The sequence below is a fragment of the Leptonotus elevatus genome, chromosome 22 (genome assembly GCF_054856555.1).
Source record: "Leptonotus elevatus isolate MCC_2025b chromosome 22, RoL_Lele_1.0, whole genome shotgun sequence".
Taxonomy (NCBI): Eukaryota; Metazoa; Chordata; class Actinopteri; order Syngnathiformes; family Syngnathidae; genus Leptonotus; species Leptonotus elevatus.
Window position 1 is genome coordinate 476,893 of NC_141260.1, and position 72,089 is coordinate 548,981.

General features: G+C 41.2%; 1 long non-coding RNA gene across 1 annotated transcript; it reads left to right on the forward strand.

Moving 5' to 3' along the window:
* Window positions 1-28,795: 28,795 nt before the first annotated feature.
* On the forward strand, window positions 28,796-29,588 carry LOC147155385 (uncharacterized). The gene is made up of 4 exons (XR_015092261.1): window positions 28,796-28,942; window positions 29,039-29,158; window positions 29,339-29,401; window positions 29,519-29,588. It is a non-coding gene; the product is annotated as an uncharacterized LOC147155385 (long non-coding RNA).
* Window positions 29,589-72,089: the final 42,501 nt, after the last annotated feature.

A 72,089-nucleotide genomic window follows, 5' to 3' on the forward strand; every position in this document is an offset into this window, starting at 1 on the left:
CCAATTAATTAGGTACACCAAGGATTCTCTCCCCTCTGCCCACCCGGGGCGGCGGCCATCTTGGCCAATTGATTAGGTACAGCCAGGACTTTTCAGTCACAAAATGTTTTTATTTGATTATTTTCCAAATTTGTAGCGTGACTATTACTGTGTTTTTTTGCTGATTATGGTTTATTATTTAATACTAAAAATTGTCCATTTCCTTTGCTAAAATAAATGTTTTCTTTTATAATATTGATGAGTTCTTCAAGATGCACAAACAGTGACTGTGCGCATGTTGTCTCCACAGTTTCCTCAGGGCACACATAGACATATAAAAGGAATTTGTAAGATGTTAATAAAATTTGGTTAATGGTGTAAATCAACAAATTCAAATTGGAAGGTTCATTTAACTAGATTGTTTTATGTTCAATATACTTAAAAAAAAAAATCAGTGACATGTACAATGTAGCCAAAAATAAAATATATAATACTGAATATTTTGTAGAAACATTTCATCACTTGTAAAGATTTGTCTGTGTTGAATAATTTAGACAGGTGATAATTGCTGAAATTAAAATAACAGATTCATCACATTATTTTAAATGCATAATAATTAAAATGTATCACTCCCTTAACACTGAAAACAAAGATATGAATTAGACAATGGTTGGTTCTTTTTAGTGGTTAAAAAAGTGGATGTTTGAATTACAATTTTTATCTTTTTATATGTATTTATTTTTGTATGTTGATGTGCAAAAAACACATACAATTGGTCAAGCAGCGCATCCACTACCAGACAGCCTGTCCTGTATGTAGCAGTATGTCCTACTCGCAACCCGCGAGTGTTGTATGACACAATCCGCATTATTGAACCTTGCAGCTGCACGCAGCGCAGTTGCCCCCTTAAACTGGACTCTTCGGATGCAACGCGCTCCAACCTCACCATCCGGCTGCAACCCATCTTGTGATAGTTGGGACTTCGCGTTGTTTTCTCTCGCGCGGTTTTTTCTAATCCTAACCCTGATTGGTCCGTTTTTTCCCTGTCTGTGCTGTGGCCAATGACATTCGCTTGATTTTGGAAGGTTCTAGACGACGGACCCCTCTTGCTGATAGTTGGAGTTCGTGTTGTCCTATCTCTTTTCCCTGATTGGTCGTTTTCTGCTTGTCTGTGCTGTGGCCAATTAAAGACGCATGAATGAGACTATTTTAGAAGGTTCTCGACGACGGTCTCGTCCCATTTCATCTCGTCTGAGGTAAGTGTTGCACGGCAATTATTTTTAGTCTGATGTATAATGCTATTTTGCAAGTTTTCCCCCATCCTAAACTACATCACGTTAATACTGGCGATGTATTGAAACGTATTTGATGTGTTTGAATATGGAGGTAAATATGGTGCAAAACTAACTTGTGCAAAAAATTTGTACCTGTAGAAAAAAGTCTAAATTTTTATCTGTAAAAGTCGTGATTTGTATCTCCTCTCCCCCACCACCACCACCACAACGACGACAGAATAGACAAAAACCTTACTGTATATTGTAGCAACGAGGGATATACACAATTGAGATTTAGAGCCTACTCAAACTTTTCTTTGTTTTTGTTTTCTTTTACTGCACATTAAAACCTTAAAGTGAGATCTGCTAGCTCTAGCTAGCGCTAGCAGGTGTAGTTAGCATGTAGGCTACCATGTCTAGCACTTAACTTTACCTATCTTGTTAATACAGCAGCCGGATAACACAACGTTCAAATATGGAGGTAAATATGGTGCAAAACTAACTTGTGCAAAAAATTTGTACCTGTAGAAAAAAGTCTAAATTTGTGATTTGTATCTGTAAAAAAAAATGTGTGCCTGTAAAAAAAAAATTGTGTCTGTAAAAGAAATTTGTACCTGTAAAAAAAAAAAATGTGTATGTGTAAAACAAATTTGTATCTGTAAAAACAAATTTGTACCTGTAAAAGTCATGATTTGTATCTGTACAAATTTTTTTTGTACCTGTACAAAAACTATAAATTTGTATCTGTAAAAGTTGTGATTTGTACCTGTAGAAATGACAACTTGTAGTCAAAGAAGTCGCCACTAGGAGTCACAAGTGGGCTTTCTGCTGCTGTTCAGTGACGTGAGTTTTGCCCCATTTGTCGCGCTACAAATGGAGCAAAACTAATTTGTACTTGTAGAGCGCCGTGATTTGTACTCGTAAAGAAGGGGCGGGCTCTGGTGTAATGAAGGGTTGTCTTGACCAATCAAGTGAGAAGGATTTGAGCGGATTGGAGCGCAACCTCATTGGTTTAGCGAACGACGGTGGCGGGACTCGCGGAAGGATACAAGCAGGACACATCGTCGCCAACCAACATACATATTAAGAATACTTCAGTCTCTTTTGGTTTTTGCTATTACAAGGTAAGTATTATGTTACTTCATCATTCTTTCAAATATTGACGATGGTCATCCAACCTGTTTTTATGATTAGCATCACATATTTAGCTTTCTAGCTAGCTGGCATTTGATTTCATGCTAAAGCAGTCTAGTCATTATCGTCATTTCTGGCGCCACGGACTTAATTGCATCTCATGCTTTGGAATATTGTGGCTATATGACAACAATGAACAACTAAACTACTTCATTATATGCCAAGAATGGTGCAGTGCGCTGCTCCCCTGTGTTGGTTAAAATTGTTATTTCTTGTATTAGTTAGCTGGCTAACAAACAAATTCATGTAGCTCACATATGCGCCATTGACAGGTACTGGAGGGAAGATGCACCCAATCGATGTTATGTATGTACACATTTGACTCCATAGTGTTCTTTATCTTGTTTTGCCTTCTAGAAAAATGACCGATCAGAGCAACAGCTCTTCGCTGCAGCAGCAGGTGAGCGGAATATCGCTACTGTCTTGACATTAATGGTGTGTTTTTTTTAAGTGGGTGGTCGACATATAGTTCACCAGCGCTCCCTTGAGCTTCTCGTAGCTTCAACTCAGTGTCTGAGTTCTTTTCAGGTCTATTTTGCATACAGTATTCAGCACGCACACCATGGGCCTGGTGCGGTTCTTGTCAAAGTAATAGTTATGCAGTAGTCTAAACGCAAAGTTGTGAGCCTGATGTAGTTTAATTTAGGAGAGTTACCGGTAGCAAGTTTATATGTATAGCATATATGCATACAATAGTTACATAACAACTAACGGGAGTTTCCATTTTTAATATTAATTTATCAGTTATGATGCCGTACTACTACTACTGTTACACTCAACAGGACGAGCATTTCGAATAACCCAACCAACCTTAAAAAACAACAACTGGCCTTTTGTAAATAATTCAGGAAAATGAGACGTCATCCCTTGATTGTGTAATTTGACAAATTCCTCAGGCGTAGGTGGTATCACTTTCTTAGATGTGGTAATCATGAGCCAGTGTAATTAAGTAGGGGTGTGAATTGCCTAGTACGTGGCGATTTGATCCGTACCACGATTCATAGGTCACGATTCTATTCGATACCAATTAATCCTGATACGAATCTATAAATTGTTTATTGCGTGTGTTTGTTTTTAACTCAAATTTAGAAAATACTCATCAGTTAACTTGTACGTGTACACTGTAAGATTTGTATGAACATTTATTTATTTACTAATACTAAACTTCAGGTTCCTAACTGTGAGCCACTGTATTTAACAACAACCTGTTGAAATCTGTTTGATGTTTGAACAGTATTGAAATAAAATATTAAGGCTTAATGTCCATTAATATAACATTCATACATGTTTAACGTATGAACCCTAACCCTAAAGTAAGACGTTGGTTGAATATTTCCATTAAAAAAATTGAGGTTTAAAAATAGATTCGACCCATATAATTAAGTCATATTAGTATCAAACACTTCACAAAAAAGAACAGACATACTGCAACAAAATATTTACTGTATATTAAATCTGAAATATGATATACTATCCAATATGATAAACAATGCAATATTAGTTTATGATCATTTACAGTCCAGCTGGTTTTCAAACCTCAACATCAAGAAGCTATATGACTTCCTTAGAGGATCTATCAGCGGACCCGTTACTTAAGCTGACCCATGAAATCTTTTCAGTGGTCCATCCTTGTTCCAAGATGTGTCTTTAAAACAATTTACTCCCTCCTTAAAACGGCTGCATAAGAAAATCTTTTGAGTTGCTTCCAAAGATTTGAAGGACAACTTGGAGCTCGTAGTTGTATGTTTCAATTAAGACAATCGAGATGAGCCCTTTTGTGTGATTTGTAGTGCTGTAGTTGGTTGTTTCCCCCTCTTTTTTGGGAATGTCTTGTATTTGATCCATTAAACAATTATTTAATTAATGTATATTTTCATTTTTCAGCTGTTCAGCACATGTGACAACACATCCATTTAGTCACTCAAAAATCTCATGTTCCAGCTGTCTCTAATTGCTGTATGCAGCCTTCACATACCTCTATATTTTCAGAATACACTAAATGTGGAATCAGCAGTCCGTGTGCTGCTTGACTGCTTAAGTCATCAGCTTGGAAGCACCACAAGTTCTTCACCTGTTGCTCAACCTACATCCCAGCACACTGTTCAACCAGCAGCTATGAGGCCTACCAGCAGTGTCATAGCCAGACCAGGCACAGTGCAGCAAGAGATGCAGAGGTAAGTGGCCATTACAATGTGCTAGCTTGTTTTTGAAAAATGGAAGCCCATATTACATTGGTTAACGATATTACGATTTTAGAATGAGAGTACTCATGTGGTATGTAGCTTTAAAAAACAACAACTTTGTACCATTGAATTTTAAAAAAATTATTAAATATAATATATTTAGAATATATATTTGTCTTTGAGTCACTGACAGATATTAGATCCTTGACAATTTAATGTTCACTAATTAAAAACTTTTTGTGCTTCATAGATGTTTCCCAGTGTTTGCTTCTCGAGGTCAGAAGCGCAAAAGAAGTTTGGCAAATCCTCCTAATGTTTCTGTGTGTAAGTTGATAGAACTGCAGTTCTGTCTGCTATCAACAAACCTGGAAAAAACGCCAAAAGAGGAAACTTTTCTCTTGGAAGCGGGTCTTGGGAGGAGGACCATAAATATGGGTGACAATGCCGATCACGCAGAGGTAAGCCTAAAAGACAATTCTACACTTGAGTCTTGCCATTGTATTGTTTTTTAATGTTTTGTTTCCTTCTGTATATGTGTGTTTCCATTACCCTCAGATTTGCGCAAAATGCAAGTTGTGCAAAAGCAAACTGTTAATGGAAACACTGTAATTTAAAAAAAATGCAAATATCGGCCCAAAAAATTTGCTTTCCCATGGTTTTTGAGACATGTCTAAATACAAGTATTTCGCAAAAGTGTAATGAAAATAGTGTTGCACGGGATACCGGTGCCAGTACCGTACCTTTATGTTTTGGTGTCAAAAACGGCTCGGTATAATTTTTTTCTTAGTACCGGTACTTAAAAAAAAAAATACGAGACAACCCGCCAACTCTTGTTTTCTATCTACCGATATGTGGAAAACGCCTTAAGTAAGCGACACGCCTCTTTTAGCGTGTGTGCGAGAGGGCGCAGGAAGATAGCTTCACGCACTGAAGCGCTTGCTGGACGTGCACTCCTCGTGGAGAAGCATGAAGCGCTAATTAAGCTTATTAAGTGTAGTGCTCGCTGGACGTCCACGTAAGCTATGCAACAGCATTGGCATTGCCTACGCATGTTTTCAATCAGCACACGAAGAACACGTGTGGTTTTCAATTTTCAGTTTTAGAAAGGTTTTGTGACAAGAGCAAATGTTTTTCGTGAAGAAGCAGAAGAAAAAGCAGCAATCATTCCTTCAGTGGACTTAGGCACGGTGCGTTCAATGAACAGGCACACAGTAGGATATCACACTTATGCATAGTAAAAGCTCAGACGACTGACAGAGCAACAGACACAGGTTGTGACGTATTTTTGACACTTCCCTTAAAAATAAGTGGAGTTTGAATTATTTTGTTCCCAATTTGTAGTATTTGATGATGCATTCGACTAATTAGGAGCGAAATGGAGAAGAGCCGAGACATGCACGAACAATCAAGCAACGTTACATTGAGTTATTGGAGTGCCACTATTGCCAATTTTTAAAACGGATGACATCAAATGCAGTCAAATATAGCACTTCAAGAATACAGAATGCAATGTGAAAGCACATACAGTATAAACATAAATATATACCGTATGTACATAAATTTAACATGTATACATCCCAATATTTCAAATTAATAATAAGTAAAAATAATTTGAAGTTCTTTAGCCAGTTTTAATTTTGCTGCTTTTGCTGATGTTTTAGAGTTTTGTCTAGCGTTTCAGTACCGGCATTGAGGTATTTTATGCAGGTTTTAGTATCAAAGTCAAAATTTCGGTATCGTGAAAAGACTAAATGGAAACCAGTGTTTTCCCCAGCATTTTAATAGAGCGGCGAGCCGCCAGGCTTTTCTTGACCCTCGGCCAGGCTAAGCGTCCCTGGAATTAACCGGGTACAAAAAGAAAAAAGAAATTGCTCCACAAAATTCTAAATTCGCTCCTTAAAGAAAGAAAAAAAAAGGAGAGGAAAAAAGAAATTTGCTCCTCAAATGAAGTCATGATACGCAAAACTGCTCCGCAATTACTGCAAATAAATAAATTAATTCTGATCCTTGTGCGCATTGACTCCCTCTGTCAAACGGACAACGAATTATAATCTTAAGATGTCGGTCGGTCTGTTTGGTTACCCTCCCGATACCGTCATTTGAATTTTCCACCATATCGCAAAACTGTTAATTTTCATTTGCAGCTAACAAAGTTTTATGAAAATTTATACATATAACAATTAACTATGTCAGCAGCACTTGCTTACTACTTTCAGATAAGCAGACTGCTCCAAGAAGAATATCCCAGGATGCGAGATTTACAAGGTGGCTGGTTTCTTAAAAAAGTTACAGGTATGGTTCTTCATTGGATACTGTTGAATTATTAACATTGTTTTTCAGTTTCAATTTATATTTTAGCCGTTTTGGATTTAGTTATAGCTGTGTAGCTCAATGAATAGTATTGTCTATTGTATTCTTATCTGTCTCTCTTGCCTGGGAAAGAGGGAGTAGAGTTTGTACCAGTCTCAGTCGGTCGAGTCCAAGGACAGGCTGACTTATTATTGTTTAGGTCTAATCTGATTTGTATTCCTGGGAACTTCTGCCTTTTTATGAATGGGAGGGGAGAGGAGACTTTTCGTATTCACCCACTTTTCAATAAATAATGATGTGCAGGAGAAGGAGGGACACACACTTTTGAACAGAACACTGCTTGGGTGACTTCATTTGTGTGATCAGAAGCTTCTGATAATTATAATACCTTTGCAAAGGGACAGAATCTCACCATTCAGTTAATTGAACACGCAAAGAGTAGAATACAAATATTGTAAACTCTAACAATACATACTTCAATTTTCTTTGATTTAATTTTGTTTTTTATACCAAGCTCTAAATTATCCGACAGTGTGACACTTCGAGGCTGTGGTTGCCAAATAAGGCATTTGGTCCCCTTCATCTGAAGCCTTGTTTACAGCTTTTCTCATTGATGTCTAGTGAAACCTGGCCGTGTATAATGAAAATGAACTGCCATTCTCAGATGCCAAAATTAACCACACTAACTTAAGTGTGCATCGGGCAGCAATATACATGCATTAATGGGCTTTTGTTCGTTTAACTTGTTCAGGTTCAACGCTGCCAGTTGTTGCAAATTAAGATAAGTTGGTTAATCATGACTACATGGACAATTAATTGCATTATCAAATGTGATATATAAAAAGAAAAGCACGTTGCGGATGATGCCTGAATCCATTGGTACATTCGTGTCAGTAAGATAGCCTGAGCACACACAGGTTGTCATGTGTGTTTGATGTAATGGTACACGATGTCCTGTTTGGTGCGCTAACACACTGCCACGTGTAATGTAAACATTAGTCAGTTAACTCGTGTTTTTTAACAGCTAAAACAAAGCTACTGTACGCCCGTAGTTAACATCAAAACAGGAACACACATGCTTGCTCACAACTTTCTCCGTTTACGAACTCAAATTGACAATTCCGAAGTTCTGGCATCTCTTATATTTCCACAATGTAACACCGTGACAACAACGTGACAAGCATACAAAGCAGGCATATTGTTAAAATTATAGTTTTTCACGTTCTCAAAACAAAACAATCCTCACAAATCAAATTACGACGATCCAAAGTCTAATACTTTTCAACGAGTGGAAAGCTTCATTTCACCAACGATAATTTCTGCACTTGAGGAAAGTGGAAAATCGGATTTATCCCACTTAGATTGTCAGTTCCGACCTCAAAGCGTTCAAGGAAAATGCACAGTAAATACATGATATAATATGTTCACGTGACACAATGTGTTTTGGAATGACTGTATTAACCAGAACAAATAAATTACTGTAATCAGCAATCTTTGCTGTTTACATTTGCCTCTAACGCTTTTAGGCCAGAACTGGGTCACTCCCAGTGGGATAAATCTGACTCCAAACCATATGCAGTATATGACTGCCATTTTGACGTAGCATCACAATTGTCAATGAAAACACTGAAAGTTACAAAACATGACATATTTGTCACAAGGCCTCAGCAGAAACTCATAATCTTTGAAAATCCCCCCCTTTCAGGTACATACCTCTTTTTTTAATTTTGTTGATCAATTTAATACTTCTAAATTATGCCTACTAATGCCACAGAATGGTTTCCTAGTATTATTGCAACTTTGCGTAGTTGAATTAATTGTGAGTGTAACATTTTATTTATTAATGTCTGGAATGCTGTTACAAGCTGCAAATTTAACCATCATAGTAATTGTCTTTATTATAATTATGTGCATACACCAACGAATTGAAGCTGTAAAGTAATGATGGTTATTTAACTGCAGCAAGTTGGTGATGCGTTATTATTCTGAACATGATCTAAGTAGTCAAGTAATCGCCACAACTGTTTGTGATCAGTGGAATTGCAAACTACCGATAGTTTGCGGCATATCACAAATATATATATTTTTTGTGAATATCTGAAAAGGTTATGGTGGTATATTTTGTTTGTTGATGAAAGTCCTTCAAATTTGTATAGTTTCTGTTACGGTGTGGTCACGGGGCGGTGTGGTGTCTGTCGGCGTGTGAAGTGGAGGACCCAAAATGCAGGGAGGCAGGAGAACCACAGCAGGAGCGAGACTGGCGTGCTTTATTTTTCAGAAAACACTAACCAGGGTACTGGTTAATGCTAACTAAACAACAAACTGAAAAGTTACAAAATCAAACTGACAGCCAGAACTCCGGTGGTGACCGTGACAAGCGGCAATGATCGCACGCCGACTGATCACCACCCGGGAACTAAATACACCCACACTAATTGGGTAACTCGCCACACCTGGGGCCAGGCACAAGTGGCCGAGGGCCCGGATTGGTCAACCCGCGGAAAGGCTGGAACCCACTCAGGACCAATCGGGACCCTCAACCAAAACCAGATCTTCCCAGACATGACAGTTTCTTTGTTTGTTTTTCTTACTTTTTAAGGAGGCGGTGGACAAAGAAGATTAAATCCTGTGGCTCAAGGTTCACAAAGATACACTGCCAAATCTCTCAAAACTGCTTCGAACAATGGGAAAAATGTGCTGTACATTGTCCCTCTTCAAGAAGAAATAGATACTACCCCACTGCCGTATGATGCTGCTGAGTTCAACAAAATGCCCAAAAATGGATGCATGACCTGTGGCCAGATGGTTCCATTGCCCCTGATCCAGGTCCACATTGAGTCCTGTAGAGCTCATGTAAGTTGTCTTTACAAATGTTTCCCTAATAGATAAAATCAAATTATTACATTTGCTCAGCTGTGGTAGCATTTTTTCCCTTTATCTTTGTAGTCTAAGGGCTATCTTTTCGTACCCAGCTCTAATATAGTGCAAAGCTCAGTCTACTCTGCACTTGGTTTGATTTTTGTTGTATTTGACTACTCCTTTACTGGCCAATGATAATGGCTCTACTTATTATTTCAGTTCATTGTGAGGCACACGGCCTACATCCATACGTACATTCGTGACTGGCTGAATGTTGGCTGAATATGCGTGGCAGGAAGTTCACGTAACTTAAAGGCGCATGTCAAATTTTGGAGTGTTAAAACAACCATATTTTTCACCCACACATGCTTAAGAAAAATGTTAAAGGACAGGAGGCACTACTGTGGCACAATGGCTGTTGCCCCTATTTTTCCTGTTTTGTCAAATAATGATGACGGTTTCGGGACGGAAACGTAAGGTTTCACCTTGAGCGTGACGTCAGGCGTTTGCACGCTCTCACGCTCTGCAGAAGCGCTGGCAAGGTGGAAGTGTTTGGGGGTTGTTTCTAAGAGTCCGTGGGAAAAACAAGTGTGTGCGACAGCGGATATAAAAGTGTGTAAAGAGAGGTAAAACAAAAATATCACCAAAAAAATCAATAATTATCTTAAACGGGTAAATGAATAAGTCAATTAAATGAAAAAAAAGTAGGTAAGTAAGTGTGTTTTAAGAGTGGGTACAGATGAAAGTGTCCTAATATTTAACGGAAGTTCTTTTCCATGGGGAGAGATTTTTGTAAAATCTCCCAAACTTTCTAGAGAGGAAAATAATGTGCTGTTAAGCACAATTTAAATTTAAGTAAAACAAAAAAGTTGATTATCTAGAAATGAAAGTTGGTCGATCATTAGTAAGTGGGAATATATTTTTATTGTCTTCTTTATTCATAATTGTTCTTTCACCGTGCGAAAATATTTATATTTAATCCAAATACCTGATTATTCAATAGAATTTTCCATATGATGTTTGTATACCTAAATATTTGATAGCTGCAGCACTAGAGGGGATGCTATACTGTACCATACATAATATAAATGGATAATGAAAGAGATGACCTGACGCTTGGGGAGGACTGGCCAATTGGGAATTTAATGAGTTTCCCAAATGCCCATTCCATCCACGGCGACAAATCAAATAGTAATGGCTTGATGCCGGTCGAACAACGAATCGGCATGTTGGACACTGCACCACCGCTCCCTGGAAAAGTTCAGGCTCAGGATTTTTTTAAAAACTTTAAGCCCTTGATAACACCCAGTGGTGAAGTCCAGGGTATACGCGGGTATACTGAGTATACCCACTTCTTTTTCAGTCAGCATTGAGTAAGTCAGACACCTATGCTGTTTTCGTGTGTAGGGTGTTTCAGTTCTCCGAAGTGCTTTGGAGAACTGAGACACCCTGGCCTACACACTCACACCTATCAACGGCAACGTTCAATTGAGCAGCGTTACAGAAGTTGGAAGTCCGTGGCATGTTGCCCATATCTGCTACTATACGTGCTGGTTGCTATAAATCAATAAAAAAATATACTTTTTTTTTTATTAACTAGTAATTGACATTTGATTATTTTCCACTAGAAAACCTGACGATTTCTCACCGCACACTTGTTAAAAATCACAGGGTTAACAGATAAAAGTCATTTTAAGCATAGCAATTTTTTTGTCAAATTACTTCTTTTTTAAACTCCTGTCACAGGCACCTGTCTATGAACATTTGGCTTTTTCGGTGGAACTGTCAAGTTTGTCTTATGAAAATTCTATTCATTTGATTCCATATTTTCCATAGACGAAGGATGATTGTGAAGACGAAACGGTCCCGACAGCAGAACATGATTTAGAAGTAATTAGTGAGGTAAGCAATCCGTGTATTTGTGTAACAGTAGTGTGTTTATTCAAATGTCATGATCTGCTATACTTTGTTCTATATTGTATTCAACAGTTATGTTACTTCTACTTTATGAAACCATGTCTCTATATGCTTGGTACTTTTAGGACTCCTGTCCAATTTGTGGAAATATATTTCCTGCGGAAATTGTTGCATACCATGCAAGTTCATGTGGTGACAGGTATGACAGACGTAAATATAGAGATATCAAAACTGCATGAGAATATGCACAAAATACTACAATTAATTTATTACTTATAATGGTGCTTGAAATGTAAAGCGTAAATTTCCCCTTAGTCGGGGGTCGGCGAGCTGGCGGACTCAGTAACAGGGGTTAACTTTCACAAAGAACGCTGGGGTGACGACCGGGGCCTTCCCCCGCTGGGCCTGGGGTTCGGGGGTGTCGGCCGCCCTCCGGTGCCCCCATCTCCTCCTTCTGCCCCCGGTGTTCCGTCCCTCCACACGGCGGGGGGTGGGGTGGGCGCGGCTGCCCTCTCCGCTCCGCTGTCCGGCCCCTCTTCGGCGCCGGTGCCTGGGTGCGGGTGGTCCCCGGGGGCTGGGGGTCGGGGGTTGGGGGGCTGCCGGTTGGTCGGGGTGGGGTCGGGGGGGGGGGGGCTTTGTTGGGGGGGGCGGTGGTGGGGGTTGCGGGGTGTGGGGGTGGTGGGGTGTCTGGGGGATTGGGGACCTGGGGGCGGCTGGGGCTGGGTTGGGGTGGGTGGCGGGGTGGATGGGGGGGCGGGGGTTCGTGGGGGGTGCGGGGGTTGGGGGCCGGTGGGGTGCCTGGCGGGCCTGCAGTGCCCCGTTCTGCTGCGTTGGGTCGGGGGCGCGGGCCGTGTTGGGGCGGGGGGTGCTCCTGCTCCTGGGATTGCTCTTCGGCCGGTGGTCCTGGCGGGGCCCGGGGGTCGTCCTTTGGCGCTGCCGCGGCCTGGGGGGCCCTGAGGTGTTGCGCTTGCTCTGTTCCGGCAGGGGTCAACGGCTCCCCTCTTTGGTGGAGATTTTCAAGCATGCCAGATCCACCACACCAGCATCTACCGAAACTCAGACACAATCTGTTTCCTCCTCAGGTCATTGAATCGGTGGAGGCTGGTGTCTGTGGATCTCACTCGGCTTCGTCTGTCCTTCCTTCCTTTTCTCGGTCTCTCCTTCGGTCTCTTGAGGCCTCCCTGATTTTATGTTTTTTGGATTTGTTGGGGTCTGGATGTTTCTTGGGTTGGGGAGGAGTTCTGGTGGGTGGTGCCTGGTCGGTGCTGGATTTCACCTTCCTTGGTTTTCTTTGGTCCCCTCGGGTCTCCTGACGGCGGTGTTCGGTTTAGGTGAACGGTATGAGATTTTTTCTAATAGTTTTTTTGGTGAGCTAACAAATACACGCACGCACGCACATACACATACTCACCCACACACACACACAAACAAAATAAAAAAATAAAAATAAATAAAAATAAATAAAGAGCAATGATGATGACATTTCCGAATGAACAATACTGAGCTCTTTAAGAAAAAAATAAAAAATATATAAATAAAGCGTAAATTTCTTCATGTAAATCGTCAGGTACATTTTCAAGATATAAAATTGTACATAATTTGACACATGACCACTGTGTATGAGTTTTCTTTTTTGGATGATGCAAGTGTGATAATCAAACTGTATAAAATGTTTGTTTTTTTTCTTAATATGTGTGCTAAAACGTGTGTTCATTCAATCTTTTTCAAGATTTCCATGTGGTAGCTCCACTTCTGCACAATCATATATGCCGAGTGACCACATGACTCAAAGCAGCACTGGTGCATCAGTTATCTGCTCATCACCTGATATAACGACATCAACAGCGACCCTCTCAACAGACAATACCCTTTTACAGTCCAGACCTGATGAAATGGATGAGATGCGTTAGTATTTGTCTAAAAAAATTTATGAATAAATAATGACATGTTTGGTGAAAGTTAAGAAAAACAATCACATTGAAAGATGTTAAAATGCCAATATTCATTACAGTGCTGTAATTTTTTTTCCATCTCACCAAAAATCGAATTACAATTATTGAGTTTGTCATAGACTTGCATATGTCTTTGTTTATTCTACAAATTGGTTATAGGCACAATTTGTAGAGTAGTGAATGTTGTGCAATTCATTACTTTTTAAATTACAACTTCAATTATAATAAACAGTTGTTTTCTTCTATTTTTTGTGTGTTACTACAGCATGGCAAAACGTAGTGGATCCGGAATTAGCAGCTGACCAGTACAGAAGGCAGTGTCTGCAAACCAATGAAGATAAGCCATACCTAAAAATAATAATAGACATTGGAGAAGACGTAATGGACCAGGAAGCCAGAATCCTCACTTTTTACAAGACTCCCAATATAGATTGGGCCAAACCATTTCAAGCTAAACTAAAAGGTGCTGTAAACAAACCTCAATTCAAACATGTTGTTTTTGAGTATTGTATTCGTAACATGTTTTGCTTTTTATATATTTGTAGGGGTGCAGATAAGTAGCATGTTAGTGCGCATGAGCACCAAAATTACAATAATGTAGTAATGTACTTGTTAAACTTATTTTTTTTTCTTTTCTTTTTTAAGTTCACACTTAAAGCTTTCTATGAACAACCGCTAAGACAGCTAGCTTGAGTAGCCTATCTCCCTGGAAACTGATGCATTTGCATGGAGATGTGGCTGAAGGCGTCGTACAAGTGCTGCCAGAAGGACAGTTATCTTCGCATCACTGTACTGTGGCTACGGCAGTCATTCAAAATACGTAATGACACGAAAGTGGTCCATGTTGCATGTTGCATGAATATTTTTATTGTGGGAGTACAATGCTGTAACAACAGCAATCCCACATGAACATATGAAAACATGAAAAATACAAATTTGAAGGCCAGAAAACCCATGACCTGAAAGATGGATGTGATTGCTTGTGTTTTTAGGAGATGTGGCCATTGGAGAAGGGGTTAACAGACACTTCTTCAGTATGATAATGCACAAGTTACAACATGGTTTCAAACTTGATTGCGGTAGGTCTTAAAGAATCCTAAAGACACTGGCCCAACTCCACTAAAGTTTGTTTGTTTAAGTTGCAAGGCAAAATAGAACATAAATGTTAGATAATTGACTCATGATCTTATGAAGGAATTACGTGCACCATCCTGGCAGACAGCTTTAGTTATGGTCAGTGATTATATTGCAAATTATTGTAAATTAATCATTCAGCAAATACAAGTTATCATTCAGCTATACTATGAATAACTAACAACAGACAGCATAGCCATAACACATGACAAATCTGTCAATCTAAAGATTAATACACAATCATAGGCAGGAAATTGCAATCATGTGGTTATTATAACCGTATTGAACATAAAATGGCAAACCCCATTAACATTTTTTTAAATTTTTTATAGGAACCGCATGCGGCACTGTGCTGTTTGAAGGCCAACCAGATCATTTAATTCCTGCCACTTCCCAAGTATTTGCACAGAATGACCTGTTTGTCATGGCAGGAAGAATGATTGGGCATTCTTTCCTTCATGGGGGCCCTTGTCTGTTAGGTATTAGCCCAGCAGTAATTCATGTGTTGCTTGGTAAATCACCACAGACAGCGACAATCATGTTAGAAGATGTGGCAGACATGGACATCAGGGAGACCATACGCCCGGTAAGTACGGTAAAGTGCAAGGTTATCCATTGGAAAACATTGTCATTCAATGAAAAAATATGGACTATACTTTTACTTTTTAAATGTAATTTATTGGAAATAAATGTGCGGTATTTTCTTTTTAAAGCTGTTTGAGAATCAAGAATCTGCTGGAAAGGAAGAAACAAGTGAAAAAAGAGGACTCAATGAGTGTCAGACAACGGCTGTTAATGACCTGGCATTGGCATGGGACATGCCTATATTAACGGCTAGTAACAGCACCTGGCTCCTTCACAATCTACTTCAGCATGCAGTAAGTGTGGCTGACTAGCGTTATATCCATCAAAAGTTGTCCTACTTAAGTGTCTCCTATCTAACAGTATATCATGCTTTGATAAATGTACATTTTACACATTACCTCTGTATATGTAACTGGATAGCCGATAGGCCAATTCCATATTACTACTCTCAATAAATGTTTCTCGGCATACAATTGTTAACTTTGTATACATTTTTACTGTTTTACTTTATATTTTAACCATTTTGTAATTAGTTATAGCTGTGTAGATGTAGGTATAATTATGTTAACTCAGTATGGCTGAATGAATAGAAATATATTCTTATCTGTGTTACTTTCATGAGAAAGAGCAACAGGTCTGTCTATTCATTCGCTATCTCTAAATGGGAGGGCCGGATTCTGCTGTGTCGGAAGGGAGTCAGGCTTATTGTTATTGTATTTTTTCTAATCTGATTTATACCCATGGGAACGGATTCTCTTGTATTCATTCAGTTGTAACCAGGTGTGTTGTGGGCTGACTTTTCTATGAACCCTCTTTTGAATAAATAATGATGTGGGCTGGAGAGAAGACACATTTGAACAGAGCACTGCTTGGGTGACTTCAATTGTGTGATCAGAAGCTTCTGAAAAATATTCACCTTTGCAAGGGGACTTCTTCACCAGGATCTCACCATTCAGTTAATTGAACACGCAAAGAGTACAATACTTAATATTGTCTACTCTAACACAATCCTATAGGAGGATCTTTGATGAAAAATGTTTGCGCATGCGCGGTTGGTTGTGTGACAGAAAATGATAGCGGGCTCAGTCGCGCTGTATAGATGAGACGTAAAACAATATCGCCCATTTCAAGGCGACGAACAAGTCAGGGTGGCTGTTGATCATGCTTTGGAACACCTGAATAAGACTGAAAAAGAAATATGACTTAGTGTTTTTTTATAGTTATTGCACAAACTCGATTTCTTCGTTTTTTAAATCCTCTCCAAATAACAAATCTACCCTGTCAGCATCAACTGGAAACCAGGCTTTGAGCATCAAATTATACCCTCCTGATATCTCGCAGCCATCACAATATGTCACAATGAACATTATGTCACACACGATCCTCGAATATATTTACCGTATTGAAATTGGAGAACATTTGATTTACGATGTTTATAAATTTATTAAACATAAACAAGAGGACTTCAGACATTTTACAACTTGCCTTAAATACATGTATACATTATATGCTTAATGAGGGTTGTAGGAGGAAAATTGTAAATTTTTTAATAAATGAATTATAACTAACTCAACAAAAGATGCCTCTGCCAAATCTAATATTGGGGTCTAAAGAACTGAGCGATAAAAGAAAAAAGGGGTCGTCAAAGCAGCACATACTGTCCAGTGTCCACTTGTTAAAAAAATTGTGACCACCTTGCCACACCTGCCTCCCGGCCCGACACTAAGAGCCTAGGAGCTGTATATGTCTAATCTGTATGTATACCTATAGTATATATAGTAGTCTTCTCTCAGGATGGGAGAGGTAAGATGGTCGCCCTGTGGCTTCAATGGCTTGCATGGTGTGTATGGGCGATCGGCTGTACAGCAATATATACAGACCAGTGTTTGAATGTGCACAGAGTAATAATTGAATTGAATTTACTGCATGTATATATTTACTTGGAGTCCCTTCATCCATACCTCACTCACCCCTGTGATACTTTAGGGTGCTCGGCCGAAACTCCCGCCAACTCAAACAGCTGAAGCAAGGACTAAAAGAAACCCTCATTATGCTGTTATTGGAGTCTCGACCCGATGCAGTGGCATCAGTTTTTCCAACAGAAACAAAGTCTGAGTGCAGTGTGGAGGTATTCAATGAAGCATGTCTAGGATTCTAAAATGTCTGTAATTTTCAAAATAAAATTTTTTGCATGGAAATTAACTGGAATTTATGGGAATGCAAACGGAATTCATTAGGTCAAGATTGACCAGATAACTTAATTACACTTGGGTTAAATAAATACCTTTTTTTTTTTTTTTTTTAAAGGTTGTGCGAGTTTGAGTGAGCCTGCTCATGGGCATGTTGGGGGGAAGGTTAGGGTTTTCTTTGTGCTGTACTATGGATGTTTTACTCACTCAACGCTTTTGAGTTGCAATGTAATGTATGAAAGGAGCTATATCAATTTTGATGTGACGACAGTCTGGCAAAACAAAAAAATATTTATTTTTTCATTAGGGTTAGTTCAAGGTTGCAAAGATGTTTGCCAGACCCACCACCCATCCATCCATTTATTACCGCTAATCCGGAGTCGGATTCACGGGGGCAGCAGCTTTAGGAGGGAAGCCCAGACCTCCTCAGCCACTTGAACCAGTTCCTCCGGCTGGATCCCAAGGCGTTCCCAGGCCAGCCCAGAGACATAGTCTCTCCAGCATGTCCTGGGTCGTCCCCGGGGTCTGCCGCCGGTGGGACATGCCCGGAACACCTCTCCAGGAAGGCGTCCAGGAGGCTTCCGAACCAGATACCCGAGCCCCCTTAACTGGCTCCTTTCCACGCGGAGGAACAGCGGCTCGACCCTGAGTCCCTCCCGGATGACTGAGCTTCTCACCAAATCTCTTAAGGGAAAGCCCGGACACCCAACGGAAGAAACTCATTTCGGCCGCTGTGTGGCAGACACTCGCAAAGAAATTTCAACATGTTCATTATTCCTTTGCGATTTACATAGAATGTTTGGTGCCGTAAATATACTTTGCAAGTGTCTTGAGAACATCTTTGCAACCTTAGAATAAATAATAATTAAAAACTGACAACAAAGAAAAACTCGCTACATGCACAGTCCCTTGCATGCAAACCTTTGACGCACAGTTAGATACAACCTTTAAGCCCATATCCAAATGAGAGGGAGAGTGTTTGCTTAGGGTTAGGGTTATATTATTGAATATTCGTCATCATATGTTCAGTTATGCAAACATTTTTAATGTTTTTTCCTTGTTCCAAGGAAATTTTGATTTGGAATCATTTTCAGTGAACAATTCCAACCTTGAACAAAGTCTGATGAGAAATCAACAATCACATGTTCTCCTCAGCAGGATACACATTTCATTGTTAGGCTGTTGAGACCACAACATCAGCCTTCACACAATTAACACCCATGTGTGGATTGACCATATGTATAAATTAGAGAGAAAATTGTAAAATAGAATGAATTGGTTCAATGCCAACTATGGTGCCATAATGATTGTCTCATTTGCTGTCCTAGGTTGTTTTGGACCTAATCAAATGGCCTGAGGAATCTGGGTTGGACGATGAAGATGGTTACTCCGTTGACTGTAGATGTAGAATAATGGGGTACTTGCGTCAGTTTGTGAGGACAGGTAAATTACATGTTGATATTTGTGCACATTTTGTAATGCATAAATGCAGATTTTCAAATGTGGTTGAAAATCAAGTTTTTTTTTAACCATTTTTTCTTGTTTATGAACACAAGTTGTATTATGAGTATTAAGCATAAGCATACACATATTGCTACAAGGCAGAATTTTAATTTATAGATACATCTGTGATTTGATTTTCTTAAATGATCATCCTCTAGCAGGGATCACTTTTTTTCCCAGATGTTGCAGAACCTGTTTTTTTCTCAAAAAAATACATAAATTAAATTATAAAAACAGTTATCTAATTGATTATTGTTACTTAATAGCATGCACAGCTTAATTCCACTTTTTTTCTCCTTTTTTTTAGGGTCTCAAGAGAATCTTAAAAGACTCCTGAAGTTCTGGGTGGGATGGGAGATACCCATGCCAGATATGAAAGTGGAGGTGGTGAGAGCGGAACATCCCACGTCTTCTACATGCTTCCAAAACTTAAAGTTACCTGGCCACTACAGCCATTACACAGAATTCAGTGACCATTTAAAGAACTGCATCGCCACAACTGATACTGGTTTTGGTTTGGTATAGATCAAAATCTTTATTTCATTACTTTAAATAATGTAGTTCTGATGTTTTGCTAGATAGGTTCTTATTACAGTTCATTGTCAATTTGTACGAAAAGACAATATATAGCACTAAATTATAAAATGTAATTTAGTGCAGGCAGTTTTAAACAAATAACAGCCCAGAAGCGCTTGGCTAGACCCTACACATAGTTTATACTGTGCATGTAGTTCACTGCAGCCAAATAATGGTCTACTCCCATGCGTGTAGAAGGTCCTGCTGGATCCACAGCAGCATGGAGTCCAGCCAGTTCTTGAGGTGTCAAAGGGCAGTCAGTTTCAGGCACATAGACACAAGAGTCGGTGTTGCTGGACACAAGGCCACTACTCTCCCAGTTTATCAGGGGGATGTTCAAATCCTGTAGTTGATATGAAAAACAATTCATTGTCTACTGTTTAAAGTAAGTTTTGCTTACCAATTTTTTAAAAGTACTTACAACATCATTAGACTCTTGTACATTATAGTGCAGTCCCATGTGCCACAGTTGGTTCGGGGTACGATTTCCCTCGCTGCTCATGGGATGACTGTCCCAGCCATCTTTAAAAACATCAAGCTGGGCTTGTAAGCGAGGAATGAAGACATAATGGCAGCAGAAAAGGTGAACACTGCTGGACAGGTCCAGGAGATCATCTTCCTCCATTTGGTGCAACGCAGCATAGTAGAGGCAAGTGACTGCTGTGTAGACATCTCGCCAAAGACGTTCAATTTTGTAATGTCAATGTAATTGTGCCCCCCCCCCCTTTTTTTTAATTAAAGAAGACATATAGATAACCTTTTAAACCATGTAAAAGAGTGAATCATATTTGGACAAACAAGCAACTGGGTGCAACAATTAATCAACTACTTGGCTATCCAAATAATTATTTAATCATTTTTGAGAGCATGTTTGAATTGTTCTAAATCCTTTTAAATTTAAGCATTTCAATGGCAAATGGTTGTTTTTCTGTTATCAACAAAAAAAGTAGTTTAAAATGATTAATGCAGTTTCATAAATGAAACAAACATTCCATTAATTTCAAGTAATGAGAAAGTAAGGGTGATTAAAAAAAAGAACATAGCAGAATTCTTTACCTTTATTTTGTACATTATTACTATTTGTATGTGTTGGAATGTCACCTTTGAAAATTAGATGTTGCATCTCAAGGGGATATCCTATAAAGCTACAAATCAAATGAAAATTTAAAATCATGCGATATTGCAAAAATGAAAAACTGTAGCTTGGACTTGTGTCGTAAATAGCTTCAAGTTTTTAGGTTTTACAAGTGTTAGTGTTTACCACTGGCAGTAAAGACAACCGTAAGTTGCCAATGTTGATTGCAACTGTTACTTGGTCTTTCATGTAATTGATATTTGATGGAAGTGGTGGAACATAAACTTTGTCTTTAACATACCACCACAAGAAGAAAAAAATAAAATCACACACACAGAGGTTCTGCCAGGCCAATTACAGCCATCGACTGCTAAGTGAAGTTTTCATTCAGTTCATTCTTTTCTCTTTTTCAAATAGGCTAGATGTTGCCCGTGCTGGTGGTGGCCACATTAACCACTTCAAAAACAAGAATAATTTGAATGTATTTACATGTGTCTAACCGGAAGTTTTCTGTGTTGTTGTTATTATTATTTTTTAATATTGCATAGATTTTGGCGTATTCTTTTTTTCTTTCTTTTTTTACTCACCCTGTAAACTTACAAGGTTATGAATGTGGTAGTTCCATAAAAATGAAGTGTCTTCTAAAGTACCTCTGATTATGCACACTTTTCCCTGCAATGAAGCTGTTTTTGCCAACTCCTCTTGTGGAGAACATCAGCTGGGCTACATCCACATTTTCCACCCCATGGTCACCACGAACCCTTAAGAAAATGTAACAAAAATGAGAACTCCTATTAATTATGCATTACACTTCACTGAAACGAAAACCTTAAAACAAGTCAATGGTTAGAACAGGTAGATTTACACTATTAAGGGTAGGATAGGCTAGGTGATGATGTCTGACTAACCTTTGAGGTAAGCCATACTTCTCAACAGCTTCATTGAAGAAGGCAAGGGTTGTGGAGGCTCTGTTATTATTTGCAACAGCAAGATACATTATCTATGTGAGAAGAATGGAATTGTCCCATTGTGACTTCAAACAACTGTACTTTTTATTTTCAAATGATCAAAGTACGTTAACAATAACAATATCAATTTTAAGTGTCAATTTCAAAGCTCTTAACAAATACAATTTCAATAACCTTTAACAGTCATGTAGTAGTTAAAACAGGATTATATTTAAAAAGGTAAAATGCAACAATAATACTCAATGCAATTGGTGTAATGGCACTTGAGAATATCTCATTCTCTACCTTGCATCTGTTTTAAGAGATTCCATAAGAAATGAGTCTTTATAAAATGTCAACAAAGAAAACATGTAATCTAATTCTCAGACAAAGAGTGCCAGCGAAGTCTTAGCATAAAGTCACAGGTAACATGATGGAGTTTTGATTTGTTACTGTAAGTGCAATTAAAGCTTTTCAACTAAAATGACTGTAAGTAAGAGTATTACAGTACTATTATGTTACCATTGAAGAATACAAATGCAAAGGTGCTCCCAAAGAAAATGAAACCGATTTCTGAGGTAGCCATCCTAAACTAGTACTACAATCTGAAGGTCTTCAAAAACAAAAAACAACTAATCACAATTGAAATGCCTGATTCAATGACAAAAAGTTTAGACGTTTAAAGGGAATATCCAATTATTTATACCTTCCTTGAGAAACCATCGATTCCTCCAAATATCACCATATTGTACCTTCAATGACATTTGAGATAAAGAAAAACATTAGGTATTATCACTTTTTTGCACATAGTTAAGTCATGTACAGGTAATATGTTTTGATTTGAAAAACATAACCAACCTTATAAGTTTGTGGTTTGTGTCTATATGCATCAGCGATCTTGGGCCTGGGACAGAGTATGTTCTGCGAACAACACACCTCAATGCTGACATTCTCAGCACAATTCCTGCTGTGTCAACCCTATGCATCGATGCACGAATCCTCTGCCACTGTACACGATGCCCCTGTGCCCGCAACAATCCCATCATTAATCTGTACCCAGCATGTGGGTTGCAGTGGTGTGTTTGTGACACCAGGTTGTCAAGCTCATCATTAGTCAGTTGACCGTACAAGGCCCTAACAGACATAGCCCAGCTGTTCATGTTTCTCTGCAGCGTCCACCGAGAAACTCCTAAAAGTCTGGCAATGTACGCTGCAGATAGCCCTATGCTGAGGAGCTCCGAAACATATTCCCTACATATTAAAATTTTTGGACAACCAGGTTTTGTTCTCCCCACAGGAACCGTTACATGAAGCTCCATTTCATCTTGGGCAGAGAGTAGACCATGCACATCAGTAAGGGCTTCATACACTTGCTGAGGGATCTGAATTTGGTTAGCTAGTGCACTCAGTAAAACCATGTCCTGTGAAATGATAAATTGTAGATAGTCCAGGTCCAGAGGGGCACGCCCAAGGGCAGCTGATAGTCTGTTATGGAGTCGGGCCAGTAAAAGATTCAGCAGCAGTTCCTAGAGAGAAATATAGGGTGTCCATAACATGTTTACAATTTTTAAAACAATATATTACAAAGGCAGTTGTTGAGATGTCTTAAACAGATTTGTTTTATTTTAACCAGTGTTTGTTAATTAAAGTATTCATTCATATTGAATTTATTTGTTTCAGATACTGTGTTGATGGATGGTAAACCTGCAGCAAACATGGCAACAAATCGAGTACCGTTTTCATGTGCTTGGTGTAAATGATGATGCCCATATAGAGGTCTATTAAATTAAGTTTAAAAAAAAACTCACACAAATGAAGGTACTTAAAATATCTCAAAATTGTTATAATTGTAAAGAGACTTTTGGGACACTCTGTATAGGTCGTGTGTAATGTGCATTATTATTGATTACATTATTATGCAAACAGGAAGAAATAATAACAAAAAACACACCATTAATGTCAAGACAGTAGCGATATTCCGCTCACCTGCTGCTGCAGCGAAGAGCTGTTGCTCTGATCGGTCATTTTTCTAGAAGGCAAAACAAGATAAAGAACACTATGGAGTCAAATGTGTACATACATAACATCGATTGGGTGCATCTTCCCTCCAGTACCTGTCAATGGCGCATATGTGAGCTACATGAATTCGTTTGTTAGCCAGCTAACTAATACAAGAAATAACAATTTTAACCAACACAGGGGAGCAGCGCACTGCACCATTCTTGGCATATAATGAAGTAGTTTAGTTGTTCATTGTTGTCATATAGCCACAATATTCCAAAGCATGAGATGCAATTACGTCCGTGGCGCCAGAAATGACGATAATGACTAGACTGCTTTAGCATGAAATCAAATGCCAGCTAGCTAGAAAGCTAAATATGTGATGCTAATCATAAAAACAGGTTGGATGACCATCGTCAATATTTGAAAGAATGATGAAGTAACATAATACTTACCTTGTCATAGCAAAAACCAAAAGAGACTGAAGTATTCTTAATATGTATGTTGGTTGGCGACGATGTGTCCTGCTTGTATCCTTCCGCGAGTCCCGCCACCGTCGTTCGCTAAACCAATGAGGTTGCGCTCCAATCCGCTCAAATCCTTCTCACTTGATTGGTCAAGACAACCCTTCATTACACCAGAGCCCGCCCCCTTCTTTACGAGTACAAATCACGGCGCTCTACAAGTACAAATTAGTTTTGCTCCATTTGTAGCGCGACAAATGGGGCAAAACTCACGTCACTGAACAGCAGCAGAAAGCCCACTTGTGACTCCTAGTGGCGACTTCTTTGACTACAAGTTGTCATTTCTACAGGTACAAATCACAACTTTTACAGATACAAATTTATAGTTTTTGTACAGGTACAAATTTTTTTTTGTACAGATTACAAATCATGACTTTTACAGGTACAAATTTGTTTTTACAGATACAAATTTGTTTTACAAATACACATTTTTTTTTTACAGGTACAAATTTCTTTTACAGACACAAATTTGTTTTTTTACAGGCACACATTTTTTTTACAGATACAAATCACGACTTTTACAGATACAAATTTAGACTTTTTTCTACAGGTACAAATTTTTTGCACAAGTTAGTTTTGCACCATATTTACCTCCATATTTGAACGTTGTGTTATCCGGCTGCTGTTTTAACAAGATAGGTAAAGTTAAGTGCTAGACATGGTAGCCTACATGCTAACTACACCTGCTAGCGCTAGCTAGAGCTAGCAGATCTCACTTTAAGGTTTTAATGTGCAGTAAAAGAAAACAAAAACAAAGAAAAGTTTGAGTAGGCTCTAAATCTCAATTGTATATATCCCTCGTTGCTACAATATACAGTAAGGTTTTTGTCTATTCTGTCGTCGTTGTGGTGGGGGTGGGGGAGGGGGGCGTCGGTTGTTGAGTGGCGTGTCCTGCTCGACCGTGTCGCGGAGCGGCGCCGATGAGGGATTTTGGAAGTATTTTACACTGTTAAATGACCTTCATTGATTGACTACAGCACACATTTGTAAATTGTCAAAGCTGCCTTTATTTTCCCCCTTGAAAGATTACCGTTGGTTTCTGTAGCGATCGTTTTTTTCACGGCCATCCAGAATATCCATCCATTTTGCCAAACCGTTTCACCTCATGGAAATTAATCTAAAAGAAAAAAAAAGTAACAATGTTATTACAATACCGTTTTCTTTGTTAATAAGTAAACAAGGAATTCTATAGTGGATCCATTTTTTTCTATTGTTGAGGATTTATTCAAGGCTCTGCATTATTTATAATCAATGAACTATACAATGTGTGATGTTACTATACTTCAATTGATGACGGTTTCTTATTTTTATTACAATGACACCACTGCCTCATTAGACTCAATGTACATTTTTAATGTTTCATACACATCTGAGATTAACTACAAATTTTATCTTGAATCTTTTAGCGATCCGCTGAGCACTGTGCGAATTGGAAAGCTGTTGACCGTGATACTTGGATTTCAAACCTTCAGCACCGCCTTGGACTTCCACCTCATCTACCTGCTTCCATCTTGCCCTCAAACAACATAATACATATATAAGATCTACATCACAGAGTCTAGAACGCAAATACAGCTCAACTTGCACTCAACAGCACATTACAAATATCATTACTTTACTATTTTGTTGTGTTTAAATTTATTTTATTTTTTACTGCCAGTTTACTTTTGACTTTGTCTTGGGAAGTTTTTTTTCTTTTCTTTTTGCTTACAGTAAAGGTTGCTGTAGCAGCATGCCGCGGAAGGGGAAGCGTTCCGAGGCAACCAAGCGCCGATGGAAGAAGCTGGACCTTGCTGCTCCGGAACTGAGCCCAAACATCGCACCCCAGCAGGTACTTTGCCTCTATTCAATTCTGCACTTGGCGGTGGTGTATTCTGTGTTGAGTTATTTTGAGTCACACTGCTAGGTCCTCAATGTGCTGTATATTTTGTTTTCAGCCTCGGTCCCCACCCTCTGCCACCAGTGATGGGACCACGATGCAGTCTCCAGTGAACAAGGTACGAGTTTCACGCCATATTTTAGCAACAGTTTATCATTTTTTTATTACTATTACACTTTTTTTTAATATCCTAAACATTTGCAATGTGTATTTAGAAGGCCAGAGTCCGAACTTCAGCTCCAGCCAGTCGGCTCGCCACTGTGGACGCCCGCTCCCCACCGCATACCTCTACTGTGGCTACCCACCAGGTATGTTCCACAGCAGGCAAATTGCAATTAACTTTGTTAATGTGCAATACACATTATTTCCGGCTACAAATATAGAGTCAAGCAGAAAAATGTAAAAAGCAGTCTGTGTATTCAAGACACTCAATAGTAATGTAAAAAAATCCTTTATTAAAAATGGACTACCAACATGTTTCAACACAAGATTGTCTTCACCAGGGCATAGTTTGACAAATATAGAGTGTATGACTGAGCGATATTTGTGCATTGCTTTATTCATGTCAAACTAATTCTGAATTTAATTGTGATGAAGTCTGTTTTCTACAAGATTTCAAAAATTTTACTGATGTCAAAAATGAACTCACTAACATTGATCACAAATTTGTGAGATGCCGAGCCCGGATAGATAGACAGATATTTCACATGGTTTCTTTTAAGTTACATAGACCAGATGTAAATAATAACTAAGACGGTTATATTTAATATCTAATGTTTTGTTTTAGACTTCATGTCTATCTAAACAGTGTATGTCATTGTTTTGTCAAAAACATATTTCTATATGCTTCCTTTATACTATAATCTAATCTGGTACAATCTGCTGCCTTTCTGCTCATGTATTTGATCAGAAAATTCTAGCAAAATTGAGCAATTGTGACTGTATTTCAGACACAAACAAAAGTATCAGTTAAGTCCTTGAATCTCTTTTGTGATTAAGAATTTCATGAATAAACCTGGCCTGAATTAACATCACTTGTATGTACAAAATACCTGGTCAATTTAAATTGAAACTAATTTAACCTATGTTTGCTATTTACTCTGCATTATGGTGACTGCACATGCCTACAATTGTGTAATGTCTATGCTTTATGTTTTAGGTGTCCCCTGTTTGTGCCAAGGCTCTGGTACCAGGTCAGTCATAATTTTAATTGCTTTTGCAGCAGTTTTACAATCGATTATTTTAAACAATTCCAATATTTTGCAGGTTCATTTACACTCAAAGTGGAACATGTACTTGTACTGTGCATTGTCAGCAATTGAAGTTGAGACTTGACATGGTATTCTGTGTGTGCATCATTTTAGGCAGAGGCACTGGCTGGCGCCACAGAGTTCGGGAATGGCCAGTTTCAGCTGTGACTGGGCGGAGGCACAAACTGGTCATTCCAGCACTGAACCAGGACAACACGGTATGTTTTATAATCAACTCTGCCTTTATAACAAATTAACAACCTTCATTTGTGTCTATTTTTTTAAATTACCTCTTTCCTTTTTTCAATTACTACTTTTTTTTTTCTTTTGTAATAGTTTGTCCTGGTTGTTGGTGACTCCCACCTGCGAGCCATTGCCGATGGGGTTGTGAAGATGCCGGAGGGACGTTTCTCGTTTGCCGTGATGTCCACCCCGGGTGCCAGGGCCTCCGAGTTGCGTGCTGAGGTGCTGAATGCTGTTCTGCCTCGGTCACCCGAGGTGGTCTGCATTTTGGCTCCCAGCAACAACTTGGGCCGCCCCATCGCTGAGGCAGCGGCTGACTTTGGCCAGCTCTTGCACACCGTCTGCAGCCGCTGGCCCAACGTAAGTTCACACATTTCCTTCATATAGATCATACATTTAAATTTCAAGTATGTACTTGCATATGTCAAATATGTTCTGTTTAAAATACATTTCAGCCTTTTCCCGTAGTTAAACAGTTAATGAATATTGAAGGATGGAATATGAATGAAAGTTCATCTTGCTCCAGATGTATATTTTACAGTTTTAAACTTTGTGCAGGTCGTTGTGCTGGACTTCCCCCCTCGTCTGAACGTCGAGCTGGCCCAGCAGGACCTTCTTCGCCAGGAGTACAACCGGGTGGCAGCACTTATGGGTACGTTCCATGTTGAAAATTGTTTTCACACACAAAGTTCTACTTTTCTTTAAGTCACCTCCTGATCTGATTTCATTGGTGTCTCAGCGGGGGGGACTCTTGAGCTAATAATGTTTTTTCCTTTGTTACTGTAGGTATTCGCTACCTATCTGTTGCTGGCCACTTCCCGCTGTCACATCTTCACTTGTGGTGTAGAGACGGGGTAAGTACATTAGTTGCTGCAAAAAACAAACAAACATTTTATTAGTGCTCCTCCTATCAAAAGTATGTTTGTAGATGTATAATATTTTTTCTGATCATGTCTGGAAGGTACACCTCAGTGACAGCGATGGGATGTCGGTGCTTGCGCGGTTGCTGTGGGCTGCCGTCAACCTGCGGATGGAGAGGACTGCACCACCTGCACCGGCTGCTCCTCAGCGTTCGCCACCAGCTCGAGTGTTCAGACCAAAAGTGGTTGTTAAGGGTGAGGTCACTGCGCCTCAGCCTTCCAACCCTTTTGACTGGACACTCGTCGGGAAGGCCAAGGAGGTAAACGCAAGCCTAACATGTTTTTGAGAACCTCCTAACATGTTTTTGAAAACCATCTAACATGTTTTTGAAAACCTTAAATTTTATGAATGTGTGTGTTGCAATAATGTCACTAGTCATTTCAGAGCAGCTCGGTTGTGGACTCTGAGGTCACCTGTGGGCCCACTGGGTGGATGGGCACTCTCCAGGTTTGTGATGGTGATCATGGATTCATTCAGCCTTTTACCATGGCACATGTTAAATTTCAATTTCTCTATTTCTTTGTTTGTTTTGTTATTTTACAGTGCAACGTCCCATTGAACCCTCTCTGGTTCAGCCCACCCATGTTGGAGGCGATGGACAAGCTGTCTCCAGCTCATCTTTCCAGCCCTGAGGACTGCCCAGTGGTTCCAAAGGACAAGAAGGTATTTCAGTTTTCCTTTTTTGTTTGCCCGTTATGTTTACATATCTATCTTTATGACAAAAAAAAAGTATAGGTAATTGTCCATTCTTGTAGTAACAATGCTTCGCAGTAAAAGCAAAAAAAAAAATATATATATATATACATATATATTTATTTATTTGTTTTTGCTCTTTCTTGTTAGGCATCCACCGCAGGGCACAGACGACAGCGGCCAGCCCATAAGAGCACACGGAGAGAGCACCAGGTTTGCATTGCATTCTTATCAGCCCTGAGAAGTCTTACTTAAAATCACAAACAGAAATTAGTGACTCTTCACACAAGTGCTGTGTGTTAAAGAATTATTGTTTGCTTGTCGTTTCAGCCAGAGGAAAGGCCAGCCCCTGCAGAGGTCACTTCCAGACCATCATCTCCCTGTCGTCCTGGGACTGAGGTAATTTTTTTATACTCACAACATTAACCATGAACATATGAAATGTTTAAAATTATATTAGTTAGAATTTAAGATAATTAAAATGGTTTCAATCATTTCAGGATCCTGCTGTGGGACTTCCTCAACGCACGCTATCCGTGAGGGCCACACATTCACAGATGGATGAAAGGTACTCAAGTTTTTCTCGCAACCACCAGTGTACTTGTATGGCTCTCACTTTCTTGGCCTTCCATGCTGAGGGGTTGCAGTTTAATTCGCTTGAACTTGACAGAGTGCTTGAACACGGGGACTCTCTTTACGTGGGTGCTAAACAGCAATTGATTTTGGACCATAACTTTGGGAATGATCACTTGACTGTCGAGGAGATGCCAAAACAAGTCATGACGGACACCAATGTCTATAATGTACAGATGCATGAGCTCAGCGTTGGTTATGTCATAGATGACGGTCATTCCCAAAGAGACTTGGGATTGTCTCTTAGAGCTCAGCTTGAGTGCTTGTCACAAAATGTCACTCATGCTTTCTTGATTGTGAATCCAGAGTGTTTTGCAGTATTCCGTGACAGATCAGGATACTTTGGGTTATTTGATTCACATTCCAGATCTGAAGTGGGCTTGCCACACCCAAACGGAACTGCAATTATGTTGACTTTTTCTCACTTGTGTGGCTTGGTTGAGCATTTGCGTCAGCTTTTTGAAGGAAATAGCCGGTTTGCAACATATGAGTTTGTGCCAGTCTCTTTTCATATTGACGGCAGTTCCATTAACACGCATCGGGATTCTACTACAACCATATCAAAGGCAAAGGAAGAGCTACTAATTGAATTAGGTGATTTCCCAACTAAAGCGATACAAATAGTGGTCGGTATTGTACCAAATCAAGAGCTACATAGTGCGGTACATGTTGTACCAAATAGCCACGCAAGTCAAATTAATTACAGTCAAAATATTCCGGAACCTCAGCAAGGACTCAAACTGCTGCATGTTAATATAGATGTTTCCAAATTGAGTAAAAGTCAGCGTGCAAAACATTTATATAGGAAACGTCAACACATTCGTAAGTGCCAACGACAACTGTCATCTAATTCTAAATATCACAGTGATCTGTGCTTTAAGGAAAAAAAGAAGCTCTATCAGAAGAATAGATACAACAGTGATTCTGCTTTTAAGGCAAAACGGCAGCAATATCTGATTGATAAATACCAACACGATCTTGCTTTTCAGCAAAAGCGGAAGATATTGATGAAAAGGTACATAAGAGAAAAATACAGAAATGACCTTTCTTTTAAAAGTAAACAAAAACATTACTTGCGAGAGAGGTACAGGGAAGACCTTTCTTTTCAAAGTAAACAAAAACAATACTTGCGAGAGAGGTACAGAAATGACCTTTCTTTTCAAAGTAAACAAAAACGATACTTGCGAGAGAGGTACGAAAAAGACCTCTCTTTTCATGGTAAACGAAAACATAACTTGCGAGAGAGGTACAGAAAGGATATATATTTTCAAAGTAAAAAGAGAAATTACGTGCGAGAGAGGTACCAAAAAGATTCGGCTTTCAGGCTTTCTCATATTAGGCGCTGTTTACAAAACAAAAAGGGCAGGCGTGATTCAAACGCGCTGCAACGTATTCGCCACAAGTTAAATTGTTCTGTGAAAATCAAAAATAAATATAGTCGCGTCATTCCCCAGTGTCAGGAAATTGAGCAGGATCAGGCAAATGGTGTAGTAGACGTCTCTGTGGAATTGAAGCAGGCACTCGTAGATCCAGAAATGGAAGCCACCATCGCTTCTTTCCGGGACAGGGTTCGGCATGGGCCGACGTATATCTGCACAGTGTGCCACCGTGCGCTTTTCCCCAATCAAGTAAAGCGTTGCAAACGAGCCAGATACACCAAAAATGTTGATGTGGCGCTTGCGTGCTTGACAGGCCAGTTTGTTCACACTTGTAGTTTCCCCGCCCCATGTACCGTTCCTCAAGAACGGGTGCAGGAGTGGATTTGTCATACCTGTGACAACCATCTGTTCAGAGGTGGCATGCCACCCCAGGCGGTGGCAAATAACTTGGCACTGGCGCCCATTCCCGAAGAGCTGTCGGAATTAAATGTACTTGAACGACAGCTAATTGCAAAATTCATCCCTTTTGCAAAGATTGTTGCGTTGCCCAAAGGACGGCAAAGGGCCGTACACGGTTCTGTGGTGTGCGTTCCATCAGAGATGGAAGCCGTAGTGAACTCCCTCCCAAGGCCGCGCAGTGAGGCCCAGCTTCTCCAGGTGAAGCTGAAGCGCCGCATTGTGTACAAAGGTTACCAGCATTTTTACACTGTCAACATGACAAATGTCTTGGCAGCGCTGAGGACACTGAAACGCATTCATGCAGAATACAAAACTGTATCGATAGATGAAAGCGCTCAGTTTGAAAGTCTCCAAGAAGAGGACGACGAGGGGGTAGGAGAAGAGGACATCCCTGAGGCCGATGCACAGCCAGAGAGCAGCGACACCCCCGCAAACAAAGAGCAACAGACTCCCCAAGAGAGCAAAGAGGAGCTCAGGCCGGGCTTGACACTCGACACCTGTATGCAGCCTCCTGACATCGCGCAGGAAAAGCTGTCATATGGGGACGGCATATTTAGCATCGCTCCTGCCCAAGGAAACAAGCCGGTGGGATTTTTTGCCGTGCCAAACCTCGAAGCCATGGCCTTTCCCGTTCAGTTCCCAACAGGACAGAATTCACTCGATGAGGCGAGAGAAATTAAGCTGTCACCCAGTTTGTATTTCAATGCAAGGTTATTCTCCGTTGACACTCGATTTGCCAAAGATCAAAGTTACCTTTTCTTTGCGCAGTTTGTGACAGAAACGCATCTGGCCACCAACAGCATGTCCATTCAGGCCCGCAAGGGGACAGCCCTCACTTGGGATGGGAAGAAGATTTCAAACCGGATGCTTCAGGACAAAGACGAACTGGAGAAGCTCATCCAAAGAGAGCATGCGATGCGCTTCATGCAGCCCTTGAGAGGCACGCCGGCTTTTTGGGAGGGTGCCCTTAGGGACCTCCATGCAATGACCAGGCAGTTGGGCAAGCCCACATTCTTCCTTACCTTTTCTGCTGCGGAAATGAGATGGCCCGAAGTAATCGAAATAGTCAAAGCACAGCAAGGCGAACAAGGGGACTTTTCCCATCTCGACTGGAATGCCAAATGCGATGTTCTTCGCAGCAATCCCGTCACAGTGATGCGCCTTTTTGAGAAAAGGATGGATGCTCTTATGGCATTCATCCTGTCTCCTGCACAGCCCCTCGGTCCGGTAGAAGACCACTTCTATCGTGTAGAATTTCAAGCCAGAGGAAGTCCGCACGCTCACATGCTGCTCTGGATTAAGGGTGCGCCAGTCATCGAAGAACCCGACCCCAGATGTTGTCAAGAAGCCATTGACTTCATCGACAAGTACATCACTTGCAAAATACCAGACCCGATTGAGGACCCTGAACTGCACGACATTGTCACCAGCGTTCAGGCACACAGCAAAAACCACACAAAGTCTTGTCGGAAAGGAAACGTTTCTTGCAGATTTGGGTACCCCAAACTGCCGACGGACCAAACCACCATCACGTTGCCATTCCAGACGGAGACTGAAGACGTCCCAACGGACAAGAGTGTGGAAGGCCAGCATAGGAAGCAGGCGGCCAAATCGGCTCGCCTCACCGAAAAACAAAGGGAGGCTAAAGAAGAACTCAAACGCATCAGAGAGATCCTCATGGACGCGGATGTCCCGCAGGACTTGCCGGAGCTTCTCAAAAAGGCCAATTTGACAATGGACAGCTACAAGGACAGCGTCATTAATCTGACCTCCGGAATGGTTGTCATGTTGAAGCGTGCTCCAACGGAAAGCTGGATCAATGCTTACAACCCACATCTGCTGCGGGCATGGAACGCCAACATGGATATTCAGTACGTGCTCGATGACGTCGCGGGTCTCATGTACATGATGTCGTACATTTCCAAACCGGAGCACGAGATGTACGAGTTCCTCACGTCTGTCGTCAAAAACTTGAAGACAAAGCCTCTTGTCGACAAAAAGGACGAGATGAGGAAAATAATGGCGGCGTATTCCAAGCACAGAGAGGTGAGCGCTCAAGAAGCGGTGGCGCGGACATGCAGTCTCCCTCTGAAGAAGTGCTCGCGCAGCGTAGTTTTCATCCAGACTGCTGAGGATGGCGTGAAATTGAGTCTACCCATGAGTAGACTGAGGACCATGCATCCGGACGCAGACAACGTGTGGATGTCTGGTCTGCCAGACAAATATGTGGCAAGACCTAGAACGGCAATGTTTGAGCGGATGTGTCTCGCCGAATTCGCATCCGAATACCGAGTCGTCTACGGTCAGCAGACTGAGGGCAAGAATGTCATTCCCCTCTCACACGGCAAGGGATTCATCCAGAAGCGGATTGGAAAAGATGCCGTCATCAGATTCACTCGCTTCTCAATCAAAAAGTATGCTGAGAAGTATTACAGGACCCATCTTAAATTGTACCTCCCCCACAGAGACGACGCCGAGCTCAGGTCTGAAAACCTCAAAACGTACGAGGAGTTCTACGGTGCCGGGGATTCAAAGTTCGGTCGGGTGCGGGCTATCGTCGACCGCAATCGGGGGCGGTACGAAGGACGGGGAAAGACCGTGGACAATGCCTTTGAAAAATTGAAAGAGCTTCGTGCGGTTCTCAACGCGTGGAGCACTTTTGCGCCGGAGGTAGAAGCAGAGCGTTTGGAGTGTGCCGCCGAACGCGAATCTAATCCTTTACAGGAAGACCCGCAAGATGAGGTTCCGGCCTACCAGGACGCTCCTGGTAGCGGCGCGGTCTTGCCGGCGTTTGAGGCGCCAAAGTTGAGCGCCGAATTTGTGAGGAACATGTACCGCAGTCTCAATGAAACGCAAGCGTCCGTCTTCTACGCTGTGCGCGAGTGGTGTTTGAAATGCGTTTCGGATCGTCTCCTCGAGCCCTTCTTTTATTTGATCTCCGGAGGAGCTGGCTGTGGTAAATCGCATGTCATCAAGTGCATTTACCAGGAGGCCAGTAAGATTCTCCATCAGCTTCCCAGGTTCCGCGACGAAGCGGATATGGCCAAGCCTGCTGTGCTGCTGACGTCGTTTACTGGCACGGCGGCTTACAACATCTCAGGGAAAACTTTTCATTCCCACTTGAAACTCCCCAGGACTCTAAAGCCTCCTTACCAGGCGCTGGGGAATACGTTGGACGCATTGAGAGCAACCCTTTGCAACGTGGAAATTTTGATCATCGACGAGATCTCCATGGTCTCCAAGGAACTCTTTGCCTATGTCCACCGGAGATTTCAGCAAATCAAGAGCAACAACAGACCATTTGGGGGTATCTCCGTTCTTGCAGTTGGGGACTTCTACCAACTGCCACCCCTTGGAAGGTCCAAACCCCTCTGCGTTTCTGACAACGATCTTCTTGACCTCTGGACAGATTTTCAGATGGTCAAGCTTACTCAAATCATGCGGCAAAAAGACGTCGTCGCTTTTGAACAGGATCAGGGAGAAGGGGAAGGCTGATCCGCTCGGCGATGGTGACAGGGCGTTACTCACCACGGCTGTCACGGATGCGCGAGACCTCCCTGCGGATACTCTGCATATCTTTGCCACCAATAAAGAGGTGGATAGGCACAATGCAGCAGCTGCATGCTCTCAAATTGACTGTGGTCAATATTCCCGCAGAGGACTACAGGAAGAGCCCACGGTCGGGGGCGATGGTCACTGTGATCATGGGGTCGAGAAGGGATCTACCGGATGCCCTTCAAGCTGGTGTAGGAGCACGGGTTATGCTTCTTCGGAAGTTGGATATCGAGGACGGATTGGTGAACGGGACCTTTGGCACAATAGGCAACATTGTTCAAAGCGCCCCAAAGGGGTCGGCGGAGAAAGTGACCTTGCTCGGACTGAGGCTAGACAATCCCAAAGCGGGCCAGAAATTGCGCCATAAAATTCTGGGGCCGACGGATGACTTGGTCTATATCGAAAGGTCGGAGGAAAACCTGGGCATGAAAGGCGTGGTCAGGCGGCAATTCCCCATGAAGCTTGCCTTTGGATGCACGGCTCACAAAGTGCAAGGCATGACGATGACCTCTGCAGTGGTGTCTCTTAAGCGTGTGTTTGAACCTGGAATGGCCTATGTTGCCCTAAGCCGCACGTCGTCACTTCAGGGATTGAGGGTCATAGACTTTGACGAATCCAAAATCTACGCCAATCCCAACGTCACGACAGTATGACGCACGCTTCTTTCCAAAGTACAAGACCATTGTTGTACTTTTCCAAAATGCCGCAAACTGCTTTTCCCACCTTGACCATTGTTCATCACAACACCGAGGGGCTTCCATCTCATATTGACGACTTGAAGTCTCATCATGAGTTGAGGCTGGCAGATGTCCTTTGCCTCACTGAAACTCATTTGTCTGGATCCTTCTTCCCCCCTCCCTTGCAACTGGAGGCATGCAGCACTTTTGTGCGCAACAGACAAGTTTCGTATTCAAATAGACTGGACATGGCCCAAAAAGAGGGTGGCGGAGTCGCAGTCTATTATCGCGATTGTCTTCGAGCGGAGCCCCGTCGGTTTATTCAGAATGTGGTTGACCTGGAATTTGCTGTCATCAGGGTTGACGCTCCCGTCCAGGCTTTGATAGCTACGGTCTACAGGCCACCCAACCTGAGTCTTGGCACATTTCTTCCAAACCTTGGAAGTCTCTTGGATGCCTTGGCCGTGATGGACTGCCAGCCTATTGTTGTTTGCGGAGACTTTAATGAGGATTTGCTTTCAAAGGGAAAGAAATCCATTCTGGACTTGTTTCAGTCCAGAGGCTTTTCACAGCTGATCACCCAGGCCACAACTGGAAAGCAGACACTGATTGATCACATTTACATATCTCACCCAGATTGTTGTGTTCAATCAGGCGTTCTGCACACTTATTACAGTTACCACAGTCCGGTCTACTGTGTGTTAACTTCTTGTGTCAGCTCATTGTCGATCGCAAGGGCACCATTTTCACAAGTGTGCTTTTGCAAATGTTATTGAGCCTTTCATACCACTGCTCAAAAGAGGGGGATACTGTACTTTAAATTGTAAAGGCTGAAAAGTTAAATCCTTTGCTCGTTCAAAATTTGTGTCATAACAGAACTACACTCAAAATCAGAGCGGCCAATCATTTTTTTTGTAGACATATTTATCATTTAGTTAGTTCTAAACGTATTGAGCTTTAAATTGAATTTAAGACATGGGATATGCCATTTAAGCGCTCCCTTATTTTGAGCAGTGTTGTATGACGGTACTTTTAATCAGTGTGCTTTTCTGTTAGCAGGACATCGTGCATTTGGACTTGAATGTTTTGTTTGTCCTTATTGTGATTGTGACTACAACACAATGAAAAGTGTTGGTGTCAGTGAGGTACTGCGATGGTAAGGGATGAACTGCGAGGGTAAGTGATGATTGATTACTGAATTGATCTAGGCAAACATTGAACACTCATTTTTCATTTTCACATGCAATACAGGTGGATGGAGCGCAGCAAGAGGCGCTACTTGACATGGCCAAGGATATCAAGGTTGTTATGTCCGGTACAACTGGTGGAGAAAAAAGATGAAAAAAGGGATCCCGCAAACGTAGACCAAAATGATTTATTCTACAGGATTCCTCACTGAAAAACCGTCACATGTGTATTGGATGAGTATTTAGATTAAGTTTTAACTGTTCAGTTTTGCTGCCTATTTTCTAACAACTTGTTCCTTTGTGTGCTCAGGAAAAGATGAAGATGCTGTGTAACAAAGACCCAAAACGGCTCTTTTAAGAGCCGTTTTACATGTACTTTGGAGTAATATTCCTGCAATATTGATCAGCACCAACATGCCTTTTAATATGCAATGTCAAATTTAAACACTGCATTCATACTGTATTTGCTCCATGATACAGTATATTGCATTTTATATTTTAGTTAATCACTTACACTATAAGCAAGAAATTAAACTGATTCCCTTTTGATATGACTAAAATGTCAATCAAGACATAAGGGAAGCCATTACACATGTAATAACTGCAGTTATTACAAATTGTCCTGAACTCTATTCCTGCTGACACAAATTGAGAGGTAAAGTACACCAACATTTGGCAAACAGTTCAGAGCATGCATCTTTCCACCTTGCAAGAGTCAGCAGGCCCATTCAAAATTTCCGCGGAAATTTTTCTAGTATTATTCTTCTTCTTCTTTTTATTATTTTTTTAATCTTCCACCGATTTTTCCGCAAGGGAATTCCCAGTTACCATGGCGACGCTATTCCCAAAAAAACTCCCAAATAAAGTCCCATAGGAATGAATGGGAATCCGAAAGACATCAACTCCAATCAAACACCTTTTTCCAAGACACGCTGCGCGCACATACGTTGACCGACCGATATGAATTTTAGCTCATTTTGTTGGAATTTTTGTCATCTTTAGCTCAGTGTCAAAAAAAAAAATTAAGGAATGAAAGCTCTCCCCCCTGTGCGGGTTCAAAGACAGTGAGCAAAGGGTGAAAGTCGCCTATTTAGAGTGTGACTAATTAAGGCTTCAGTGACGGGAACCAAAAAATATATTTCCAAAAGTTTCACTTCAACTCCTCATGGCCACAATCTTTGCTCACTAGACATCAAATTGGCACATTTTGTAGCCACAAGCCTCTGCTTTCTGAAAAACTAAGTTTTATTTGGCTAAGGTGTCATTTAGTACCTTTATTTTCACTTTAAGCGAGGAGAAGTCGGACTATTTCGATCTCTTTTCAATGTTATTTTCGCCGTTTTTCCCTCTTCATTTTCGATCAATCATAAATTTTCAACCTGCTCCTAAGTTGGTCATTTTTCATCCGATTAAAAAACTGAGAACATGCTCGCGTTCCCCAAACCCTTGCCGTTCTAACGAGCCATTTCTGGAATCTGCATCTTCAACCGTTAGGTCGTGAGAGGCTTTTGTTTGAGGTGAGCGTATCCTATACAAAATCAATGGAATGTGGGTGCGTGACGTCTCGCAACAAGTTAAAATCAAATGTGTGTGCGTGAATGATCTGTCGTTTTTGCATAGCAACTGCCTCAGCCAATCATCTCTCACTGTTGAGCTCAACTCAGCCCCTTTTTTTCTTGGTGTACTCAAGGCTTGGCCTATATACGACTACTACTATTGCAAATACTATTACTACTACTACTATCTTGGCCAATTGATTAGGTACACCCAGGATTCTGGTCAATTAATTAGGTACACCCTGGATTCTCGCCACTCCGCCCACCCAGGGCGGCGGCCATCTTGGCCAATTGATTAGGTATGACCACGATTCTCGCCACTCCGCTCGCCCAGGGCGGCGGCCATCTTGGCCAATTGATTAGGTACAGCCAGGACTTTTCAGTCACAAAATGTTTTTATTTGATTATTTTCCAAATTTGTAGCGTGACTATTACTGTGTTTTTTGCTGATTATGGTTTATTATTTAATACTAAAAATTTTCATTTCCTTTGCTAAAGTAAATGTTTTCTTTTATAATATTGATGAGTTCTTCAAGATGCACAAACAGTGACTGTGCGCATGTTGTCTCCACAGTTTCCTCAGGGCACACATAGACATATAAAAGGAATTTGTAAGATGTTAATAAAATTTGGTTAATGGTGTAAATCAACAAATTCAAATTGGAAGGTTCATTTAACTAGATTGTTTTATGTTCAATATACTTAAAAAAAAAAAAAAATCAGTGACATGTACAATGTAGCCAATAATAAAATATATAATACTGGATATTTTGTAGAAACATTTCATCACTTGTAAAGATTTGTCTGTGTTGAATAATTTAGACAGGTGATAATTGCTGAAATTAAAATAACAGATTAATCAGATTTTTTTAAATGCATAGTAATTAAAATATGTGTCACTCCCTTAACACTGAAAACAAAGATATGAATTAGACAATGGTTGGTTCTTTTTAGTGGTTAAAAAAGTGGATGTTTGAATTACAATTTCTATCTTTTTATATGTATTTATTTTTTTATGTTGATGTGCAAAAAACACATACAATTGGTCAAGCAGCGCATCCACCACCAGACAGCCTGTCCTGTATGTAGCAGTATGTCCTACTCGCAACCCGCGAGTGTTGTATGACACAATCCGCATTATTGAACCTTGCAGCTGCACGCAGCGCAGTTGCCCCCTTAAACTGGTCTCCTCGGATGCAGCGCGCTCCAACCTCACCCTCCGGCTGCAACCCATCTTGTGATAGTTGGGACTTCGCGTTGTCTTCTCTCGCGCGTTTTTTTCTAATCCTAACCCTGATTGGTCCGCTTTTTTCCCTGTCTGTGCTGTGGCCAATGACATTCGCTTGATTTTGGAAGGTTCTAGACGACGGACCCCTCTTGCTGATAGTTGGAGTTCATGTTGTCCTATCTCTTTTCCCTGATTGGTCGTTTTCTGCTTGTCTGTGCTGTGGCCAATTAAAGACGCATGAATGAGACTATTTTAGAAGGTTCTCGACGACGGTCTCGTCCCATTTCATCTCGTCTGAGGTAAGTGTTGCACGGCAATTATTTTTAGTCTGATGTATAATGCTAAATAAGTGAGATTTTGCAAGTTTTCCCCATCCTAAACTACATCACGTTAATACTGGCGATGTATTGAAACGTATTTGATGTGTTTGAACGTTGTGTTATCCGGCTGCTGTTTTAACAAGATAGGTAAAGTTAAGTGCTAGACATGGTAGCCTACATGCTAACTACACCTGCTAGCGCTAGCTAGAGCTAGCAGATCTCACTTTAAGGTTTTAATGTGCAGTAAAAGAAAACAAAAACAAAGAAAAGTTTGAGTAGGCTCTAAATCTCAATTGTGTATAGCCCTCGTTGCTACAATATACAGTAAGGTTTTTGTCTATTCTGTCGTCGTTGTGGTGGGGGTGGGGGAGGGGGGCGTCGGTTGTTGAGTGGCGTGTCCTGCTCGACCGTGTCGCGGAGCGGCGCCGATGAGGGATTTTGGAAGTATTTTACACTGTTAAATGACCTTCATTGATTGACTACAGCACACATTTGTAAATTGTCAAAGCTGCCTTTATTTTCCCCCTTGAAAGATTACCGTTGGTTTCTGTAGCGATCGTTTTTTTCACGGCCATCCAGAATATCCATCCATTTTGCCAAACCGTTTCACCTCATGGAAATTAATCTAAAAGAAAAAAAAAGTAACAATGTTATTACAATACTGTTTTCTTTGTTAATAAGTAAACAAGGAAGTCTATAGTGGATCCATTTTTTCTATTGTTGAGGATTTATTGAAGGCTCTGCTCACCCCATCCATTATTTATAATCAATGAACTATACAATGTGTGATGTTACTATACTTCAATTGATGACGGTTTCTTATTTTTATTACAATGACACCACTGCCTCATTAGACTCAATGTACATTTTTAATGTTTCATACACATCTGAGATTAACTACAAATTTTATCTTGAATCTTTTAGCGATCCGCTGAGCACTGTGCGAATTGGAAAGCTTCTGACCGTGATACTTGGATTTCAAACCTTCAGCACCGCCTTGGACTTCCACCTCATCTACCTGCTTCCATCTTGCCCTCAAACAACATAATACATATATAAGATCTACATCACAGAGTCTAGAACGCAAATACAGCTGAACTTGCACTCAACAGCACATTACAAACACTCTAATATCATTACTTTACTATTTTGTTGTGTTTAAATTTATTTTCTTTTTTACTGCCAGTTTACTTTTGACTTTGTCTTGGGAAGTTTTTTTTCTTTTCTTTTTGCTTACAGTAAAGGTAGCTGTAGCAGCATGCCGCGGAAGGGGAAGCGTTCCGAGGCAGCCAAGCGCCGATGGAAGAAGCTGGACCTTGCTGCTCCGGAACTGAGCCCAAACATCGCACCCCAGCAGGTACTTTGCCTCTATTCAATTCTGCACTTGGCGGTGGTGTATTCTGTGTTGAGTTATTTTGAGTCACACTGCTAGGTCCTCAATGTGCTGTATATTTTGTTTTCAGCCTCGGTCCCCACCCTCTGCCACCAGTGATGGGACCACGATGCAGTCTCCAGTGAACAAGGTACGAGTTTCACGCCATATTTTAGCAGGAGTTTATCATTTTTTTATTACTATTACACTTTTTTTTAATATCCTAAACATTTGCAATGTGTATTTAGAAGGCCAGAGTCCGAACTTCAGCTCCAGCCAGTCGGCTCGCCACTGTGGACGCCCGCTCCCCACCGCATACCTCTACTGTGGCTGCCCACCAGGTATGTTCCACAGCAGGCAAAATGCAATTAACTTTGTTAATGTGCAATACACATTATTTCCGGCTACAAATATAGAGTCAAGCAGAAAAATGTAAAAAGCAGTCTGTGTATTCAAGACACTCAATAGTAATGTAAAAAAATCCTTTATTAAAAATGGACTACCAACATGTTTCAACACAAGATTGTCTTCACCAGGGCATAGTTTGACAAATATAGTGTATGACTGAGCGATATTTGTGCATTGCTTTATTCATGTCAAACTAATTCTGAATTTAATTGTGATGAAGTCTGTTTTTAACAAGATTTCAAAAATTTTACTGATGTCGAAAATAAACTCACTAACATTGATCACAAATTTGTGAGATGCCGAGCCCGGACACAGATATTTCACATGGTTTCTTTTAAGTTACATAGACCAGATGTAAATAATAATAACTAAGACGGTTATATTTAATAACTAATGTTTTGTTTTAGACTTCATGTCTATCTAAACAGTGTATGTCATTGTTTTGTCATAAACATATTTCTATATACTTCCTTTATACTATAATCTAATCTGGTACAATCTGCTGCCTTTCTGCTCATGTATTTGATCAGAAAATTCTAGCAAAATTGAGCAATTGTGACTGCATTTCAGACACAAACAAAAGTATCAGTTAAGTCCTTGAATCTCTTTTGTGATTAAGAATTTCATTAATAAACCTGGACTGAATTAACATCACTTGTATGTACAAAATACCTGGTCAATTTAAATTGAAACTAATTTAACCATTACAACCCATGTTTGCTTTTTACTCTGCATTATGGTGACTGCACATGCCTACAATTGTGTAATGTCTATGCTTTATGTTTTAGGTGTCCCCTGTTGGTGCCAAGGCTCTGGTACCAGGTCAGTCATAATTTTAATTGCTTTTGCAGCAGTTTTACAATCGATTATTTTAAACAATTCCAATATTTTGCAGGTTCATATACACTCAAAGTGGAACATGTACTTGTACTGTGCATTGTCAGCAATTGAAGTTGAGACTTGACATGGTATTCTGTGTGTGCATCATTTTAGGCAGAGGCACTGGCTGGCGCCACAGAGTTCGGGAATGGCCAGTTTCAGCTGTGACTGGGCGGAGGCACAAACTGGTCATTCCAGCACTGAACCAGGACAACACGGTATGTTTTATAATCAACTCTGCCTTTATAACAAATTAACAACCTTCATTTGTGTCTATTTTTTTAAATTACTTCTTTCCTTTTTTCAATTACTACTTTTTTTTTTCTTTTGTAATAGTTTGTCCTGGTTGTTGGTGACTCCCACCTGCGAGCCATTGCCGATGGGGTTGTGAAGATGCCGGAGGGACGTTTCTCGTTTGCCGTGATGTCCACCCCGGGTGCCAGGGCCTCCGAGTTGCGTGCTGAGGTGCTGAATGCTGTTCTGCCTCGGTCACCCGAGGTGGTCTGCATTTTGGCTCCCAGCAACAACTTGGGCCGCCCCATCGCTGAGGCAGCGGCTGACTTTGGCCAGTTCTTGCACACCGTCTGCAGCCGCTGGCCCAACGTAAGTTCACACATTTCCTTTATATAGATCATACATTTACATTTCAAGTATGTACTTGCATATGTCAAATATGTTCTGTTTAAAATACATTTCAGCCTTTTCCCGTAGTTAAACAGTTAATGAATATTGAAGGATGGAATATGAATGAAAGTTCATCTTGCTCCAGATGTATATTTTACAGTTTTAAACTTTGTGCAGGTCGTTGTGCTGGACTTCCCCCCTCGTCTGAACGTCGAGCTGGCCCAGCAGGACCTTCTTCGCCAGGAGTACAACCGGGTGGCAGCACTTATGGGTACGTTCCATGTTGAAAATTGTTTTCACACACAAAGTGTTCTACTTTTCTTTAAGTCACCTCCTGATCTGATTTCATTGGTGTCTCAGCGGGGGACTCTTGGGCTAATGTTTTTTTTTCTTTGTTACTGTAGGTATTCGCTACCTATCTGTTGCTGGCCACTTCCCGCTGTCACATCTTCACTTGTGGTGTAGAGACGGGGTAAGTACATTAATTGCTGCAAAAAACAAACAAACATTTTATTAGTGCTCCTCCTATCAAAAGTATGTTTGTAGATGTATAATATTTTTTCTGATCATGTCTGGAAGGTACACCTCAGTGACAGCGATGGGATGTCGGTGCTTGCGCGGTTGCTGTGGGCTGCCGTCAACCTGCGGATGGAGAGGACTGCACCACCTGCACCGGCTGCTCCTCAGCGTTAGCCACCAGCTCGAGTGTTCAGACCAAAAGTGGTTAAGGGTGAGGTCACTGCGCCTCAGCCTTCCAACCCTTTTGACTGGACACTCGTCGGGAAGGCCAAGGAGGTAAACGCAAGCCTAACATGTTTTTGAAAACCTCCTAACATGTTTTTGAAAACCTTAAATTTTATGAATGTGTGTGTTGCAATAATGTCACTAGTCATTTCAGAGCAGCTCGGTTGTGGACTCTGAGGTCACCTGTGGGCCCACTGGGTGGATGGGCACTCTCCAGGTTTGTGATGGTGATCATGGATTCATTCAGCCTTTTACCATGGCACATGTTAAAATTCTATTTCTCTATTTCTATTTTGTTGTGTTTTTTACAGTGCAACATCCCATTGAACCCTCTCTGGTTCAGCCCACCCATGTTGGAGGCGATGGACAAGCTGTCTCCAGCTCATCTTTCCAGCCCTGAGGACTGCCCAGGATCCAAAGGATAAGAAGGTATTTCAGTTTTCCTATTTTGTTTGCCCGTTATGTTTACATATCTATCTTCATGACAAAAAAAAAAGTATAGTTAATTGTCCATTCTTGTAGTAACAATGCTTCGCAGTAAAAGCAAAAATATATATATATATATATTTTTCTCTTTTTTTTTTTTTTGCTCTTTCTTGTTAGACATCCACCGCAGGGCACAGACGACAGCGGCCAGCCCATAAGAGCACACGGAGAGAGCACCAGGTTTGCATTGCATTCTTATCAGCCCTGAGAAGTCTTACTTAAAATCACAAACAGAAATTAGTGACTCTTCACTCAAGTGCTGTGTGTTAAAGAATTATTGTTTGCTTGTCGTTTCAGCCAGAGGAAAGGCCAGCCCTTGCGGAGGTTCCTTCCAGACCATCATCCCCCCGTCGTCCTGGGACTGAGGTAACTTTTTTATACTCACAACATTAACCATTAACATATGAAATGTTTAAAATTATATTAGTTAGAATTTAAGATAATTAAAATGGTTTCAATCATTTCAGGATCCTGCTGTGGGACTTCCTCAACGCACGCTATCCGTGAGGGCCACACATTCACAGATGGATGAAAGGTACTCAAGTTTTTCTCGCAACCACCAGTTTACTTGTATGGCTCTCACTTTCTTGGCCTTCCACGCTGAGGGGTTGCAGTTTAATTCGCTTGAACTTGACAGAGTGCTTGAACACGGGGACTCTCTTTACGTGGGTGCTAAACAGCAATTGATTTTGGACCATAACTTTGGGAATGATCACTTGACTGTCGAGGAAATGCCAAAACAAGTCATGACGGACACCAATGTCTATAATGTACAGATGCATGAGCTCAGCGTTGGTTATGTCATAGATGACGGTCATACCAAAAGAGACTTGGGATTGTCTCTTGGAGCTCAGCTTGAGTGCTTTTCACAAAATGTCACTCTTGCTTTCTTGATTGTGAATCCAGAGTGTTTTGCAGTATTCCGTGACAGATCAGGATACTTTGGGTTATTTGATTCACATTCCAGATCTGAAGTGGGCTTGCCACACCCAAACGGAACTGCAATTATGTTGACTTTTTCTCACTTGTGTGGCTTGGTTGAGCATTTGCGTCAGCTTTTTGAAGGACATGGCCGGTTTGCAACCTATGAGTTTGTGCCAGTCTCTTTTCATATTGACGGCAGTTCCATTAACACGCATCGGGATTCTACTACAACCATATCAAAGGCAAATGAAGAGCTACTAATTGAATTAGGTGATTCCCCAACTAAAGCGATACAAATTGTGATCGGTATTGTACCAAATCAAGAGCTACATAGTGCGGTACATGTTGAACCAAATAGCCAAGCAAGTCAAATTAATGAGAGTCAAAATATTCCGGAACCTCAGCAAGGACTCAAACTGCTGGATGTTAATATAGATATTTCCAAATGTAGTAAAAGTCGGCGTGCAAAACATTTGTATAGGGAACGTCAACACATTCGTAAGTGCCAACGACAACTGTCATCTAATTCTAAATATCACAGTGATCCTTGCGTTAAGGAAAAAAAGAAGCTCTATCAAAAGAATAGATATAACAGTGATTCTGCTTTTAAGGCAAAACGGCAGCAATATCTGATTAATAAATACCAACACAATCTTGCTTTTCAACAAAAGCAGAAGATATTGATGAAAAGGTACGTAAGAGAGAAATACAGAAATGACCTTTCTTTTCAAAGTAAACGGAAACATTACTTGCGAGAGAGGTACAGAAAAGACATTTCTTTTCGAAGTAAACACAAAAATTATATGCAAGAGAGGTACAGAAAGGATATTTCTTTTCAAAGTAAACACAAAAAGTACATGCAAGAGAGGTACAGAAAGGATATATCTTTTCAAAGTAAAAAGATAAATTACGTGCGAGAGAGGTACCAAAAAGATTCGGCTTTCTCATATTAGGCGCTGTTTACAAAACAAAAAGGACAGGCGTGATTCAAACGCGCTGCAACGTATTCGCCACAAGTTAAATTGTGCTGTGAAAATCAAAAATAAATATAGTCGCGTCATTCCCCAGTGTCAGGAAATTGAGCAGGATCAGGCAAATGGTGTAGTAGACGTCTCTGTGGAATTGAAGCAGGCACTCGTAGATCCAGAAATGGAAGCCACCATCGCTTCTTTCCGGGAAAGGGTTCGGCATGGGCCTACGTATATCTGCACAGTGTGCCACCGTGCGCTTTTCCCCAATCAAGTAAAGCGTTGCAAACTAGCCAGATACACCAAAAATGTTGATGTGGCGCTTGCGTGCTTGACAGGCCAGTTTGTTCACACTTGTAGTTGCCCCGCCCCATGTACCGTTCCTCAAGAACGGATGCAGGAGTGGATTTGTCATACCTGTGACAACCATCTGTTCAGAGGTGGCATGCCACCCCAGGCGGTGGCAAATAACTTGGCACTGGCACCCATTCCCGAAGAGCTGTCGGAATTAAATGTACTTGAACGACAGCTAATTGCAAAAATCATCCCTTTTGCAAAGATTGTTGCGTTGCCCAAAGGACGGCAAAGGGCCGTACACGGTTCTGTGGTGTGCGTTCCATCAGAGATGGAAGCCGTAGTGAACTCCCTCCCAAGGCCGCGCAGTGAGGCCCAGCTTCTCCAGGTGAAGCTGAAGCGCCGCATTGTGTACAAAGGTTACCAGCATTTTTACACTGTCAACATGACAAATGTCTTGGCAGCGCTGAGGACACTGAAACGCATTCATGCAGAATACAAAACTGTATCGATAGATGAAAGCGCTCAGTTTGAAAGTCTCCAAGAAGAGGAAGACGAGGGGGTAGGAGAAGAGGACATCCCTGAGGCCGATGCACAGCCAGAGAGCAGCAACACCCCCGCAACCAAAGGGCAACAGACACCCCAAGAGAGCAAAGAGGAGCTCAGGCCGGGCTTGACACTCGACACCTGTATGCAGCCTCCTGACATCGCGCAGGAAAAGCTGTCATATGGGGACGGCATATTTAGCATCGCTCCTGCCCAAGGAAACAAGCCGGTGGGATTTTTTGCCGTGCCAAACCTCGAAGCCATGGCCTTTCCCGTTCAGTTCCCAACAGGACAGAATTCACTCGATGAGGCGAGAGAAATTAAGCTGTCACCCAGTTTGTATTTCAATGCAAGGTTATTCTCCGTTGACACTCGATTTGCCAAAGATCAAAGTTACCTTTTCTTTGCGCAGTTTGTGACAGAAACGCATCTGGCCACCAACAGCATGTCCATTCAGGCCCGCAAGGGGACAGCCCTCACTCGGGATGGGAAGAAGATTTCAAACCGGATGCTTCAGGACAAAGATGAACTGGAGAAGCTCATCCAAAGAGAGCATGCGATGCGCTTCATGCAGCCCTTGAGAGGCACGCCGGCTTTTTGGGAGGGTGCCCTTAGGGACCTCCATGCAATGACCAGGCAGTTGGGCAAGCCCACATTCTTCCTTACCTTTTCTGCTGCGGAAATGAGATGGCCTGAAGTAATCGAGGTCGTCAAAGCGCAGCAAGGCGAACAAGGGGACTTTTCCCATCTCGACTGGAATGCCAAATGCGATGTTCTTCGCAGCAATCCGGTCACAGTGATGCGCCTTTTTGAGAAAAGGATGGATGCTCTTATGGCATTCATCCTGTCTCCTGCACAGTCCCTGGGTCCGGTAGAAGACCACTTCTATCGTGTAGAATTTCAAGCCAGAGGAAGTCCGCACGCTCACATGCTGCTCTGGATTAAGGGTGCGCCAGTCATCGAAGAACCCGACCTCAGATGTTGTCAAGAAGCCATTGACTTAATCGACAAGTACATCACTTGCAAAATACCAGACCCGATTGAGGACCCTGAACTGCACGACATTGTCACCAGCGTTCAGGCACACAGCAAAAAACACACAAAGTCTTGTCGGAAAGGAAACGTTTCTTGCAGATTTGGGTACCCCAAACTGCCGATGGACCAAACCACCATCACGTTGCCATTCCAGACGGAGACTGAAGACGTCCCAACGGACAAGAGTGTGGAAGGCCAGCATAGGAAGCAGGCGGCCAAATCGGCGCGCCTCACCGAAAAACAAAGGGAGGCTAAAGAAGAGCTCAAACATATCAGAGAGATCCTCATGGACGCGGATGTCCCGCAGGACTTGCCGGAGCTTCTCAAAAAGGCCAATTTGACAATGGACAGCTACAAGGACAGCGTCACTAATCTGACCTCCGGAATGGTTGTCATGTTGAAGCGTGCTCCAACGGAAAGCTGGATAAATGCTTACAACCCACATCTGCTGCGGGCATGGAACGCCAACATGGATATTCAGTACGTGCTCGACGTCGCGTGTCTCATGTACATGATGTCGTACATTTCCAAACCGGAGCACGAGATGTCAGAGTGCCTCACGTCTGTCGTCAAAGACTTGAAGACAAAGCCTCTTGTCGACAAAAAGGACGAGATGAGGAAAATAATGGCGGCGTATTCCAAGCACAGAGAGGTGAGCGCTCAAGAAGCGGTGGCGCGGACATGCAGTCTCCCTCTGAAGAAGTGCTCGCGCAGCGTAGTTTTCATCCAGACTGCTGAGGATGGCGTGAAATTGAGTCTACCCATGAGTAGACTGAGGACCATGCATCCGGACGCAGACAACGTGTGGATGTCTGGTCTGCCAGACAAATATGTGGCAAGACCTAGAACGGCAATGTTTGAGCGGATGTGTCTCGCCGAATTCGCATCCGAATACCGGGTCGTCTACGGTCAGCAGATTGAGGGCAAGAATGTCATTCCCCTCTCACACGGCAAGGGATTCATCCAGAAGCGGATTGGAAAAGATGCCGTCATCAGATTCACTCGCTTCTCAATCAAAAAGTATGCTGAGAAGTATTACAGGACCCATCTTAAATTGTACCTCCCCCACAGAGACGACGCCGAGCTCAGGTCTGAAAACCTCAAAACGTACGAGGAGTTCTACGGTGCCCGGGAATCAAAGTTCGGTCGGGTGCGGGCTATATTCGACCGCAATCGGGGGCGGTACGAAGGACGGGGAAAGACCGTGGACAATGCCTTCGAAAAATTGAAAGAGCTTCGTGCGGTTCTCAACGCGTGGAGCACTTTTGCGTCGGAGGTAGAAGCAGAGCGTTTGGAGTGTGCCACCGAACGCGAATCTAATCCGTTACAGGAAGACCCGCAAGATGAGGTTCCGGCCTACCAGGACGCTCCTGGTAGCGGCGCGGTCTTGCCGGCGTTTGAGGCGCCAAAGTTGAGCGCCGAATTTGTGAGGAACATGTACCGCAGTCTCAATGAAACGCAAGCGTCCGTCTTCTACGCTGTTCGCGAGTGGTGTTTGAAACGCGTTTCGGATCGTCTCCTCGAGCCCTTCTTTTATTTGATCTCCGGAGGAGCTGGCTGTGGTAAATCGCATGTCATCAAGTGCATTTACCAGGAGGCCAGTAAGATTCTCCATCAGCTTCCCAGGTTCCGCGACGAAGCGGATATGGCCAAGCCTGCTGTGCTGCTGACGTCGTTTACTGGCACGGCGGCTTACAACATCTCAGGGAAAACGCTTCATTCCCTCTTGAAACTCCCCAGGACTCTAAATCCTCCTTACCAGGCGCTGGGGAATACGTTGGACGCATTGAGAGCAACCCTTTGCAGCGTGGAAATTTTGATCATCGACGAGATCTCCATGGTCTCCAAGGAACTCTTTGCCTATGTCCACCTGAGATTTCAGCAAATCAAGAGCAACAACAGACCATTTGGGGGTATCTCCGTTCTTGCAGTTGGGGACTTCTACCAACTGCCACCCCTTGGAAGGTCCAAACCCCTCTGCGTTTCTGACAACGATCTTCTTGACCTCTGGACAGATTTTCAGATGGTCAAGCTTACTCAAATCATGCGGCAAAAAGACGACGTCGCTTTTGCCGAGCTTTTGAACAGGATCAGGGAGAAGGGGAAGGCTGATCCACTTGGCGATGGTGACAGGGCGTTACTCACCACGGCTGTCACGGATGCGCGAGACCTCCCTGCGGATACTCTGCATATCTTTGCCACCAATAAAGAGGTGGATAGGCACAATGCAGCAACTGTGGCTGCTCTCAAATTGACTGTGGTCAATATTCCCGCAGAGGACTACAGGAAGAGCCCACGGTCGGGGGCGATGGTCACCGTGACCAAAGTGATCATGGGGTCGAGAAGGGATCTACCGGATGCCCTTCAAGCTGGTGTAGGAGCACGGGTTATGCTTCTTCGGAAGTTGGATGTCGAGGACGGATTGGTGAACGGGACCTTTGGCACAATAGGCAACATTGTTCAAAGCGCCCCAAAGGGGTCGGCGGAGAAAGTGACCTTGCTCGGACTGAGGCTAGACAATCCCGAAGCGGGCCAGAAATTGCGCAAGAAAATTCTGGGGCCGACGGGTGACTTGGTCTATATCGAAAGGTCGGAGGAAAACCTGGGCATAAAAGGCGTGGTCAGGCGGCAATTCCCCATGAAGCTTGCCTTTGGATGCACGGCTCACAAAGTGCAAGGCATGACGATGACTTCTGCAGTGGTGTCTCTTAAGCGTGTGTTTGAACCTGGAATGGCCTATGTTGCCCTAAGCCGCACGACGTCACTTCAGGGATTGAGGGTCATAGACTTTGACGAATCCAAAATCTATGCCAATCCCAACGTCACGACGGCAATGGACAGTATGACGTGCGCTTCTTTCCAAAGTACAAGACCACTGTTGTACTTTTTCAAAATGCCGCAAACTGCTTTTCCCACCTTGACCATTGTTCATCACAACACCGAGGGGCTTCCATCTCATATTGACGACTTAAAGTCTCATCATGAGTTGAGGCTGGCAGATGTCCTTTGCCTCACTGAAACTCATTTGTCTGGATCCTTCTTCCCCCCTCCCTTGCAACTGGAGGGATGCAGCACTTTTGTGCGCAACAGACAAGTTTCGTATTCAAATAGACTGGACGTGGCCCAAAAAGAGGGTGGCGGAGTCGCAGTCTATTATCGCGATTGTCTTCGAGCGGAGCCCCGTCGGTTTATTCAGAATGTGGTTGACCTGGAATTTGCTGTCATCAGGGTTGACGTTCCCGTCCAGGCTTTGATAGCTACGGTCTACAGGCCACCCAACCTGAGTCTTGGCACATTTCTTCCAAACCTTGGAAGTCTCTTGGATGCCTTGGCCGTGATGGACTGCCAGCCTATTGTTGTTTGCGGAGACTTTAATGAGGATTTGCTTTCAAAGGGAAAGAAATCCATTCTGGACTTGTTTCAGTCCAGAGGCTTTTCACAGCTGATCACCCAGGCCACAACTGGAAAGCAGACACTGATTGATCACATTTACATATCTCGCCCAGATTGTTGTGTTCAATCAGGCGTTCTGCACACTTATTACAGTTACCACAGTCCGGTCTACTGTGTGTTAACTTCTTGTGTCAGCTCATTGTCGATCGCAAGGGCACCATTTTCACAAGTGTGCTTTTGCAAATGTTATTGAGCCTTTCATACCACTGCTCAAAAGAGGGGGATACTGTACTTTAAATTGTAAAGGCTGAAAAGTTAAATCCTTTGCTCGTTCAAAATTGGTGTCATAACAGAACTACACTCAAAATCAGAGCGGCCAATCATTTTTTTTGTAGACATATTTATCATTTAGTTAGTTCTAAACGTATTGAGCTTTAAATTGAATTTAAGACATGGGATATGTCATTTAAGCGCTCCCTTATTTTGAGCAGTGTTGTATGACGGTACTTTTAATCAGTGTGCTTTTCTGTTAGCAGGACATCGTGCATTTGGACTTGAATGTTTTGTTTGTCCTTATTGTGATTGTGACTATAACACAATGAAAAGTGTTGGTGTCAGTGAGGTACTGCGATGGTAAGGGATGAACTGCGATGGTAAGTGATGATTGATTACTGAATTGATCTAGGCAAACATTGAACACTCATTTTTCATTTTCACATGCAATACAGGTGGATGGAGCGCAGCAAGGGGCGCTACTTGACATGGCCAAGGATATCAAGGTTGTTATGTCCGGTACAACTGGTGGAGAGAAAAGATGAAAAAAGGGATCCCGCAAACGTAGACCAAAATGATTTATTCTACAGGATTCCTCACTGAAAAACCGTCACATGTGTATTGGATGAGTATTTAGATTAAGTTTTAACTGTTCAGTTTTGCTGCCTATTTTCTAACAACTTGTTCCTTTGTGTGCTCAGGAAAAGATGAAGATGCTGTGTAACAAAGACCCAAAACGGCTCTTTTAAGAGCCGTTTTACATGTACTTTGGAGTAATATTCCTGCAATATTGATCAGCACCAACATGCCTTTTAATATGCAATGTCAAATTTAAACACTGCATTCATACTGTATTTGCTCCATGATACAGTATATTGCATTTTATATTTTAATCACTTACACTATAAGCAAGAAATTAAACTGATTCCCTTTTGATATGACTAAAATGTCAATCAAGACATAAGGGAAGCCATTACACATGTAATAACTGCAGTTATTACAAATTGTCCTGAACTCTATTCCTGCTGACACAAATTGAGAGGTAAAGTACACCAACATTTGGCAAACAGTTCAGAGCATGCATCTTTCCACCTTGCAAGAGTCAGCAGGCCCATTCAAAATTTCCGCGGAAATTTTTCTAGTATTATTCTTCTTCTTCTTTTTATTATTTTTTTTAATCTTCCACCGATTTTTCCGCAAGGGAATTCCCAGTTACCATGGCGACGCTATTCCCAAAAAACTCCCAAATAAAGTCCCATAGGAATGAATGGGAAACCGAAAGAGATCAACTCCAATCAAGCACCTTTTTCCAAGACACGCTGCGCGCACATACGTTGACCGACCGATATGAATTTTAGCTCATTTTGTTGGAATTTTTGTCATCTTTAGCTCAGTGTCAAAAAAAAAATTAAGGAATGAAAGCTCTCCCCCCTGTGCGGGTTCAAAGACAGTGAGCAAAGGGGTGAAAGTCGCCTATTTAGAGTTTGACTAATTAAGGCTTCAGTGACGGGAACCAAAAAATCTATTTCCAAAAGTTTCACTTCAACTCGTCACCATGGCCACAATCTTTGCTCACTAGACATCAAATTGGCACATTTTGTAGCCACAAGCCTCTGCTTTCTGAAAAACTAAGTTTTATTTGGCTAAGGTGTCATTTAGTACCTTTATTTTCACTTTAAGCGAGGAGAAGTCGGACTATTTCGATCTCTTTTCAATGTTATTTTCGCCGTTTTTCCCTCTTCATTTTCGATCAATCATAAGTTTTCAACCTGCTCCTAAGTTGGTCATTTTTCATCCGATTAAAAAACTGAGAACATGCTCGCGTACCCCAAACCCTTGCCGTTCTAACGAGCCATTTCTGGAATCTGCATCTTCAACCGTTAGGTCGTGAGAGGCTTTTGTTTGAGGTGAGCGTATCCTATACAAAATCAATGGAATGTGGGTGCGTGACGTCTCGCAACAAGTTAAAATCAAATGTGTGTGCGTGAATGATCTGTCGTTTTTGCATAGCAACTGCCTCAGCCAATCATCTCTCACTGTTGAGCTCAACTCAGCCCCTTTTTTTCTTGGTGTACTCAAGGCTTGGCCTATATACGACTACTACTATTGCAAATACTATTACTACTACTACTATCTTGGCCAATTGATTAGGTACACCCAGGATTCTGGTCAATTAATTAGGTACACCCTGGATTCTCGCCACTCCGCCCACCCAGGGCGGCGGCCATCTTGGCCAATTAATTAGGTACACCAAGGATTCTCTCCCCTCTGCCCACCCGGGGCGGCGGCCATCTTGGCCAATTGATTAGGTATGACCAGGATTCTTGCCACTCCGCTCGCCGAGGGCGGCGGCCATCTTGGCCAATTGATTAGGTACAGCCAGGACTTTTCAGTCACAAAATGTTTTTATTTGATTATTTTCCAAATTTGTAGCGTGACTATTACTGTGTTTTTTGCTGATTATGGTTTATTATTTAATACTAAAAATTGTCCATTTCCTTTGCTAAAGTAAATGTTTTCTTTTGTGATATTGATGAGTTCTTAAAGATGCACAAACAGTGACTGTGCGCATGTTGTCTCCACAGTTTCCTCAGGGCACACATAGACATATAAAAGGAATTTGTAAGATGTTAATAAAATTTGGTTAATGGTGTAAATCAACAAATTCAAATTGGAAGGTTCATTTAACTAGATTGTTTTATGTTCAATATACTTTTAAAAAAAAATCAGTGACATGTACAATGTAGCCAATAAAAAAATATATAATACTGGATATTTTGTAGAAACATTTCATCATTTGTAAAGATTTGTCTGTGTTGAATAATTTAGACAGGTGATAATTGCTAAAATTAAAATAACAGATTAATCAGATTTTTTTAAATGCATAGTAATTAAAATATGTGTCACTCCCTTAACACTGAAAACAAAGATATGAATTAGACAATGGTTGGTTCTTTTTAGTGGTTAAAAAAGTGGATGTTTGAATTACAATTTTTATCTTTTTATATGTATTTATTTTTTTATGTTGATGTGCAAAAAACACATACAATTGGTCAAGCAGCGCATCCACCACCAGACAGCCTGTCCTGTATGTAGCAGTATGTCCTACTCGCAACCCGCGAGTGTTGTATGACACAATCCGCATTATTGAACCTTGCAGCTGCACGCAGCGCAGTTGCCCCCTTAAACTGGACTCCTCCTCGGATGCAGCGCGCTCCAACCTCACCATCGGGCTGCAACCCATCTTGTGATAGTTGGGACTTCGCGTTGTCTTCTCTCGCGCATTTTTTTCTAATCCTAACCCTGATTGGTCCGCTTTTTTCCCTGTCTGTGCTGTGGCCAATGACATTCGCTTGATTTTGGAAGGTTCTAGACGACGGACCCCTCTTGCTGATAGTTGGAGTTCGTGTTGTCCTATCTCTTTTCCCTGATTGGTCGTTTTCTGCTTGTCTGTGCTGTGGCCAATTAAAGACGCATGAATGAGACTATTTTAGAAGGTTCTCGACGACGGTCTCGTCCCATTTCATCTCGTCTGAGGTAAGTGTTGCACGGCAATTATTTTTAGTCTGATGTATAATGCCAAATAAGTTAGATTTTGCAAGTTTTCCCCATCCTAAACTACATCACGTTAATACTGGCGATGTATTGAAACGTGTATTTGATGTGTTTGAATATGGAGGTAAATATGGTGCAAAACTAACTTGTGCAAAAAATTTGTACCTGTAGAAAAAAGTCTAAATTTTTATCTGTAAAAGTCGTGATTTGTATCTCCTCTCCCCCACCCCCACCACCACGACAGAATAGACAAACACCTTACTGTATAGTGTAGCAACGAGGGATATACACAATTGAGATTTAGAGCCTACTCAAACTTTTCTTTGTTTTTGTTTTCTTTTACTGCACAATAAAACCTTAAAGTGAGATCTGCTAGCTCTAGCTAGCGCTAGCAGGTGTAGTTAGCATGTAGGCTACCATGTCTAGCACTTAACTTTACCTATCTTGTTAAAACAGCAGCCGGATAACACAACGTTCAAATATGGAGGTAAATATGGTGCAAAACTAACTTGTGCAAAAAATTTGTACCTGTAGAAAAAAGTCTAAATTTGTGATTTGTATCTGTAAAAAAAAAGTGTGCCTGTAAAAAAAAAATTGTGTCTGTAAAAGAAATTTGTACCTGTAAAAAAAAAATGTGTATGTGTAAAACAAATTTGTATCTGTAAAAACAAATTTGTACCTGCAAAAGTCATGATTTGTATCTGTACAAAAAATTTTTATCTGTAAAAGTTGTGATTTGTACCTGTAGAAATGACAACTTGTAGTCAAAGAAGTCTCCACTAGGAGTCACAAGTGGGTTTTCTGCTGCTGTTCAGTGACGTGAGTTTTGCCCCATTTGTCGCGCTACAAATGGAGCAAAACTAATTTGTACTTGTAGAGCGCCGTGATTTGTACTCGTAAAGAAGGGGGCGGGCTCTGGTGTAATGAAGGGTTGTTTTGACCAATCAAGTGAGAAGGATTTGAGCGGATTGGAGCGCAACCTCATTGGTTTAGCGAACGACGGTGGCGGGACTCGCGGAAGGATACAAGCAGGACACATCGTCGCCAACCAACATACATATTAAGAATACTTCAGTCTCTTTTGGTTTTTGCTATTACAAGGTAAGTATTATGTTACTTCATCATTCTTTCAAATATTGTTGTTTAAACGATGGTCATCCAACCTGTTTTTATGATTAGCATCACATATTTAGCTTTCTAGCTAGCTGGCATTTGATATCATGCTAAAGCAGTCTAGTCATTATCGTCATTTCTGGCGCCACGGACGTAATTGCATCTCATGCTTTGGAATATTGTGGCTATATGACAACAATGAACAACTAAACTACTTCATTATATGCCAAGAATGGTGCAGTGCGCTGCTCCCCTGTGTTGGTTAAAATTGTTATTTCTTGTATAAGTTAGCTGGCTAACAAACTAATTCATGTAGCTCACATATGCGCCATTGACAGGTACTGGAGGGAAGATGCACCCAATCGATGTTATGTATGTACACATTTGCCTCCATAGTGTTCTTTATCTTGTTTTGCCTTCTAGAAAAATGACCGATCAGAGCAACAGCTCTTCGCTGCAGCAGCAGGTGAGCGGAATATCGCTACTGTCTTGACATTAATGGTGTGTTTTTTTTAAGTGGGTGGTCGACATATAGTTCACCAGCGCTCCCTTGAGCTTCTCGTAGCTTCAACTCAGTGTCTGAGTTCTTTTCAGGTCTATTTTGCATACAGTATTCAGCACGCACACCATGGGCCTGGTGCGGTTCTTGTCAAAGTAATAGTTATGCAGTAGTCTAAACGCAAAGTTGTGAGCCTGATGTAGTTTAATTTAGGAGAGTTACCGGTAGCAAGTTTATATGTATAGCATATATGCATACAATAGTTACATAACAACTAACGGGAGTTTCCATTTTTAATATTAATTTATCAGTTATGATGCCGTACTACTACTACTGTTACACTCAACAGGACGAGCATTTCGAATAACCCAACCAACCTTAAAAAACAACAACTGGCCTTTTGTAAATAATTCAGGAAAATGAGACGTCATCCCTTGATTGTGTAATTTGACAAATTCCTCAGGCGTAGGTGGTATCACTTTCTTAGATGTGGTAATCATGAGCCAGTGTAATTAAGTAGGGGTGTGAATTGCCTAGTACGTGGCGATTTGATCCGTACCACGATTCATAGGTCACGATTCTATTCGATACCAATTAATCCTGATACGAATCTATAAATTGTTTATTGCGTGTGTTTGTTTTTAACTCAAATTTAGAAAATACTCATCAGTTAACTTGTACGTGTACACTGTAAGATTTGTATGAACATTTATTTATTTACTAATACTAAACTTCAGGTTCATAACTGTGAGCCACTGTATTTAACAACAATCTGTTGAAATCTGTTTGATGTTTGAACAGTATTGAAATAAAATATTAAGGCTTAATGTCCATTAATATAACATTCTTCCATGTTTAACGTATGAACCCTAACCCTAAAGTAAGACGTTGGTTGAATATTTCCATTAAAAAAATTGAGGTTTAAAAATAGATTCGGCCGCGTATCAAATCAATTCAAGAATTGTGCTGTGCGCTGTAATTTCGTGATATATTGCTGAATCTTTTTTTAACACCCATATAATTAAGTCATATTAGTATCAAACACTTCACAAAAAAGAACAGACATACTGCAACAAAATATTTACTGTATATTAAATCTGAAATATGATGTACTATCCAATATGATAAACAATGCAATATTAGTTTATGATCATTTACAGTCCAGCTGGTTTTCAAACCTCAACATCAAGAAGCTATATGAAGCTATATCAGCGGACCCGTTACTTAAGCTGACCCATGAAATCTTTTCAGTGGTCCATCCTTGTTCCAAGATGTGTCTTTAAAACAATTTACTCCCTCCTTAAAACGGCTGCATAAGAAAATCTTTTGAGTTGCTTCCAAAGATTTGAAGGACAACTTGGAGCTCGTAGTTGTATGTTTCAATTAAGACAATCGAGATGAGCCCTTTTGTGTGATTTGTAGTGCTGTAGTTGGTTGTTTCCCCCTCTTTTTTGGGAATGTCTTGTATTTGATCCATTAAACAATTATTTAATTAATGTATATTTTCATTTTTCAGCTGTTCAGCACATGTGACAACACATCCATTTAGTCACTCAAAAATCTCATGTTCCAGCTGTCTCTAATTGCTGTATGCAGCCTTCACATACCTCTATATTTTCAGAATACACTAAATGTGGAATCAGCAGTCCGTGTGCTGCTTGACTGCTTAAGTCATCAGCTTGGAAGCACCACAAGTTCTTCACCTGTTGCTCAACCTACATCCCAGCACACTGTTCAACCAGCAGCTATGAGGCCTACCAGCAGTGTCATAGCCAGACCAGGCACAGTGCAGCAAGAGATGCAGAGGTAAGTGGCCATTACAATGTGCTAGCTTGTTTTTGAAAAATGGAAGCCAATATTACATTGGTTAACGATATTACGATTTTAGAATGAGAGTACTCATGTGGTATGTAGCTTTAAAAAACAACAACTTTGTACCATTGAATTTTAAAAAAATTATTAAATATAATATATTTAGAATATATATTTGTCTTTGAGTCACTGACAGATATTAGATCCTTGACAATTTAATGTTCACTAATTAAAAACTTTTTGTGCTTCATAGATGTTTCCCAGTGTTTGCTTCTCGAGGTCAGAAGCGCAAAAGAAGTTTGGCAAATCCTCCTAATGTTTCTGTGTGTAAGTTGATAGAACTGCAGTTCTGTCTGCTATCAACAAACCTGGAAAAAACGCCAAAAGAGGAAACTTTTCTCTTGGAAGCGGGTCTTGGGAGGAGGACCATAAATATGGGTGACAATGCCGATCACGCAGAGGTAAGCCTAAAAGACAATTCTACACTTGAGTCTTGCCATTGTATTGTTTTTTAATGTTTTGTTTCCTTCTGTATATGTGTGTTTCCATTACCCTCAGATTTGCGCAAAATGCAAGTTGTGCAAAAGCAAACTGTTAATGGAAACACTGTAATTTAAAAAAAATGCAAATATCGGCCCAAAAAATTTGCTTTCCCATGGTTTTTGAGACATGTCTAAATACAAGTATTTCGCAAAAGTGTAATGAAAATAGTGTTGCACGGGATACCGGTGCCAGTACCGTACCTTTATGTTTTGGTGTCAAAAACGGCTCGGTATAATTTTTTTCTTAGTACCGGTACTTAAAAAAAAAAATATGAGACAGCCCGCCAACTCTTGTTTTCTATCTACCGATATGTGGAAAACGCCTTAAGTAAGCGACACGCCTCTTTTAGCGTGTGTGCGAGAGGGCGCAGGAAGATAGCTTCACGCACTGAAGCGCTTGCTGGACGTGCACTCCTCGTGGAGAAGCATGAAGCGCTAATTAAGCTTATTAAGTGTAGTGCTCGCTGGACGTCCACGTAAGCTATGCAACAGCATTGGCATTGCCTACGCATGTTTTCAATCAGCACACGAAGAACACGTGTGGTTTTCAATTTTCAGTTTTAGAAAGGTTTTGTGACAAGAGCAAATGTTTTTCGTGAAGAAGCAGAAGAAAAAGCAGCAATCATTCCTGCAGTGGACTTAGGCACAGTGCGTTCATTGAACAGGCACACAGTAGGATATCACACTTATGCATAGGTGACGCATTTTTGACACTTCCCTTAAAAATAAGTGGAGTTTGAATTATTTTGTTCCCAATTTGTAGTATTTGATGATGCATTCGACTAATTAGGAGCGAAATGGAGAAGAGCCGAGACATGCACGAACAATCAAGCAACGTTACATGGAGTTATTGGAGTGCCACTATTGCCAATTTTTAAAACGGATGACATCAAATGCAGTCAAATACAGCACTTCAAGAATACAGAATGCAATGTGAAAGCACATACAGTATAAACATAAATATATACCGTATGTACATAAATTTAACATGTATACATCCCAATATTTCAAATTAATAATAAGTAAAAATAATTTGAAGTTCTTTAGCCAGTTTTAATTTTGCTGCTTTTGCTGATGTTTTAGAGTTTTGTCTAGCGTTTCAGTACCGGCATTGAGGTATTTTATGCAGGTTTTAGTATCAAAGTCAAAATTTCGGTATCGTGAAAAGACTAAATGGAAACCAGTGTTTTCCCCAGCGTTTTAATAGAGCGGTGAGCCGCCAGGCTTTTCTTGACCCTCGGCCAGGCTAAGCGTCCCTGGAATTAACCGGGTACAAAAAGAAAAAAGAAATTGCTCCACAAAATTCTAAATTCGCTCCTTAAAGAAAGAAAAAAAAAGGAGAGGAAAAAAGAAATTTGCTCCTCAAATGAAGTCATGATACGCAAAACTGCTCTGCAATTACTGCAAATAAATAAATAAATTCTGATCCTTGTGCGCATTGACTCCCTCTGTCAAACGGACAACGAATTATAATCACAAGATGTCGGTCGGTCTGTTTGGTTACCCTCCCGATACGGTCATTTGAATTTTCCACCATATCGCAAAACTGTTAATTTTCATTTGCAGCTAACAAAGTTTTATGAAAATTTATACATATAACAATTAACTATGTCAGCAGCACTTGCTTACTACTTTCAGATAAGCAGACTGCTCCAAGAAGAATATCCCAGGATGCGAGATTTACAAGGTGGCTGGTTTCTTAAAAAAGTTACAGGTATGGTTCTTCATTGGATACTGTTGAATTATTAACATTGTTTTTCAGTTTCAATTTATATTTTAGCCGTTTTGGATTTAGTTATAGCTGTGTAGCTCAATGAATAGTATTGTCTATTGTATTCTTATCTGTCTCTCTTGCCTGGGAAAGAGGGAGTAGAGTTTGTACCAGTCTCAGTCGGTCGAGTCCAAGGACAGGCTGACTTATTATTGTTTAGGTCTAATCTGATTTGTATTCCTGGGAACTTCTGCCTTTTTATGAATGGGAGGGGAGAGGAGACTTTTCGTATTCACCCACTTTTCAATAAATAATGATGTGCAGGAGAAGGAGGGACACACACTTTTGAACAGAACACTGCTTGGGTGACTTCATTTGTGTGATCAGAAGCTTCTGATAATTATAATACCTTTGCAAAGGGACAGAATCTCACCATTCAGTTAATTGAACACGCAAAGAGTAGAATACAAATATTGTAAACTCTAACAATACATACTTCAATTTTCTTTGATTTAATTTTGTTTTTTATACCAAGCTCTAAATTATCCGACAGTGTGACACTTCGAGGCTGTGGTTGCCAAATAAGGCATTTGGTCCCCTTCATCTGAAGCCTTGTTTACAGCTTTTCTCATTGATGTCTAGTGAAACCTGGCCGTGTATAATGAAAATGAACTGCCATTCTCAGATGCCAAAATTAACCACACTAACTTAAGTGTGCATCGGGCAGCAATATACATGCATTAATGGGCTTTTGTTCGTTTAACTTGTTCAGGTTCAACGCTGCCAGTTGTTGCAAATTAAGATAAGTTGGTTAATCATGACTACATGGACAATTAATTGCATTATCAAATGTGATATATAAAAAGAAAAGCACGTTGCGGATGATGCCTGAATCCATTGGTACATTCGTGTCAGTAAGATAGCCTGAGCACACACAGGTTGTCATGTGTGTTTGATGTAATGGTACACGATGTCCTGTTTGGTGCGCTAACACACTGCCACGTGTAATGTAAACATTAGTCAGTTAACTCGTGTTTTTTAACAGCTAAAACAAAGCTACTGTACGCCCGTAGTTAACATCAAAACAGGAACACACATGCTTGCTCACAACTTTCTCCGTTTACGAACTCAAATTGACAATTCCGAAGTTCTGGCATCTCTTATATTTCCACAATGTAACACCGTGACAACAACGTGACAAGCATACAAAGCAGGCATATTGTTAAAATTATAGTTTTTCACGTTCTCAAAACAAAACAATCCTCACAAATCAAATTACGACGATCCAAAGTCTAATACTTTTCAACGAGTGGAAAGCTTCATTTCACCAACGATAATTTCTGCACTTGAGGAAAGTGGAAAATCGGATTTATCCCACTTAGATTGTCAGTTCCGACCTCAAAGCGTTCAAGGAAAATGCACAGTAAATACATGATATAATATGTTCACGTGACACAATGTGTTTTGGAATGACTGTATTAACCAGAACAAATAAATTACTGTAATCAGCAATCTTTGCTGTTTACATTTGCCTCTAACGCTTTTAGGCCAGAACTGGGTCACTCCCAGTGGGATAAATCTGACTCCAAACCATATGCAGTATATGACTGCCATTTTGACGTAGCATCACAATTGTCAATGAAAACACTGAAAGTTACAAAACATGACATATTTGTCACAAGGCCTCAGCAGAAACTCATAATCTTTGAAAATCCCCCCCTTTCAGGTACATACCTCTTTTTTTAATTTTGTTGATCAATTTAATACTTCTAAATTATGCCTACTAATGCCACAGAATGGTTTCCTAGTATTATTGCAACTTTGCGTAGTTGAATTAATTGTGAGTGTAACATTTTATTTATTAATGTCTGGAATGCTGTTACAAGCTGCAAATTTAACCATCATAGTAATTGTCTTTATTATAATTATGTGCATACACCAACGAATTGAAGCTGTAAAGTAATGATGGTTATTTAACTGCAGCAAGTTGGTGATGCGTTATTATTCTGAACATGATCTAAGTAGTCAAGTAATCGCCACAACTGTTTGTGATCAGTGGAATTGCAAACTACCGATAGTTTGCGGCATATCACAAATATATATATTTTTTGTGAATATCTGAAAAGGTTATGGTGGTATATTTTGTTTGTTGATGAAAGTCCTTCAAATTTGTATAGTTTCTGTTACGGTGTGGTCACGGGGCGGTGTGGTGTCTGTCGGCGTGTGAAGTGGAGGACCCAAAATGCAGGGAGGCAGGAGAACCACAGCAGGAGCGAGACTGGCGTGCTTTATTTTTCAGAAAACACTAACCAGGGTACTGGTTAATGCTAACTAAACAACAAACTGAAAAGTTACAAAATCAAACTGACAGCCAGAACTCCGGTGGTGACCGTGACAAGCGGCAATGATCGCACGCCGACTGATCACCACCCGGGAACTAAATACACCCACACTAATTGGGTAACTCGCCACACCTGGGGCCAGGCACAAGTGGCCGAGGGCCCGGATTGGTCAACCCGCGGAAAGGCTGGAACCCACTCAGGACCAATCGGGACCCTCAACCAAAACCAGATCTTCCCAGACATGACAGTTTCTTTGTTTGTTTTTCTTACTTTTTAAGGAGGCGGTGGACAAAGAAGATTAAATCCTGTGGCTCAAGGTTCACAAAGATACACTGCCAAATCTCTCAAAACTGCTTCGAACAATGGGAAAAATGTGCTGTACATTGTCCCTCTTCAAGAAGAAATAGATACTACCCCACTGCCGTATGATGCTGCTGAGTTCAACAAAATGCCCAAAAATGGATGCATGACCTGTGGCCAGATGGTTCCATTGCCCCTGATCCAGGTCCACATTGAGTCCTGTAGAGCTCATGTAAGTTGTCTTTACAAATGTTTCCCTAATAGATAAAATCAAATTATTACATTTGCTCAGCTGTGGTAGCATTTTTTCCCTTTATCTTTGTAGTCTAAGGGCTATCTTTTCGTACCCAGCTCTAATATAGTGCAAAGCTCAGTCTACTCTGCACTTGGTTTGATTTTTGTTGTATTTGACTACTCCTTTACTGGCCAATGATAATGGCTCTACTTATTATTTCAGTTCATTGTGAGGCACACGGCCTACATCCATACGTACATTCGTGACTGGCTGAATGTTGGCTGAATATGCGTGGCAGGAAGTTCACGTAACTTAAAGGCGCATGTCAAATTTTGGAGTGTTAAAACAACCATATTTATCACCCACACATGCTTAAGAAAAATGTTAAAGGACAGGAGGCACTACTGTGGCACAATGGCTGTTGCCCCTATTTTTCCTGTTTTGTCAAATAATGATGACGGTTTCGGGACGGAAACGTAAGGTTTCACCTTGAGCGTGACGTCAGGCGTTTGCGCGCTCTCACGCTCTGCAGAAGCGCTGGCAAGGTGGAAGTGTTTGGGGGTTGTTTCTAAGAGTCCGTGGGAAAAACAAGTGTGTGCGACAGCGGATATAAAAGTGTGTAAAGAGGTAAAACAAAAATATCACCAAAAAAATCAATAATTATCTTAAGCGGGTAAATGAATAAGTCAATTAAATGAAAAAAAAGTAGGTAAGTAAGTGTGTTTTAAGAGTGGGTAGAGATGAAAGTGTCCTAATATTTAACGGAAGTTCAATCCATGGGGAGAGATTTTTGTAAAATCTCCCAAACTTTCTAGAGAGGAAAATAATGTGCTGTTAAGCACAATTTAAATTTAAGTAAAACAAAAAAGTTGATTATCTAGAAATGAAAGTTGGTCGATCATTAGTAAGTGGGAATATATTTTTATTGTCTTCTTTATTCATAATTGTTCTTTCACCGTGCGAAATATTTATATTTAATCCAAATACCTGATTATTCAATAGAATTTTCCATATGATGTTTGTATACCTAAATATTTGATAGCTGCAGCACTAGAGGGGATGCTATACTGTACCATACATAATATAAATGGATAATGAAAGAGATGACCTGACGCTTGGGGAGGACTGGCCAATTGGGAATTTAATGAGTTTCCCAAATGCCCATTCCATCCACGGCGACAAATCAAATAGTAATGGCTTGATGCCGGTCGAACAACGAATCGGCATGTTGGACACTGCACCACCGCTCCCTGGAAAAGTTCAGGCTCAGGATTTTTTTAAAAACTTTAAGCCCTTGATAACACCCAGTGGTGAAGTCCAGGGTATACGCGGGTATACTGAGTATACCCACTTCTTTTTCAGTCAGCATTGAGTAAGTCAGACACCTATGCTGTTTTCGTGTGTAGGGTGTTTCAGTTCTCCGAAGTGCTTTGGAGAACTGAGACACCCTGGCCTACACACTCACACCTATCAACGGCAACGTTCAATTGAGCAGCGTTACAGAAGTTGGAAGTCCGTGGCATGTTGCCCATATCTGCTACTATACGTGCTGGTTGCTATAAATCAATAAAAAAATATACTTTTTTTTTTATTAACTAGTAATTGACATTTGATTATTTTCCACTAGAAAACCTGACGATTTCTCACCGCACACTTGTTAAAAATCACAGGGTTAACAGATAAAAGTCATTTTAAGCATAGCAATTTTTTTGTCAAATTACTTCTTTTTTAAACTCCTGTCACAGGCACCTGTCTATGAACATTTGGCTTTTTCGGTGGAACTGTCAAGTTTGTCTTATGAAAATTCTATTCATTTGATTCCATATTTTCCATAGACGAAGGATGATTGTGAAGACGAAACGGTCCCGACAGCAGAACATGATTTAGAAGTAATTAGTGAGGTAAGCAATCCGTGTATTTGTGTAACAGTAGTGTGTTTATTCAAATGTCATGATCTGCTATACTTTGTTCTATATTGTATTCAACAGTTATGTTACTTCTACTTTATGAAACCATGTCTCTATATGCTTGGTACTTTTAGGACTCCTGTCCAATTTGTGGAAATATATTTCCTGCGGAAATTGTTGCACACCATGCAAGTTCATGTGGTGACAGGTATGACAGACGTAAATTTAGAGATATCAAAACTGCATGAGAATATGCACAAAATACTACAATTAATTTATTACTTATAATGGTGCTTGAAATGTAAAGCGTAAATTTCCCCTTAGGGGTAGAGTTCGCCAGTCGGCGAGCTGGCGGACTCAGTACCAGGGGTTAACTTTCACAAAGAACGCTGGGGTGACGACCGGGGCCTTCCCCCGCTGGGCCTGGGGTTCGGGGGTGTCGGCCGCCCTCCGGTGCCCCCATCTCCTCCTTCTGCCCCCGGTGTTCCGTCCCTCCACACGGCAGGGGGTGGGGTGGGCGCGGCTGCCCTCTCCGCTCCGCTGTCCGGCCCCTCTTCGGCGCCGGTGCCTGGGTGCGGGTGGTCCCCGGGGGCTGGGGGTCGGGGGTTGGGGGGCTGCCGGTTGGTCGGGGTGGGGTCGGGGGGGGGGCTTTGTTGGGGGGGGGCGGTGGTGGGGGTTGCGGGGTGTGGGGGTGGTGGGGTGTCTGGGGGATTGGGGACCTGGGGGCGGCTGGGGCTGGGTTGGGGTGGGTGGCGGGGTGGATGGGGGGGCGGGGGTTCGTGGGGGGTGCGGGGGTTGGGGGCCGGTGGGGTGCCTGGCGGGCCTGCAGTGCCCCGTTCTGCTGCGTTGGGTCGGGGGCGCGGGCCGTGTTGGGGCGGGGGGTGCTCCTGCTCCTGGGATTGCTCTTCGGCCGGTGGTCCTGGCGGGGCCCGGGGGTCGTCCTTTGGCGCTGCCGCGGCCTGGGGGGCCCTGAGGTGTTGCGCTTGCTCTGTTCCGGCAGGGGTCAACGGCTCCCCTCTTTGGTGGAGATTTTCAAGCATGCCAGATCCACCACACCAGCATCTACCGAAACTCAGACACAATCTGTTTCCTCCTCAGGTCATTGAATCGGTGGAGGCTGGTGTCTGTGGATCTCACTCGGCTTCGTCTGTCCTTCCTTCCTTTTCTCGGTCTCTCCTTCGGTCTCTTGAGGCCTCCCTGATTTTATGTTTTTTGGATTTGTTGGGGTCTGGATGTTTCTTGGGTTGGGGAGGAGTTCTGGTGGGTGGTGCCTGGTCGGTGCTGGATTTCACCTTCCTTGGTTTTCTTTGGTCCCCTCGGGTCTCCTGACGGCGGTGTTCGGTTTAGGTGAACGGTATGAGATTTTTTCTAATAGGTTTTTTTGGTGAGCTAACAAATACACGCACGCACGCACATACACATACTCACCCACACACACACACAAACAAAATAAAAAAATAAAAATAAATAAAAATAAATAAAGAGCAATGATGATGACATTTCCGAATGAACAATACTGAGCTCTTTAAGAAAAAAATAAAAAATATATAAATAAAGCGTAAATTTCTTCATGTAAATCGTCAGGTACATTTTCAAGATATAAAATTGTACATAATTTGACACATGACCACTGTGTATGAGTTTTCTTTTTTGGATGATGCAAGTGTGATAATCAAACTGTATAAAATGTTTGTTTTTTTTCTTAATATGTGTGCTAAAACGTGTGTTCATTCAATCTTTTTCAAGATTTCCATGTGGTAGCTCCACTTCTGCACAATCATATATGCCGAGTGACCACATGACTCAAAGCAGCACTGGTGCATCAGTTATCTGCTCATCACCTGATATAACGACATCAACAGCGACCCTCTCAACAGACAATACCCTTTTACAGTCCAGACCTGATGAAATGGATGAGATGCGTTAGTATTTGTCTAAAAAAATTTATGAATAAATAATGACATGTTTGGTGAAAGTTAAGAAAAACAATCACATTGAAAGATGTTAAAATGCCAATATTCATTACAGTGCTGTAATTTTTTTTCCATCTCACCAAAAATCGAATTACAATTATTGAGTTTGTCATAGACTTGCATATGTCTTTGTTTATTCTACAAATTGGTTATAGGCACAATTTGTAGAGTAGTGAATGTTGTGCAATTCATTACTTTTTAAATTACAACTTCAATTATAATATACAGTTGTTTTCTTCTATTTTTTGTGTGTTACTACAGCATGGCAAAACGTAGTGGATCCGGAATTAGCAGCTGACCAGTACAGAAGGCAGTGTCTGCAAACCAATGAAGATAAGCCATACCTAAAAATAATAATAGACATTGGAGAAGACGTAATGGACCAGGAAGCCAGAATCCTCACTTTTTACAAGACTCCCAATATAGATTGGGCCAAACCATTTCAAGCTAAACTAAAAGGTGCTGTAAACAAACCTCAATTCAAACATGTTGTTTTTGAGTATTGTATTCGTAACATGTTTTGCTTTTTATATATTTGTAGGGGTGCAGATAAGTAGCATGTTAGTGCGCATGAGCACCAAAATTACAATAATGTAGTAATGTACTTGTTAAACTTATTTTTTTTTCTTTTCTTTTTTAAGTTCACACTTAAAGCTTTCTATGAACAACCGCTAAGACAGCTAGCTTGAGTAGCCTATTTCCCTGGAAACTGATGCATTTGCATGGAGATGTGGCTGAAGGCGTCGTACAAGTGCTGCCAGAAGGACAGTTATCTTCGCATCACTGTACTGTGGCTACGGCAGTCATTCAAAATACGTAATGACACGAAAGTGGTCCATGTTGCATGTTGCATGAATATTTTTATTGTGGGAGTACAATGCTGTAACAACAGCAATCCCACATGAACATATGAAAACATGAAAAATACAAATTTGAAGGCCAGAAAACCCATGACCTGAAAGATGGATGTGATTGCTTGTGTTTTTAGGAGATGTGGCCATTGGAGAAGGGGTTAACAGACACTTCTTCAGTATGATAATGCACAAGTTACAACATGGTTTCAAACTTGATTGCGGTAGGTCTTAAAGAATCCTAAAGACACTGGCCCAACTCCACTAAAGTTTGTTTGTTTAAGTTGCAAGGCAAAATAGAACATAAATGTTAGATAATTGACTCATGATCTTATGAAGGAATTACGTGCACCATCCTGGCAGACAGCTTTAGTTATGGTCAGTGATTATATTGCAAATTATTGTAAATTAATCATTCAGCAAATACAAGTTATCATTCAGCTATACTATGAATAACTAACAACAGACAGCATAGCCATAACACATGACAAATCTGTCAATCTAAAGATTAATACACAATCATAGGCAGGAAATTGCAATCATGTGGTTATTATAACCGTATTGAACATAAAATGGCAAACCCCATTAACATTTTTTTTAATTTTTTATAGGAACCGCATGCGGCACTGTGCTGTTTGAAGGCCAACCAGATCATTTAATTCCTGCCACTTCCCAAGTATTTGCACAGAATGACCTGTTTGTCATGGCAGGAAGAATGATTGGGCATTATTTCCTTCATGGGGGCCCTTGTCTGTTAGGTATTAGCCCAGCAGTAATTCATGTGTTGCTTGGTAAATCACCACAGACAGCGACAATCATGTTAGAAGATGTGGCAGACATGGACATCAGGGAGACCATACGCCCGGTAAGTACGGTAAAGTGCAAGGTGTTATCCATTGGAAAACATTGTCATTCAATGAAAAAATATGGACTATACTTTTACTTTTTAAATGTAATTTATTGGAAATAAATGTGCGGTATTTTCTTTTTAAAGCTGTTTGAGAATCAAGAATCTGCTGGAAAGGAAGAAACAAGTGAAAAAAGAGGACTCAATGAGTGTCAGACAACGGCTGTTAATGACCTGGCATTGGCATGGGACATGCCTATATTAACGGCTAGTAACAGCACCTGGCTCCTTCACAATCTACTTCAGCATGCAGTAAGTGTGGCTGACTAGCGTTATATCCATCAAAAGTTGTCCTACTTAAGTGTCTCCTATCTAACAGTATATCATGCTTTGATAAATGTACATTTTACACATTACCTCTGTATATGTAACTGGATAGCCGATAGGCCAATTCCATATTATTACTCTCAAGAAATGTTTCTCGGCATACAATCCTATAGGAGGATCTTTGATGAAAAATGTTTGCGCATGCGCGGTTGGTTGTGTGACAGAAAATGATAGCGGGCTCAGTCGCGCTGTATAGATGAGACGTCAAACAATATCGCCCATTTCAAGGCGAGGAACAAGTCAGGGTGGCTGTTGATCATGCTTTGGAACACCTGAATAAGACTGAAAAAGAAATATGACTTAGTGTTTTTTTATAGCTACTGCACAAACTCGATTTCTTCGTTTTTTAAATCCTCTCCAAATAACAAATCTATAGGCTCAAGTAATTACCGGTAATAAAGTGAGCCTCACAAACCCTGTCAGCATCAGCTGGAAACCAGGCTTTGAGCATCAAATTATACCCTCCTGATATCTCGCAGCCATCACAATATGTCACAATGAACATTATGTCACACACGATCCTCGAATATATTTACCGTATTGAAATTGGAGAACATTTGATTTACGATGTTTATAAATTTATTAAACATAAACAAGAGGACTTCAGACATTTTACAACTTGCCTTAAATACATGTATACATTATATGCTTAATGGGGGTTGTAGGAGGAAAATTGTACATTTTTTAATAAATTAATTATAACTAACTCAACAAAAGATGCCTCTGCCAAATCTAATATTGGGGTCTAAAGAACTGAGCGATAAAAGAAAAAAGGGGTCGTCAAAGCAGCACATACTGTCCAGTGTCCACTTGTTAAAAAATTGTGACCACCTTGCCACACCTGCCTCCCGGCCCGACACTAAGAGCCTAGGAGCTGTATATGTCTAATCTGTATGTATACCTATAGTATATATAGTAGTCTTCTCTCAGGATGGGAGAGGTAAGATGGTCGCCCTGTGGCTCCAATGGCTTGCACGGTGTGTATGGGCGATCGGCTGTACAGCAATATATACAGACCAGTGTTTGAATGTGCACAGAGTAATAATTGAATTGAATTTACTGCATGTATATATTTACTTGGAGTCCCTTCATCCATACCTCACTCACCCCTGTGATACTTTAGGGTGCTCGGCCGAAACTCCCGCCAACTCAAACAGCTGAAGCAAGGACTAAAAGAAACCCTCATTATGCTGTTATTGGAGTCTCGACCCGATGCAGTGGCATCAGTTTTTCCAACAGAAACAAAGTCTGAGTGCAGTGTGGAGGTATTCAATGAAGCATGTCTAGGATTCCAAAATGTCTGTAATTTTCAAAATAAATTTTTTTGCATGGGAATTAACTGGAATTTATGGGAATGCAAACGGAATTCATTAGGTCAAGATTGACCAGATAACTTAATTACACTTTTTTTTAAAGGTTGTGCGAGTTTGAGTGAGCCTGCTCATGGGCATGTTGGGGGGAAGGTTAGGGTTTTCTTTGTGCTGTACTATGGATGTTTTACTCACTCAACGCTTTTGAGTTGCAATGTAATGTATGAAAGGAGCTATATCAATTTTGATTTGATGTGACAGTCTGGCAAAACAAAAAAATATTTATTTTTTCATTAGGGTTAGTTCAAGGTTGCAAAGATGTTTGCCAGACCCACCACCCATCCATCCATTTATTACCGCTAATCCGGAGTCGGATTCACGGGGGCAGCAGCTTTAGGAGGGAAGCCCAGACCTCCTCAGCCACTTGAACCAGTTCCTCCGGCTGGATCCCAAGGCGTTCCCAGGCCAGCCCAGAGACATAGTCTCTCCAGCATGTCCTGGGTCGTCCCCAGGGTCTGCCGCCGGTGGGACATGCCCGGAACACCTCTCCAGGAAGGCGTCCAGGAGGCTTCCGAAC